At 44.3% G+C, this 70,082-nt stretch overlaps 3 protein-coding genes, 1 non-coding gene and 1 pseudogene across 9 annotated transcripts; 2 read left to right on the top strand and 3 right to left on the bottom strand.

Annotated features, from left to right (window-relative positions):
* Window positions 1-3,205: 3,205 nt before the first annotated feature.
* Window positions 3,206-7,751, top strand: LOC133908863 (myosin-binding protein 1-like). 2 transcript variants are annotated; one of them, XM_062351051.1, is made up of 6 exons: window positions 3,206-3,610; window positions 4,411-5,458; window positions 5,548-5,583; window positions 5,780-5,929; window positions 6,019-6,186; window positions 6,255-7,751. In XM_062351051.1, exons 2-6 carry the CDS (start codon window positions 4,495-4,497, stop codon window positions 7,571-7,573), a joined length of 2,637 nt encoding a protein of 878 aa, XP_062207035.1. In that variant the 5' UTR covers window positions 3,206-3,610; window positions 4,411-4,494; the 3' UTR covers window positions 7,574-7,751. The 2 variants fall into 2 exon arrangements, with proteins under 2 accessions (XP_062207035.1, XP_062207034.1); XM_062351050.1 differs by having other exon boundaries at window positions 3,207-3,610; window positions 5,548-5,694.
* Window positions 7,752-8,340: 589 nt separating this feature from the next.
* LOC133908864 (TNF receptor-associated factor homolog 1a-like) lies at window positions 8,341-27,757 on the bottom strand. Of its 5 annotated transcripts, XM_062351053.1 has the most exons (14): window positions 27,542-27,757; window positions 26,390-26,608; window positions 22,748-22,859; window positions 21,303-21,391; window positions 21,148-21,216; window positions 20,946-21,075; window positions 20,207-20,365; window positions 19,733-20,096; window positions 18,181-18,290; window positions 17,940-18,081; window positions 16,723-16,885; window positions 16,476-16,632; window positions 16,208-16,400; window positions 8,341-10,295 (listed from the first exon to the last, which is right to left on the bottom strand). In XM_062351053.1, exons 2-14 carry the CDS (start codon window positions 26,568-26,570, stop codon window positions 8,556-8,558), a joined length of 3,609 nt encoding a protein of 1,202 aa, XP_062207037.1. In that variant the 5' UTR covers window positions 26,571-26,608; window positions 27,542-27,757; the 3' UTR covers window positions 8,341-8,555. The 5 variants fall into 5 exon arrangements, with proteins under 5 accessions (XP_062207037.1, XP_062207036.1, XP_062207038.1 ...); XM_062351052.1 differs by having other exon boundaries at window positions 16,476-16,885; XM_062351054.1 differs by lacking the exons at window positions 16,208-16,400; window positions 16,476-16,632 and having other exon boundaries at window positions 16,682-16,885.
* A 3,901-nt stretch (window positions 27,758-31,658) lies between these two features.
* On the bottom strand, window positions 31,659-34,640 carry LOC133908865 (disease resistance protein RPM1-like; annotated as a pseudogene).
* A 1,873-nt stretch (window positions 34,641-36,513) lies between these two features.
* LOC133908866 (cytokinin dehydrogenase 5-like) lies at window positions 36,514-40,962 on the bottom strand. Its single transcript, XM_062351058.1, has 5 exons — window positions 40,239-40,962; window positions 40,003-40,130; window positions 38,773-39,039; window positions 38,079-38,350; window positions 36,514-37,381 (listed from the first exon to the last, which is right to left on the bottom strand). Exons 1-5 carry the CDS (start codon window positions 40,846-40,848, stop codon window positions 37,033-37,035), a joined length of 1,626 nt encoding a protein of 541 aa, XP_062207042.1. The 5' UTR covers window positions 40,849-40,962; the 3' UTR covers window positions 36,514-37,032.
* Window positions 40,963-51,479: 10,517 nt separating this feature from the next.
* On the top strand, window positions 51,480-51,618 carry LOC133910357 (small nucleolar RNA Z247). The gene has a single exon (XR_009908526.1). It is a non-coding gene; the product is annotated as a small nucleolar RNA Z247 (small nucleolar RNA).
* Window positions 51,619-70,082: the final 18,464 nt, after the last annotated feature.

The following is a 70,082-nucleotide window of genomic DNA, read 5'->3' on the forward strand; positions in this document are numbered from 1 at the left end:
TTTTTCTTTGTGGGTTGAGAAATATGTTTCTTGATGGGTTGTGGTGTGGCATTGATTTTAGATTTCTCAGTTTCTATGATAGTAGATGTGGTGAACACAGTTTTACTCTTCTCACTATAAACCACCCTCTGAAAACTCAACCTAAGAGCCAAACCCGTCTTGTCAGCACACATCTTGGTCTTGGTCAAGATCAAATTTATTTTCTCTTTGCCCTCTGAATTCACTTGAATTTTGACTTTCCCCTCCAAAAGTTGTTTTGTTGCAAAAAAACCCCCAAAAGGTTTCGTTTTGTTGCAAAAACACCCCTAAATATTCAAAAAAAAAATTATTAAAAATCTAAAAAAACTAGAGATAATTCTAAGAACTTTTGTGAAATTTTTTTCAAAAGTAATATCCTTTGCATCATATTTCAGGGAGAGGAAGTTTGAAAAAAAAAGAAAAACATGCAGCTCATTTATTAATTCGAGTTAAATGCATAGTTAATTATTTACTTATCCAAAAATCATGAAACTAATTTTTTAGTCTTCTTACATGATCCTTTATCTTCTAAAAATACCTGAAATCTTGAAATAGTTATTGTAATATGCAAGATTGAGTAAATATGTTGCAGATAGATTAATTCGTAACTAATCCATAACACCCCAAAATTAGTGAAACCACTTTTATTAGTTTACTTAAATAATTATTTGTGTAGGAAAAATAATGGTAGACATGACAAAGTTAAAATAACATGAGTTAATAAATGAGCTGCACATTTTTCTTTTTTTCTAAACTTTCTCTCCATAAAATATGATGCAAAGGATATTATTTTTGAAAAATAATTTCACATAATGTCTTAGAATTGTGTCTAGTTTTTTTAGAATTGTTTGTGATTATTTTTTTGAATTTTTAGGGTTTTTTTCAACAAAGTCAAACTTGGGGGGAGGGTTGCAACAAAATAACTTCTGGGGGGAAAGTCAAAATCAAGTAAGTTTTGGAGGGGTTTGCATTTTTCCGCTTATTTATACACAAAATTAGTGATGGTTCATGGACTAAACCTAAGAATAGTTGGGAAAAATAATTTATTTCTCTGTGTGGAGCGGCCATATCATCTGAAAAGTTTACGTTTGAAAGGCTGATGTTTTATAAAATAAGTGCAATTACATTTTTTAATGGTCAGTTACTTAATAATATTTTTATTAATCATTTTACTTACTATTAATTTACTAATGACGCATTTGTTTGCTACATCTTGCTAGAGCCCAGTTAAAACAAATCCATTTAACTTCATATAAAAATTATTTTCAAAATTGTTATCTATTTAAAATTAAAAAACAAAAAATGACCTATCGACATATTGGTAACTGACTGGCCTGTCAGCAAAGTAGGGCAGCTATGCTGATAGGAATCCCGTTGGTAGGCGAAAAGCTGATGGGATACTAATTTGATAATTTTTCAAAAAATACACACTATTTTTGTAATTTTTCATTAAATTATTACATTTTTTTAAATTCAGAATTTTGATGGGATTGGACCGCAAGCCACAAGAGGGAAGGGATAGAGATGAATGTGGGTGTGGCGATTGACCCATTTTGGACCTTCCTCTTTGGGAATGTAAGAGCCATACTCTTCCTAGCAAAGTCAACTAAAATTTCTATGTTTCAGAAAATTTCTTGGATTTTACAGCAAAATTCAGAGGTCTACACTTCTGTAGGGCAAATTAACACAAAGCTACATTTTTTTTCCTGATAAACAAAACTACACTTTCTTTGACCAAGCTTTCATCCAACTACGCTTCTGTTCGATGAAGAGCAGAAGTATGCCATGAGTGCCCCCTCCATGTTTCATTTTTCTTCAAAAAGTTTAGAACTCGGAACAAATCACTGCTATCCTTTATGTATGAAATAGGTATCCATGTTCATGTATATCCATATAAATATCTTTTGCATAAACATAAAAGCTTAAATTGTTGCTATCCATATCAATAGGTATCCTATATGAGCTGCAGAGTGCCATGCATGAGTTCTCCAAGTTGGATATGGAGGTTGTACTTTTTCCCCCTATCTTCTCCTATTTTATTAATAATATAATTAATAGCTCTCTTGCTAGTTTGTTAAAAAAACATTGCAAGTTCAGTTTCCAACAAGGTTTATCGTGAATCGTTCCGAGGAAACTTCCAAATATACCTCACCATCTAGGAAGTTCTGCGGAGAAAATTCCACCACTAATGTGTGATGTATGTTCAATTTGATCATTACAACCATGCATAATGGTAGTCGCAAAATTTATTTAACATTTATTCAACTAAAGATTCATCCTCACTCAATAAAATTAAGAAAAAAACATTAATCCAAAACTATCCATTAAGGTAACCACTGTGAATTTTAATCACCGTGGAGGAGCTGGTCAAGCCGTAACACCTTTTTCTTTTCAGCTGAACATTGATATCGACTGCCCGGGCTTGGAGGACACAGATCCTCTGCAGTTGCCACTGTCAACTGCAGAGAGCTACAGTGGAGTGTATTAAAAGCACTCCACAGCTCTTGATTTAGAGGTGGATGGGTTGGATCGATCGCTACAGTAACGCTACAGTACCTGATGTTACAGTACAAATTCGTGTTACAGTAGAATCGAACACTGCAGCTACAGTATACGCAGTAAACAGTGATTAGTTAATGCAGAGAACTGTAGCAACAGACTCATATTACTGTGTAAACAGTAATCCTCTGCATTAATCATCATTAATGCAGAGGATCCGTGTCCGGGCTTGGAACCTTCTTAGACTAGCAAAAAGCGTGGCATCAAAGCTCGGACCCGATGCAGCACGTGCGCCTAATCACGGTTTCAGCTCACGCTTATTGCCGGGCTGATCCGTTGTCAATCCCTCCGTCAAGACGTCACTTAGATCTGTTTGATGGAGATCTTTCTGTTTAAATTCTATGTATAGAATGATTTTTTTAAAGAAATAATTCTATGGTTAAAAATGATTTTATAAAATAAAATATACAGAGGAATTGATTCTATACGAAAAGTGACTCAGAAGAAGCTATTTTTTTAAGCTCTTTAACTTCTAATTCATTTAAAAAATTACTTCCACAAATACTACTTAATAAATTAAAAACTAAAAACTATTTAAGAGAGCTCCTCTACTTAAAAAAAAAACTGCTATCTTTACTTCTGCGATCCCAGCACACACTCACCTACTCCACTACACGTCTGCAGTGCACCGAGAGGAGAGCTCAACCACCGCTTGTAACCGGGCGGCTTTCGGCTTTCGGCCACCTCGCGGTCGCTGTCCGGGCCGGCCCGCCGAGCCGACTTTCGGTAGGTCGCGCCGCCCGGCCCCCAGCGTGGCGTCGCCGATCCCGCCACCGTCCACAGAGCCGCCGCCACCACCTCGCCCCGCTTTAGTTTTTGGCTCCTTCCGCCGATGGGAATCAGTATATAGAGTTGGGAGGGGAGGGGAGGGGAGGGGAGGGGAGGGGTCGTTTCCTTGCCACCTTTCCGTCTCGTCATCGCCTGCTAATTAGCTAAGAGATAGCTCAGACGCCTTTTTGGCCGCTGCTCCTGCTCCCGACAAGACCGCCCGCCACCCTTCACAGATCGGGATCTCGCGACGGCGGTTCTCCAGGTGCGTGTCCTGCTGGATGTTGAGTCGATGCCGGGTTTTCATTTATTTATTTATTTATTTCGTTTTTTGGTTAGCTTTTGACCTTGGATGATTAGCTTGTTAGCTTCTCGGGAGAGCTTCTTGTATGGTGCTTGCTTACCTCTGTTCTTATGGATTGGATGATGCTAGTGGCTAGCTACTTTGATTCTATGCTTATCCTATAATCCTTTCTAGTAAGTGGCTAATTTTGTTGGAAACTTGGAATCCCGTTATGCCGACTAGAATCATTCCAATTTTATGTTTTCGTTGGGATTGAGCTGCGTTGAGACTGATCTTATCTGGTTCCGGAACTCATTCTTTCAGAGACAAAAAGAAAAACTTTAAAGAAGTTTCAGCCTATTAATTCTTCGGGCGATTCTTTTTTTATGAATTATGTGTGACGTCTTGAATCCAGTTCTTGAATCTGTCCTGCAACACTGTTTTCGTGCTTCATGGAGCTCTCCTTTACCAAAATTCTCTTGGTCACTCATGGGTATCTGTCGATTGCCATTACGGTTGGCGTGGGACGCTTTTAGTTTATGTCTTTGGGATCCCTGCCTTTTCTCCAGCTATGATTAGCTTCAATAATTCACCAAATTATTCTCAAGGCCTTAATCGTACTGAACTTCGATGTCAATGGCTCCCATAAGCTCTTTTTAATTTTGCCAGGCAGTAGATAGCACATAGCAGTAACCTTAATTCTTCGTTTACAGTAGCTCCCATAAGATAGTACTGATGTTAAACTCACAATTTGCTCATTAACTTGGTTTGATGCCTTATAGCCATCCTACTTCAACGCCGACCACCTTTGACCAATCCAGACAGCTTGGAGCAACCGTTGTGAAGATTTGAGCATACTATTGAAGATGGGTACAAGGATGCCAATCTTGCGCCGAGTATCAAGCGCACTGTCCACAGCGTTGCTCGAGTGGATCTTGATGCTGCTGCTGTTCATTGATGCGGTTTACAGCTTCTTGGTCACTAGATTTGCGCGTCTCTGCAGATTACCGGCACCGTGCCCTTTCTGCTCAAGGCTTGATCACGTCCTGGGTAACGAGAAACCATGCTTCTATAGGGAGTTGATCTGCAAGATTCACAAGTCTGAGATTTCATCCTTGGCCTTCTGCCGCCTCCACCAGAAGCTTGCGGGTGCCCAAAGCATGTGTGAGGAGTGCTGTGAGAAGGCAAATGATGATGATAAAACAGATGAGCCGGTGATGGATGCCGGTGTACATGATAGTAATCAAGGAATTGATGATGTGCTGAATTCTCCTCGTAAAAGAATTTGTTCATGCTGTGGACAGCATTTTAAACAACGGAGCGTAACCTTGTCCTCTAGAAAGATTGCAGAACCAGAGCCTACTGAAGCTTTTGGCTCACCAAAGATTTACACAGATTATTCTATAGCAGATCAGCTGGACGAGTCTTTGGAACCTAAAGATATTTACCACCAGAGTGACCCTATGTCGCATGAGAGACACAGTCTGCTACAGATGACATCTGACTCCGAGGTTGAGGTACCTTGTGATGATGATGGCAAAAGTTCACACCATCATGAAACCAATGTTATAGAGAAAGATTTGCATGAAGATGCGGCTTTTGAGAGACCCGTTCTTCCTTCCCCTGTGTTGGTCAAGGAATCTGGAATAAATGTCCAAACGGAACTTACTGTTACTGACTTGTGTGATACATCTTTGGCGAATCCTGTTGCTGATGATAATCCTGACAATAGAATTGATGCGGACCAAATGGAAGCAAAAGATAGCTCATCCAGAAGACCGGCATCCCAGCATGATCCCCTAGTTGTCATAGAAGAGTCAAGTCTAAAAGGTAATTTAGTTTCTGATACTGGGACGATTACCTCTACTTCCATTTCTTTTCAATTGATAGATCCTATAATAGGTTGAATAATTGTGCAGATGCCGATATTTCACATAGTCCAGTTGCATTAAGTGGTGAGTTACCTCACGTTCTTGGTGAAATTGGACCATGTGAGAGCACGAGTGAAGGCAACGTTGATCCATATACATCTCAATTCACAATACTAGAACAGCACTATGCTGTTGGTGAGCTATCTTGATTCTTGATCGTGAGAAAACGTTAGTGGTGTTTGCTTCTCTATATAACCCTAACACACACAAAAAATGCTAGATAACCTGGAACAAGTTCATGGGCCAGAAGTTACTGCTACATCAAGTGGTGAGATTGACGAGAAAAGTGCATTAGTGGACGATCCAGGTACAACTGAACCAGAACCTCAGGACACTCACCATGTTGCTTCAGAAGATGCAGACCTGAAAGGTTTCTTGGTTTTGACTTTGTTTCTCAATATAACAATTATATTCCTTTTCTAACTTAGTCTTATTAAATGATTACATTTTCTTGGTCAGATAATTCCAGGGATATCCATGTTTCACAAGCTAATGCTGATTCTGCTGAAACCATTGGTGAGGCTGAAGATTATACTAAGAAAATTGAACCCACTGGTGATTTGGAAACTCACGAACTGACATTCCAAGATCCTTCCAATACTGCTTCGAAAGATTTTATAGAAAAAGGTTTGTTAAGAATGTTTTCCATCCAACATTAGTAAAGTTAGTACTTACATATAAACAATTTTTCTTAGATTATGTGGACGAAGCTCATATTTCAGCAGTTGCTGCTATATCAAGTGGTGAAGTACCTCAAGATACTAGTGCCGTCGAGAAATACCCAAAAACAAGTGAAACCACTGGTGAAATGAGACCATCGCTAAGCACTCAAATTAGCATGAACGAAGCCTACAGACTTGCCATTGGCAGCAAGAGTAGCTTGCCATCCCCTACCTTGACAGATGTGATCCTTGGAAAGGACTCTACTTCTAGTGTAAACGAAGAATTACGATTACTACTATCACAACTCTCAGCTTCCAGGGGGCTCGAGGCTCCATGGGTCGATCCAGGGCCTAGCCCCCGTGCATATGGCCGTGGTGATGAGTTAGTGGTGCAGAACATAACCAAAAGAATTTCGATTGAGAGAAATGCATCTGGTTTGGAGTCACTAGATATGAGCATTGTTAGTGAGATGGAAGGTGAAAGCACCATTGACCGGCTGAGACGACAGATTGATCTTGACCGCAAATCAATACACCTGCTCTGCAGGGAACTGGAAGAAGAGAGGAATGCTTCAGCAATTGCTACAAGTCAAGCGCTGGCTATGATCACCAAGTTGCAGGATGAGAAGGCTGCAATGCAGATGGAAGCTTCGCATTACCAACGGATGATGGAAGAACAAGCAGAATATGACAGTGAAGCACTTGCAAAGGCTAACGAGTTGCTTGCTGAAAGAGAGCAACAAATAGAAGAATTGGAAGGCGAGCTTGAAAACTATAGAAGACAATTTGGAGGTGGACCAACAGAGACACAAGCCAATCAAGCCCCCATTAAAGAAGAAAACACCGACACAGCTTTGCTTGGAGAAGGTGACATTGAATATCCTATGATAACCACACCAAGGGGCATAAATTCGTTGGTGAGTTTTGAAGAGGAGAGAGCATATATAGCAAATTGTTTGAGAAAGTTGGAGCAGAAGCTTCAATCCTACTCCAACAACAGTACTTCTGTTGATTTATCCATTTCAGATGTTTTAGAGGATGACCTCTGCAGCAAAGCATGTGTTGTAGAAGACGACTCGTTACGTCGTCAGGAAAGCTCAAGGGAGACAGAAGAACATATTTCCTTAGGTAAGGAATCCGGCTTATCGACAATAAGTGAGGAGGTTGATCTAACCACAGTTCAGGAAGAAATTGCAAGCTTGAACGGAAGATTGAAGACACTAGAAGGAGACCGCAATTTTCTTGAACATAGCATCAATTCCCTCAGAAATGGCAATGAAGGTTTGATGTTTATACGGGAAATTGCTTGCAATCTGAGAGAACTGCGAGCAGTTGCTATTGACAAGAAATAGCCTGCCACATGTGTGTTGTAGTCATATACTCGAAACTTATTTATACAATAGAGTCCAACTCAGCATGTGCATTGTGTATTTTTTGTATAATCCAAGTGAAAAGAAATTCTTGTAAGTAGGATGCCCGTTATTGTTGTAATTACTTTGAAGGAACTTCACAAAAAAATAAACTTTTTTTTGAGAGGGTACAAACATGAACGCATACGACCTACCCATACATCACACACGTCCTACGCGTGTGCGCGTCATATACACACCCTAGAGACAGATTGAAGAGTTGAATGTGCGAGCATGCATCTCTAAACGCACAGACGTGTGTATCCTTACTGGAGACAAACTCGGGTGAGACGCACGGGTGTCGATCTCAAGGATTGAACCGCACGGGCAGCTCCACAACAGGACGCACAACCAGCGCGGCGCGTTCTCACAAAAAAAGAAACTTGTACGTATATAAGGCGGACCATTTTCATCAAAGCTGTGTATGTTACAAACAGGGCCTTATCCGAGCTGAGTCGCCAAAAACTTTGAAAGCGGCATAAAAAAGCACGTGGACAAAACCTGGTAGTGGTTGATACTTTCGATAACACCTGCTACCTGGGCTCCAAGTTTGCATTCCACGCAGACTGAAAACTTCCTTGCTCCATTGCCTTGTCATGTAGTTATCCAACACAGGTTCTGCCCGTTCTCAAACACCTAATCATGTCCAACACAACACTGCAACAAACACTACAAAGTTTCGCAAAGGCAGGCGATGGTGATGCCATATATCTTTTTCGTTAGCTAACTGCATTAATGTACTCTCCAAACAACAGAAGTAACATACAAGCACTATAAGGGATAGACTGAATGCAGGTAAACACTTTACATGATGTATCTCTTTGCCATTTTGAACTTTAAAAATTCAAATTAAAGGCCATGGCGAGCCTTAGACTTGGCACCATGGTCTGTTACAACAAGCATTATTACCGATCGTATACAGGCATCACCATTGCCCGTTAGCACGGCGATACAGATATTCCGGGTATTCCCCATTCACCCTCCCACTTGCTAAATTGGCATAGTCTCTCATCTGCTGTGAAAATACATTTGAATTGGTTCCAAGGTTCACTGCTGGATTTGGACGGCTATATAGCCAAGGCTTTGATGCAGTAGAGTCGAACCTTCCACTGGAATAAACATCCGATGTGGAAAGTTGCTCATCTCTCAACCTATGCAGAGCATTCTGTGTGTCGTAGGCCCCCCGGTAACCCTCATCATAGTAATGGTCGGTCAAGTTAAACCAGCCAGATCTACTTACAGAAGCCATTTCAGAGTCTGCCACATTGCCTCTTGAAGAAAAGGGCAAGCCAAATGTATGATGTTCATGGAGGGGAGAGACTGCCACACTCTCACTGCTTTGTTCATCATCAAGCAAGTCATTGATGATATCAAGGTGGGGGAATTCTTCACCCACTGGCCCCTGCTGCTGCTGTGAAACAAACCTTGCAGGTATCTCCCTCTGTAACTGCCTATATTGCAGTCCAACAAATCTGCCTTGTTCTTCTGTTCCGCAGCTGCTCGCTTGCTGATAAGAATTATCTTTCCAGGGGTGCACATGCACATTGCAATTGGTCATTTGCTGATTAGGAGTATCATCTCTCCACATGTGTCTGTTAACATCACCATTACCTTTCCATGGGTGCCAGTTATCGAGAGCTTCTGACTTGCTAAGCCCAAACATGAAGCCTTGCTTACCTGGTAATTGGCCATTCCTTTCAACAGGAGGCACCATGACGGATGTTGTCAATGCATATGCTGGCAGTGGCTGTGAAACTGCAATATTTTGGCCTATAGAAGTTAATTGCTCAAGATTTACTGAGGTTGTATCCAGACTACTCGTACCAAGGATAGCATTTCGGTAGGCCTGTGTTACATAACTTGGGGCCGAAGGGGAAGGCACGTCGCTCGGTCGTCCAGACACAGTCCTTGAGCGTGAAAGCAATGGAGAAAATTGAACTGTGTGTGTAGGTGGTACAGTTGATATTCGTGCCTGGAACAGAGGAGCACTTGAAGGCCTGGATGTTGGCGTAGGAGTAAGGGGTACAGAAGTGACTGCAACCATCTCAGGAACGGTATCTTCTCGAGCTTTTGAGATGGATGTGGAAGGAATCTGTCGCGATACTGAGTTATGTGGGGCAACTTTATCAACCTCAGGTGCAGGTGATTTTGGGGGAGCTGGGATGGCTTTAGCAACTTTATCAATCTGTGATGTAGAAGATTTTGGGGGAGCTGGAGTAGCTTTAGCAACTGTATCAGCCTGTGGCAAAGGTGATTTGGGGGGAGTTGGAATAGCCTTATCAATTAGCGCCGATCTCGAGGGCAACGAAGTAGCTCTATCAATATGCTGACTTGAACTTGATACATGTTCTTTGCACAAAACTGGATCGAGTTTACTCGGAGTGGGAGTGAAAATAGGAACAGATTTGGTGCTTACCGTGGAGGTTCCTATTGCTGGAACAGCTCCATTAGTGGCATCACTTGTGGCTACAGGTACAGCCTTTGGAGGTGGTGCATCAATATTTGCATCAGAAATAGTTACCAATGTTTGCTCTGGGCCCTTCGGAACCTGAGGGGTCTTTTCCAGGGAATCGGATGAGGATGCCGAGGATGAACCAGCTGCTGCCTCAGCAGCTGCCTTCTTTTCCAAGTGGGCCTTGAGTAGTTCCCTACCCTCAATTTCCTTCTGAAACAAGCATAAATGGAAACAAACTAATCATTTTTTTAGCGGCAGATAAACAAAGCAACAGGATAGCTGATTGATATAAGTGCTACAGAACAATTATAACCTTACACGAAATGACTAACAAAATTAAATAAAATTCCAACTCAAGAAATGAATCTCCAAAGAATTTTTGCCTTTTAAGGACACTTACCAAGTAATATGCTGCAAATATGGTCATCAAAGATAAGTTTTCTTCTTTTGTTTCTGCTCCTTTTAATTTTGGCCCTCTCCAGGGCTTTTGTTCTTTTCTCAGGTTCGTTTCCTTTCTTTCTGTATCTCTTTTTTTGATTTGTTGTGGCAATAAAATCTTGCTGGGGGGTTCCCCACAATTTCGCATCAAAAAAAGAGATAAGATTTCATATAAACACTTAAGAGTGTTATCTTGATGTATCGAGCTACAGAATTCACAGATCTGGAGGCAGTACATGCTTTCTGTACATACAATAAAAAAGGGAGAAATGGGTGCTCGGCCAATTGGAACATGATAAACAAGTGGGTGATGTTCTCTAGCCAAAGCATATCCATAGCATTATAGCAACAGATCTGGTGTATTGCACATCTGCATCTTAGAACGATTTTGTAGATTTCCCAAAAAAATAATTGAGTTTTTAGAAATTAGTGGATATCTTACCCAGAAACCATGAGTTGATGTTTTTCAGGGGAAAATATCTCAAAAAGATTATTTAAAATTCGAATAGAAACCATGAGCTATAGTAAGTATATTATTAAGGCAAATCTAACTCATGAGTATCAAATTGAGATAAAGCTAAAATTAACATAGAGAGTGAGCTAAAGCAAGGCAGATCTGCCCTAAACTATAGAATGAAAAGTTAAGAATAATTAAACCATGACCAGTATTGCATAGTAGCATGTGAGAATTTCCTTTTGTAGATTTCCCTAAAAACTTGATTTCTTCCAGAAAGTACTAAAATTTCACTCAAACCATTACAGTACAGTCCCTCGGACTATAAGCTACAGTTAGGTAAATCAGACCCTGACACCCTGAAGTGATGCTTGACTGCCATACTATCATGATGATCTTAAGTCAAAATTTGTGAGCTACAAAGAAATCTGGCTCACCAAAATTGAGGTAAAGCTATAATCAACTTACGACCATGAGCCATAGCAAGGTAAACTAAAAGTTTAAGAACAATCTCACACCAAACCATGGTATTCAAGAATTTCCTGCTGATATCCAAGAACACTTTCAGAGAGTTCGCTGAAAACTGAAACTGAATTTTTTAGGAAGTACCTAAACACTGCTCAAAGCGTACTACATATAGAAATACAAAGTGGCAAAGAAGATTGCAAAGCAAGCTGTGAGTGAAGCAAGGGTTTGGGCTTACGAGGGCCTTTATTAGCAGTTAAGTACGACGGAAGGCGAAAAGGACGTCAATAAGATGACTAAAATTTGTGCGGAGAAGACAAGGGACTTCCACCAAGTTAAATGCAACAAGAATGAGACAAATCGACTTCTTCTGAAAGATGATGAGATCAAGAACATATGGGAGAAAATACTTCGACAAGCCGTTCAACGGTCTAAATGAAAGCACTCCAATTGAGTTAGATGACTCTTCTGATGGCACCAACATGAGATTTTGTGCAGATGATTCAGGAGTTTGAAGCCAAGGGAGTTTTAAAAAGCATGAAGAGAGGAAAGGCTTTCGCCCTTGATGATGTCCCTATTGAGGTGTGGAGATGCCTTCAAGACGCAGTGATAGTATGGCAAACCAAGCTGTTCAACCACATTTTTTCGGTCAAACAAGATGCCCGAAGAGTTAAGTATATTAGTACCACTCTTCAAGAATAAAGGAGATACTCGAAGCTGTACTAATTACCGAGGAATTATGCTGATAAGCCATACAATGATACAATGAAGCTATGGGAGAGTGGTTGAGCATCGTTTAAGGACTGCATGGTAGGTCGGCCATGGAAGCAAATTTCTCAATACTTAGCTTATGTAGATACATACGGAACAGAAGGATTTACGCATGGTATTCATTGACATGGAGAACCAATGACGTTATGACTAGTGTCCGAACATGTGATTTTGAGATCTATGACTTCCCAATTAAAATTGGACTAAATCAAGGGTCGGAATTGAGCCCATATATTTTTGCCTTACTGATGGGCAAGGTCACGAGGGACATAAAAGGATATATTCCTTGGTGTATGCTCTTTGTTGACAATGTGCTGCTACCAGACGGAGTAAGATGAGTGTTGACAAGAAATTGGAGTCGTGGAGAGAGGCTTTAGAGTCAAAAGGTTTTAGACTTAGCAAGACTAAAAACTGACAATATGAGTTGCCACTTTAGTTATGGTAGGCCTAAGGATGGAGATACATCTGGAAGAAGGACAAGTAGTGCCAAGATGGAAACCTTTCATTATTTAGGATCAATGCTATAGTGATGGTGATATTGATGAAGATGTTAGCCATGGAATCGAATCTATCCGATCTTTATCTTTTTGCGAGAGGATGAAACTGGGCCAAGCAATGATGCATTCTCTGTGACAAAAAGGTACAACAAAAGCTAAAATGTAAGTTCTACAAGATGGTGATCATGCATAAGATGATGTATGGCACTAAATCTTGGCCTCTTACAAGACGACACGCCTAGCAACTAAGTATGTTGCGCAGATTTGTGGCCATACAGAAAAGGATCGAATTTGAAATGACTATGTGTGATAGGGTAGAGGTTGCACCAAGGAAAAGCTTGTCCAAAACCACTCAAGGAGGTTTGGAAATACCCAACGAAGACCTCAAGAGGCAACAGCGTAGACTACAATACAAGGAATGAAAATACAATGGCGCCCACAAGGACGCACGCCCTCCATATCTCCACCGCTGCAGTGCCGTCATCGCTGCAGCGGCCTCTTCTTCCCCTCCCCTGTTGGCTGCCCACCTCTCAGCTTCTCCCGCCAGCCCCCTCCCAAGCAGGCGGCACCTCCTCCCTCACCCACCCTTCTTCACCCCTATCGATGAGGCTGGCAGCGGATCTGAGTGGGAGCGGCCAGCTTCTTCCCCTCCCCTGCCAGCTGCCCACCTCTCCACTTCTCCACCCACCCCCTCCCAAACCGGTGGCCTCTCCTCCCTCATACACCCCCTCCGACCTTGTAGACGAAGTCGACGGCAGATCTGAGCAGGAGCAAGCGCTTGCAACGGCACTTTAGTGTTCGTTTCGTACGCATCTCACCAATTGGTCTATCAGTCGAGATATGTAGTGTGCGCATCCCAGTAGGCACCAAATCCACATTGTACAAGGAAAGGCAGGGGTCAGTCAAATTTGACATGAGAGGAGGCAGTAAAAACCAAAATGAAAGGTCTAAGCATACAAAATACTTCGTACGAAACAACTACGCCGTCCATCCTTTGGCCCTTTATTTCTCCTAAATCCTAATCGGGTACTTTAGTCCCAAATCAAGTCCACCCAGGGTAGTTCCATCATGGCCAACTTCAATCCTCAGGCGATATTTTGCTTTCTCTTTCAGTGATAATATTTGCTTCTCTTTACTTGGGTGGTCGATTCGACGAATGGCCGACTGGCTGGCAAGCTCGTTCTGATAGCCATTTAATCAGATTAGCACACATCTAATCAGCTACATCAATACCATTATCTACACTCTGCACGGCTCCAAAATGCATGTCAAAGCCTTTGTTTTTGACAATAACGTTCATCTGCAAAGGAGATCACCTGCAGATCAACGGAGATGAACTTGTGTTGTGTTGAGCCCATCTTGGCCCAGAAATTGGAAACAGATATTCTCCCGCTCTAAACATCGCCGACAAGCAAGGTCGCAAGGGTGGCCATGGCAACGACTGTGTGTCCCTGTTGTATTCCAAGCAGAAGAACACACACTCATCAAAGCCGAATTCTCAACACAAGAAACTCTAGATTGCCAAGAAAGTAGAATGGGGGAATCCCTAATCTGAACAGAATTCCGATTGAGAGAGGAGAGGGGACAATTTGGTTACGAACATGCTCCCAAAACAATCACGGATGAACTTGTAGTATGGTCCACTTGGATAGTTTTTGTTGGCTGCTTGCAGAAGGGAACAACACGGGGAAGGTTGTCTAACCAAGTTTGGCTCGTGTTGATGCAGGGGCTCACCATTAGGTCAAGGAGATCATGCAAATACTAGCCAAAGAATTGTCCTTGGATAGTAGAGCGCAAAATTAACGATTCACGTGCTAGAACCATGACCCATAAATCGAGCTTCTTTCGATATCATTATTACGACTAGTAATATATAACTATTTTTCTTTTGTCACTATATGTCTCTTCCTTTCTCTTTGGTTCATGTGGTTCCTGTTGGGTTTCATATCTAGACTAACCCAACTTGTTTAGGACCATAGTCACATAATTCCCAGGTCGATGGGGTCGAGGAACGGGATCGAGGAACATAGTACGCTACTTGCGAAAGATTTTGACAAGGTGGGGACCAGATTGTTTTCGTGTTCCCAGGACGAGGAACGCAGCATGGTTCCACGTTCCCAGTGACTATGTTTGGGACTAAAGGCTTTGTTCTTGTACTAAAATACCACTGAAAGCGTGAGCTACTAAAGGGTAGATCCGACCCTGACACAACTAGTGATTTTTCAGAAAAAGCAATCTCAAAAATATGATCTAAGTCAAAAACCATGAATCATAGTATGGCAAATTTCACTCAAACTTTGAGCTATAATAGGGCAGCTTGAAACTGAATAACGAAGTAAATTTTTAAGAAATTTTTCAACAAACTATGCCCTACCTCAAGAACCATGAGCTATAATATAGCAAACTAGGCATTGAGTATCGAAGTTGAGATAAAGCTAAACTAGCCCATAAAATGAAAGCCATAGCAGATCTCTCGCCGGACCTAAGACATAGTCATCTGCATTTTAGAAATGTTTTGTTGATCTCCCTAAAACCATTTATTGCACATTTACATCTTAAAACAATTTTCAAGATTTCCCTTAAACATGTTTTTTGGGAGGTACCAAAATTATGGCAATTGCCAAAGAAAATTTGGGCCCAAAACAATGAAGTGCTGTTTCAAGAAAAGTTATATCAATACTATGATCTAAGTCGAAACCATGGCATGCAGTAAGATAAATCTTGCACAAAAGCACCCGTGAAATCGAACACTGATATTTTTTAGGGGAAACAATTGCAACTAATCGTGAGTTATACGCTTATAGCGTTGCACATCTGCATATAAAAAAATACAAATATTTTTTAAAAAAAGAAAGTACTTAGATTTCACACAAACCATGAGATATAGCAAAGGCATTTGACCTTGAAACCATGAAGTGGTGTTTTAGGGAATACTTCCCTCAAAACTATTATAGAAATCGAAACAATGAGTTATAGTATGGAAATCTGGCATTTTAGCGTCAAAAGCGAGGTAAAACTAAGAAGCAACAAATTGACAGAAAGCTAAGGATAACTTAAAAGATGAGCCAAAGCAAGGCAGATTGGCCCTTTAAAACTATGAAATGATGTTTCTAAAAAAATCTCACCAAACCACGACGTCTAGTATTTCAAATTCGCATCTGAAAATTTTAGGATACCAAAATTTCACTCAAACCAAACATGTGGGGAACTCCTCCACAATTGTTCTGTCAAAAAAAAAGTCTGACAGGGAAACTATGAAGTGAGCAAAACATGATGCTAATAACTTCAAACTCCACCATCCAAATCATTAACCTCTATGAACTGACAGCAGAAATAAGCAAATTCACACTACTCCAGAATCTGGTTAACAACACTACCAAGTCTATGGTGAGAACTTTTTTTCATTCAAACCCGAAGGTAATAATGGAATGCAAGGCTAGGACAAATCCAACCAATATTAAAGAAGCTGATCAGAAAATAAAGCCCGATAGCTTCACCTCATGTAGCCGTTGCCCAAGCTTGCGAAGCCTATCTTTTAAGGTTAGTAGAGCAGTCTCCTGCTCATGCTTTGGAGCTGGGCCACAGCCAAATGTATTGCGGACTGAAACACTAGAACTGCTTGAGGGAAGATCATCTTCAACTCGGGCAATGCTCATACTGATAATGCCCCTGTTGCGCCAAGTTTTCCCTCTGTACATAAATTCAGTTATGATAAATCCAAGCTGCCAAGAGAGCTAATGCATACTAGGTGAAATGCTAACTGACCTATTAGGTGATATCTGAATTGTACCGTCTAGCAGGTTATTTATTTTGCCCCGTATACTGCTCACAGTAGCAGACACAGATGATATCAATGACTCGATCTCCACAGAAGAATTATTCCCTGTCTGCACATTTTTTGTCTCGGTGCCAACATCATTCACTGCATTCACAGATCGTATAATCTTGTCAAGCATGTCAGTTTGGCATACCTCCATCGATCCATCTAAATTGTCTGACACATCTGAAGCACCTTCTTCGGAGTTATCGCCTTTCGCTGCTAATTTTCCTGCCTGATTAGAGTTCTCCCTATCATGATTTGTGGTTCCATCTCGACCCCTTTCTGGAGAATTTGAATCAGATTTCTCCTCTCTTTCCTTGTCCTTAACCTTATGATTGTTCTTCTTTTGTTTGGCCTGAAAATGTTAGTGTAAGCAATACATTTTTTTTAAATGACCTAATGCAAAAGAAATGAAGGCAACCGGACATTAATAAGAGAGATGCCACTAAGGTAGAAACTCAAAACGAACCACTGTGTTCAACCTGTGATATGGTATAACAAAACAGCTTATCCTGTCAGCAAAGCTTTTAGGCCTCCAGCGCACTTAATAGCAGCAGCACATGATAACTTACAGAACAGTAAGAGCCCAGAATTCAGAGCTAATGTATTTTTATGTAAATGAATAGAGATCCCTTACAGATTACTTGATAGTTGATGACTAATACTCTTCCTAACAACTGATTCACCGTAAGAACAGATCTCTTGTGTGGCTTCGTTAGTTCAACTAAAAGCAGAAGCAACATGAACTTTGCTTAAAGGACCAAAAGAAATAACATTGTAGCAGCAAATGACCATGGAAATGCTCCAAAACCCAGGACTTATATACTAGTCAAACAAGACTCTGCAAGTATAGGCTAAACAGAGCAGTTTAAACTTGAACAAATGGCCCTGAGTTGACACCGGAATTCAGATGTGCTTAAAACAGGTCGCTTCTAGTCAAAAGAATCGAATAAAATGCCAGCAGGATTCTAGTCACTTTCAGCCCAAATGAAATCCAGCTCAGTTTTTTCTTTCCTCAACCTCCCAGTGAGAAATTGATTGGTTTCCATCAGTTCCCATCAGGAAGACATTATGGTAACTTGTCAGTAACAGAGCAGAGATGGTGAACCCAACTGAAGCTTGAAACTCTAGGAAATGACTAGGAAACTTTCCGTCCATCAAGCCGACCAAACAAGAGTACACCAATCAAATATGAAGAAGAATCATTAAAAGAATCTTAACAGAATAATAATAATTCCATAATCCATATATTCAAGTAGTTGGATGTTCTTCCAGTTAACAAACTTGTTCAAGCAAACTACAGCCATAGTAAAGATTTCATGATGTCACCCTGGCTACCACCATATGAAATTCGATGCAGGAAGTACAAATAAGACAAAGGGTGCACTTAACAACATTAAAAATGCAACCTGTTTTTTCTTTGCGCGCTTATCCTTTTCAATGGCATTGCCACGTTTCCCCTTCATCTCATTTTCAAGGAGCTCCTCTTCACGAATAAGCTCCTCTTGCCTCTTCAAAGCAACAGCTTCTTGATAGGCAACCTCAATCCCGCTAACATGAAAGTATAGTGTAAGAAAGCAAAGCATGAAAAAGTAGCTTGTAAACATTCAAGCGGGGATAACAAGATGATCAAATAAATAAACCTTATACCTAAATATATGAGATAGTACAAATGTTTCAAGTATCTTCTGACCAAGCTCAGTTAGGCGTCTTTCTTCACGCTCGATAGAAAAATTGTTGACTTCTCCAGAACCACCATCCTAGAAGGATGAGAATAGTAAAAAAAACTGAGCAGCAAGATCACAATTATACTGCACAAAAATACTACTAATGCTAGTGACCTCAGACATAAAGACCACAAACAGAACAGTTGACTATTCCATAAGATTTATACTGCCTCTTGTGAAAAGAAAAGTGACATTTCTGACTTTCAACCCCCGAAACAGAACTTCCAAGGCTGATCAAGGAGTGCACATTAAACTGTTTGGAGTTTAGGGTTCAAATTGAACAGAGTGAAGAGTTCAAGGTGTAATATGCACTTTTCCCTTAGATTAAATCCCACCCCTGGGAATTAATATAGGGCGTGTTTGGTTGTAGGCCTTAAAAGCCTGACCAAATATTGGTCATAGCCAAAGTTAGGGTCATGCTAAATTGGGCCAAATTTGAGATAGGCGCCAAAATTAGAGGGGAAAATGGTGTTTCGATTGCTGCCATGCCAAAGTCTGACAAAACTCATGGTATGACATGTGGGTCCCGCTTGTCAATAAAAAAATTTCCACCAAACTATAGTCATCTGAGATCTTGTTTTGTAGATCTAATTATAAGGAATACTATGGTGCAAAAATATCATAAATTGGATATACGGTTTAGAAGATAAAATGGTTTGAAATTTGTTATTTTTAAAATTTTGGAACACATGCTACCTATCCCGCGCTGCCACGTCACACATGGTTGAGGTTTGGCTGGCTGGGCAGCTCGGGCGAGCAAATTTGCCACCCGGGACTGGCCCTGGCTCTGTGAAGGAAAATTTTGGCATGGCAAAAAATTTCATGGACTAGCCAAAATTTGGCCTCCAACCAAATGGTAGCCAAATTAGCTGGACAAGGCCAAAAATTAGCTTGGCCAGCAGTGGCCTGCATCGAAACATGCCCATACTAACGAATCGGTATGTTTGAATGAACAAACGAGCTTGTAAGAATATAGAACTGCTAGCAGAAGCAAAATAATGGGTCCATTCGAGTGCAACTAATCTAAGTGAGTAATTATAGTTAGGGTTTATAGCCTGAGCTTGAAAAATCAAAATCAATACAAGAAAGAAAAGATACTCTAAATGCTTTCTGCTGATGACTGTCCCTGTCGGCTATTAACTATTATGAGATATCACAATAAGCTATTGTGGCCACACTTGCAACGGCTGAATGATGTGCTAGCTAGCAAGTAAAACATTTCAGGAACTATGCACATAAACAACGCCTGAATGGAGGCCGGAAGGAACCAGGAAGATAAGGAAAAGAGTCAAATACTGAATGCAAAAAAGTAGATAAATTTTGATGTAAATTAAGTTAATTCCTATTAGTGCGATCAAACAAAAGAAACATAAATGTCGTAGTAAGAGACCATCATGACAGAATTCATCTGGGGGAGAAAATCCGATCTTGACTATAATATTAAGGGACCGGATAAATCGTACAACAATGCCTACCTTAGAACGGCTCTGGGAACATTTGTCATCCTTTAGTGACAGAGGTTGACAAGACAATGGCTCTAAAGCTGCCCTCTCAAGCAAAGCTATGAAATCGCCAGCCAAAACAAACATGTCAATATCAACATGGACCATAGGTGCTGATAGCTCCTCCAAGTCCATTAATTTTACTGTCCCTTTCTTGCCCTTGTTATGGTGCTCAAGTGCCTTCAAACCCATATACAAAGCATCCATAACTAAGGTTGAGGTGACTTCTTTCTCGACAAAGAAATGCTTCACCACTATTTTCAATATGACGTCGCTCTTCTCTCTGGACATGCGAAATCTTGTGGTTGGGTCATTTGCAAGCCAGAAAGCACGGAAACTGCAACACAAAGAAAGATCAATATGCATTAGAGATTAAATACCAAAAGGAAAATGACAAATATTAAATCACTCCTTGTGGCACGACATTCAAAAGGCCAATTATCTAACCTGGACCATCTCATTTTGTCCTCAATGAGCTTGATAAGTTTACTTCTGTGTTCTTCAACAAAATGCCGGTAAATTTGCTCTGTGTTTGTCATGTAGACACGGAGCAATTCTCGTTGATAAGGGCGATCGAGGCAACGAAATGGTCGGTCCACTTTCTCTCTCCAGTATCGAAAAACAGAAGGGAATGACAGTTACAGACTGTTTTGTGATCAATCAATGAGAACTCAGTATAATAAGCAAATAGACAATGAGTGCAGTAGAATTCTCAAGTATAGCAGAGCACATAATAGGTGTACAAAAGAACAATAAAGATAGAAGTAAGGTTTAAACAATAAATAGGTAAAGGGAGGGCCTCAAATATAAGAAGGAACTCTGGATGGAATGCAACAGAATGCATGCTTATTGCAATAGAAAAACATCCCAAAGAAGGTTTCTACCTACATCAGCAATGAGCAATTACAGCTTGTACCATAACAAAGTTAAGATTTTAAACTGGACAAAATCACACGAGAAGTCTATATTCGAATCATCTAAGAGAGCACAAATACCCCCAACATGATCACCTCAACTCAAGTGCGTCATATGAACAATCCATCAACGATCATTGATACTTCAAAACATGGAAATAGAAATCGTAAAGAATATGTGTGGAATGTTTTACTGGATAAGGTGCAGTTTATCTTTAAACATAGAGATCCTGGGTATAGGTTCTAATCCTGAAAACTGACAAACTACCTACCTGATAACTTGAACTTGAGCTATGATTTCAAGAACATCGTCAACAAGAAAACCATCTTGTATCTTTGACAACTCCATAAATTTTTTCCATCCCCAATCATGTTCCTTCTTCCAGAATCTGTGCAAGGTGTCTGCAAGGTTACTTAGTCAACCTCTGAAGCTCGCTGTTTAGCTCGAAAGGAAGAAAACATCAGTTAGCTCACCTGAATATTTAGCTTTCTTTGGATCAAGGTTACCCACAGCTATAGTAAATTGTGCAAAATGGCTCCATCCTTCAAGTGTCAAGGCCGTGATTAAGGGGAGAAAAAAAGATAAGTGGAGGACAAAAGATAGTTTAGGCAACATAGTAACACCAAACCTGGGAGGAGTTTGTCATGATTAGCAACACAAAGAAACAATGATAAATGATTGGAGACATCACATCCTTGAGGGTAAACTAGAATATACCTGCAAAAATTAACATTCGCAGATGAGCAAGGGATCAACTTAAGCAATAGAGCATCTAAGAAGTATGCATCACAAACTGAGCCCTCAACAATTTAGAATTCTGTGCTCAGAAAAGCACACTAAATTATAGGAAAACGATAGCAATAATAGCATGCGGAAGATAAGCTAGTTTACAACTTTACATAGACTAACTGGCTCAGGGGTCTTGGAAATATGACTAGAACTAGAATGAAGAAGAAAAGGATTATGGAGTAAAAGGAGTCCTAATAGCATTCTCCGTGCTCAAAATTGAGTTTGGAAGGGGTCAAATAAAATTAAAATCATTGGTAGGATATCCACATTGCAATACAATGAATTAGAGAAAATCCATCAACAATCCAGCAGAGGTCAACATATCAGCAAGACAAATATTGAACAAGTCACACATAAGAGAATTTGTGTTATTCAGCAAAGGGACAAGACAACAGCACAAAAAATCCATGGAACCCAATAAAGACCAATAATAGTCACAACACACAACCAATAGCAATAACATATGTACTTAACAATAAAGCTTAGGCTGCTGGGTTTGTAGCAGCACTATTCCAGAATAAAAGCGGTATGAAATAGTTGTACAGCCACCTTAAGAGACAACAGCCTACTAATGCTGTGATATATTTCAATTAATGACTTCAACAACGCCTGGTTCCATCACCAAATTTTAATAAATAAAATGTCCAGATCTCATTTAGACTCCTGTTACAATACCAGAATGACTGCTAAATTATGATTACGATGCAATTTTCACATCATCATCAAAGGTTGCAAGAAGAACATAGGTGTTAGCGTAGTGATCAAAGTATAAAATATGTACAACTCATTCCTTGCAGAGATTCAAGATTCCTTTTCTGCGCTCAGTGAAAAAACAACATATGTACAATTGAAATGGAGAATGTAGCATCATGCTGAAATCAAATCATGACCGACTCAGCTAATCAACAATAAAATTTACATATATTAGAGAAAGCACAATTAAATGCTTAGCACTAACAGTGAGCGAACTAGAGTTAACACCACTATGAAAACATTTGACAGCCTACAGGCTCTCCTACTTGCAGCACTGTCCCACAAAACAGAGACAAAAAATATGAGCTGGAAAGCACTGAATTGTAATGCCAGAAACCATTCATACATGATAGGCTACGTGTAACAAAGTCCAATTAAGAAGCCAATAACATGTTAGTCTGTGATAGAATATAAAAAGAACACTATACCGCAGAGGCATTTCAAACTAGGTTCATCACCAGACCAAAAGAAAAGCAGAAAAGAGGAATGCCGCAATAACATTTTCTAGTCAACTATCATTGTGAATCCTACCACTTGTAACCACCAGCTTCAAATGATTCACTTTTCATTTCTCTCTTCTTCTCCTTTGAAAAGTTTTCAATTCTCCAAGTATATCGCCCAAATAAATCTGAAGGTCTGGGTCCTGAGATAATAATTTTCAGATATGAGTTAAATGAAATACAGCCACAACTGCCACTCTACCAGTAAATAAAAACAATTCTATTTCTTCCAAAGGGAAAAAAATCCATGTGATAAATCGGGAAAACTGACTGCCATGTGGGGCCAGTCGTACCAAAGAAGAAGGAAGAAGGCGTCGGCAGAAAAGGAAGTAGATCAGGCTTAGAGATATGTTAGTTAGGATTCCTATTTTGTTAAACGTCGGTTGTGATTAGATTTCAATTGTTAGGTGCCGGACCTGGCTATATATGCCAAGTACACGGCTGTCTTGGAATTCAAGCAATAGATAAATTTATCTCCTCCCTCTTCTTCTAGTCCTGCCTCCTTGGTGCGGCGTCGATCACGGCTCCAGCACGCCGTCGAGGTCCAGGACCACGTCCTTCGACTAACTTCAAGTATCACCTACGCCGTAGTCCCCCCTCCAACCTGGACGATCGTGACAACTTGGTATCAGATTGCTCAGGTTCTAATCCTATGGCGCCGATGGAAGCACTACTAGAGTGATGTTGAATGGTGTCCCCGGGGAGGTGATTTTTCATCGACGGGGGTTGCGGCAGGGTGATCCATTATCAGTCGGTTGCCAGTGATTTGGAAATTATCAAGGTCATCTTGTAGCTCTTTGGAACAACCTCTGATCTCAAAACAACCATTCAAAAGAGTAGTGTTTCGCCAATTCAATGCAGTGCTGATCAGATGTCGGTGGTCCAAGAGCATTCTCAATCAAGAAACTAACAAAAGCGCAGCTCCAACCGCTAATTGATAAGATTGCAGACAAGCTACCCAGATGGAAAGCGGCGCCGAAGACCCAAGCTGGTCGTTCGATTTTAGTTCAGGTGGTCGTGACCTCGATCCCTATACACCATGCCATCATTTTGGATCTTCCCTCCTGGGCGATCAAGGCAATTGACAAACTTTGTCGTGCTTTCTTATGGAAGGGAAAGGAAGAGGTAAATGGAGGGCACTGTTTGATCGCCTGGCGGAAGGTATGCCGCCCATGCAATCTTGGAGGCCTTGGCATTCATGATCTTACTTCTTTGAGTTGGGCTTTACATATGAGATGGTTAAAAAAACGCAGCCGGACAAACCGTGGGATGTCTTCAAGTTGTCGGTGCACCCCAATGTTTAGGCCTTGTTTGCTATCTAGGTGATAACCATTGTTGGGGATGGGAGTAACACTATGTTCTGGACTGATAGATGGGTGGATGGGAAGGCGATTTGTGACTTGTCCCCCAACCTGTCAGCTCTTGTGCCCAAGCGGATCAAGAATTGGCGCACGGTGCAGGAGGCTTTGATTGACCTATGCTGGGTCCTTGACATTCAGGGTGCTCCTTCGGTGGCTACCCTCTCTGAGTATCTTGACGTTTGGGATTTGATCTCTAACATCACTCTACTGCCGAGTGTCCACGATGAGCATCAATGGTGGCATTCGGAATCCATCCAGTACTCAACTAAGTCAGCATATGTTGCTTATTTTTAGGGTGCTACTCGTTTTGCACCTTGGAAACACATATGGAAGTCATGGACTCTAGCGCACCGCGATTTTTTCTTATGGCTTGTGGTGCACAATAGATGTTGGACATAAGACCGTTTGGCACGGAGGGGACTACCACATCCAGCGAGCTGCCCTCTTTGTGATCAGCTAGGTGAAACAATTCAACATCTCCTAACGGAATGTGTCTTTGCTAGACAGGTGTGGTTCTCTGTATTTAGGCGGTTTGGCGTGCTTGATGTTACTCCGCAGGCCAACGACAACATAGGGCATGTTTGGCACGAGTCCAGATCCAAGATTTCTTGGAGCTGGTCATATACAGCTCCAAAAAATCCAAGATCTAGTACTGTGGGTGGATTCAGGGTATTTAGTTGAGTCATCTGTTTTTATTTTGGGCAAAAAATAAATGTTTAAACCACTTTATTTTATTATACAAACTCCATATCCAGCATTGATCTCGGAGCTGGAGCTATGCCAAACGGGGCCATATTCTGCAATTGGTGGATGCAAGCAAGCGCTAGGATTATGAAGCCAATGCGAAAAGGATTCAATTCCTTGGTGATTTTGGGCGCTTGGCTGATTTGGAAGTATTGCAACGACTGTGTGCTTAATGGTGCGGCTCCGAGTGTGCACGCCGCCCTCCAGAAGGTGGGTGAGGAGGCCCAAATGTGGGCTGACGCTGGAGCTAAGGGGTTGGCACTGTTGCACATCGATTTGTAGTTTTATGTCAGTTTCTTATGGGTCGCTTCATTCTTGTGTCAAAGGCGCGCTGATTCATGTAATACCGGAAGTGTTTTGTGGGTGCGTGTGTGGCTTGCATGACTTTTTTTTTCCTCTCTTAATGCAATGATGCGCAGCTCTCCTTCGCGTTCGAGAGAAAAAAGTGCCCAGATTTATCCGTCAACCAACCACAAATACTAGTGCAAAAAGCTAAAACTAACCGCAGACATGATTAGCATGTAACTGAGACAACATACAAAAAAGAATTACATTCTGCATTAATAGGTAATCAGATTGTATATGTGCATCGGAACAAAGCTTTCAAGGAGTTGAATGCAATATGGTAGTGATTTATTCACAGGGATGGGAATATATTGCATGTAATGATGACCTAATGATGTACATATACCAGGTACTGCATAACTTATTTTGGGTGCAAGGACCCATGTGGTTACAATTCGAAACAAATGTATATGAGCAACAGCACAAGACATACTGCTGTTGACACGAAAAAAACAAACCAAATCCCAGAGCACACTGAACGGACAGCATGCAGGTTTGGCCTGCACTAGTCAACTACACAGTATTTTCTCAGTAACTTGCAAAACTCTCAAATAGAAAGTTAACAAAGTAACCATCAAATATGTACAAAGGTAATATATTCAACATGTACTTGCAGCATCATTTCTAAGGCACTAAGTCACACTAAACTAAGATATCAGTGCTTTAACCAAAAGAAGCATCATCTTTAGCAGCTACAGCGATGCCAGACTAAACATGGGAAATGGGCCAAGCTAACCTAGATAGGTCAGGATCAGTAACCTAGTTATTTTAACTCCAAGACACTCTTTAAGATAGGGACGATACTAGAACCCAAAAGTGCAATATTCAGCTGGAAGATTGTATTGTACTGATATTTTGACATTAGAAATTGACGAGGAAAAAATTATAAACATAGAGGCAAACAATCTAGTGATGTTTGTTGATGTTTCCTTCAAACAAATTCTCTGGAAAAAAATTCTAGCCCTTTCAGTTGGGAAGTTTGTAATCTCTGCCCATACTAACACACCGGATCATGATTAGAGATTCCAGCACTATTCTACCAGCTCCATGTCTAAGCATAATATCGTTTTACCAAGTAACTAGTCATGACTCTAGTTCAGAAAAGGTTATTTGTTTTTTATTTCCTTGAAGAGGCAATCCGATTTTTCTTCTGGCTCTTATTCGTTGTCTGGAAGGCTAGCAACAATTAACATCACAAAAAACAAATGAAGTGTGTCACATACCAGGATCATCATCTTCACCGTCGGTGTCCCAAAAGGGAGGGGACGTTGAAGGGCTCCCATTATCAACCTGCTCGCAAGAGCGCCCCTCGGAAAGAGAACCACCACACATGCTGCGATCCTCGTCCCCCAAGCCAGTCATGCCCGCAACAGAATCACCGATTGTCACAGCACCAGCCATCATCAAAAACTTGATGTTTGAACAATTGACTAAAGTCGCAGCTGCACATAGAAATAGCAAGCACGAAGTTACACCAAACACACACCCACAATTTGGAATCGACAAATTCAAATGTATGCTCCAGAACCGCTAATTAAGCCACAGCATCCTGTAACTTATTGTAAAAACTAACACCCAACTAAGACAGAAGTCCCTACATGCCGGGCGCAAGCTCAATAAATTTCACTGAAAAAATGGGCAGAAATGCAAGTTAAAGCTATCAGCAGCCAGGCCTGGGGCATGGAGGTTCAGCTGAACCCCCAATTTTTGGAAAATGAACCGCTTGCGCAAGTTAGATTAGGTACTGCAAAGTTATATTGTGTCAACCAATGCCAATCTTACTCAAATATGGATGGACGGATTGGATTAGTAGGGCACCAGGCAGCACACCGATCCGCAACAAACTGAATTGAGTGGTACATACTGAAATTTTATAGAGAGAATATTCTTCGATTGGGAACAGAACTGACTCTCGGAAGAACTGGAGAAGGGAACCTGCGACCGACCAAACGGTCAGCAGCGCTCAAGTAGCACTCGGCTCTTGCAGCCGTTCAGGTCCCGGGTCCGAGCTCCGTCGGAGACGAATTTCGGTGGCTTACGTATTCGAGCTAAATTCGCTCGCTCAGTGGCAGTGCTCCAGGGTGACAAATATAAATGGCTCCAGGGTGGAGTCAGGAGTCAGCCAATTTATGGCCTCCAATGAAGGCTGGGGAGTGGCAAATAATTAAGCCCCTTTTTTAAGAAGGGAATCCAACCAAGCAAACTAGGATTACTTCCCAACAAACGGAGAAACCAATCCACGTCCGGACGCATCACCGCTCCACTAGACCGAGAGCGGACCGGCGCTGCGGCGGCGGGCAGAGGATCCATCAGAGAAAGGAGGGGAGGGACCGCTGATAGTCTAGGTTTGACCTTGCAAAGCCCTAGGGCGTTACCTGTGTCCGCGGCGGCCGCCTGCCGCGACGGCGAGCGTCGGCGAGAGGGAGCTTCGGGGGCGGGGGCGGCGGCTCCCAAGACGACGAGAGAGAGAGGAGGAGGAGGAGGAAGTGAAGTATTTGGATTAGGGTGCGATGTGTTTCTTCCTCGCGCGGTCTGCTCGAGGCGAGATGCGCGCACCCGTGCGGCTGACGGGGACTGCTGCAGTTCAGCCTGCAGGAAGTACGCAAAGTGCCGTGAATAGTACAGTCCCTGAAACATACTTTGACAGATGTTTTTCTATTCAAGTCTACTGCTAAAATCAATTAAAATTAGTAATATTTTTTCAAAAGACGATACGAGAGTTGCCAAGATTTTATTAGAAGAATGATATAATAAGAAAAAAGTTTTATAATGATCTTTTTCATCTAAGTTTAAGTAGGATTACAATTCAACCTAAAAATATTCTACTACATCGTTTTGTGTTCGGATGAACTTTCCTTCCGAAATGAGGTCAAAAACCAACAGGCCTTCTTCCGAAAAAGAAAGCTCTTTTCCTCCTATCCATATCTTCTCTCATAAGAAAAATAACTTACTCCACTCCGAGTTCCTTTACCTAGAAGATCCTCTATTTCTTTCTTCCCATAAATTCCACCTAAACTAGAACATAGCTCCATCAAAATCTCTTCTAATATCTTTCTAGAGTCTCATTCTGGTTTTTAACCACCATCTTTTGATTGTGGTGAAGTCATGCAATTTAAAGAGAGTTGAGAGATCGAACCGGCATACCAGTACCTCTCAAACTATTCAAAGACAGTTTTATCCTTTTCTCTCCTGCAAATTATTTTGTTATGAATAATTATCATCCAGTGATGATGTTGCCACCTCGTGTAGCCAATGGAACTCGAATCTCCCAAAACACAAAGACATTGTATATATTCATATATCAACTAAACTAAGAAAAAAGACTGCTACTACCCCTGATCCTTAATATAAGTCCATTTAGAATTATTCTAAGTCTAAACCTTTTGAATTTTAACAAAATGGAAATTGGGAATTTAGCGATGACAAGGAGTGGAGCACTCACTGATCAAGATCTCCTTGGGAGCAGAGCAGGTGGTGAGATATTGGAAAAGAGTAAAGAAGAAAAACGTGTACAACTCACTGAAACAAATGAAAAAATAAGAGGCCAAATATGAAGAAAAAAAAAGGTTGGATTTGTGGTGAATAGGGACGAAACGACATCTAACAGTGATCACATATTGTGGATGTAAGTGATAAGCCAGCATGCTAATTATTTGTTTCGATCAATGTGAAGGTGATATGGGATTTTAATCGCATATCTATACATGATATCGTGTACGTATTGTACTACGATATGATATTATATTTAGTATGTGTTTACACTCATATGAATAATCGAAAGTCATCAAACAAAGAGTCCTTTGATGTGGTAGAGAGAAAATGAATTGAAGGATTATTCTGGTATAAGGTATTGTTGGACGTTAAGCAATATGTAAATATCTAGATCCACTCTAATTCAAAATAACTAGTTAGAACAAGTGGATTCATGGATGCTCCACGCTCATCCCTGATCCCTGGTCTAGATCACCCAAATTCCATTGGCCTCTATATATGATATCATACTACAATATATCATATTTAGTATGTTTTACACTCATCTAAATAATCGAAAAGCATCAAACAAAGAGTCATTTGATGTGGTGGAGGGAAAATGAATCCGAAGAATTATTCAGGTCTTATAAGGTTTGACACCAATAATTAGTGGATATCCGTAGATACATTTTAATATCTATCAACCGCTATGACGGCATGTGGGTCTGGTCTGTCCCTTGCTCCCCTCTCCATGCTCGCCTTATCGATCGTCTCTAACCACCCAATCCTGCACCACCTATCTGCCCAACTCCTCCCCTCCCCGCATTTGCATCCCCTCCCCGACACCATCGCTCCTCCCTCACACATTGTCGCCATCACTTCCTCCGTCGCCAACGCTCTCTGCATACCTCTCCCATAAATGCACTAGCGTTCGTCACAATGCATACTAAAATCCCTCACTGCGCACCCGTTCCTCTGCGCCAATGTCGTCTTCGACCTCCTCGCCGTGCACTCCCACGACCTGCCTACATCGGTTACACGCACTACCTCGCCATTCACATCTGACACATTAATCCCTCTCTCCTTCTTCCCAATTCCCAAATCGATTTCTCCACTCCTCCACCAGATTTCACCTTATTTCAAAATTCATATGCGTCTCCTCCTTGCTTCCTTGACACTTTTTTTCCTTTTTATTTGCTAAGAGTTACTTTCCCGATCAAGTTCATTTACTCTTATTATTATTGTAGATGGTCGATTTAGTTATGCAGCTACTCAACCTATCTACCACTTACCAGCGTAGGTAAGACCTTAACTATTTAACCCTTCTATTCCCTCCTTAGTCGCTGCTGAACTCTCATAGCCTGTAACATTTTAAATTGAGGTTTGGTGTTAGTCAACGATCTGAGATGTAGTGCTTATTGTGCTCTTGAATAAAATTTCCCATGGATATCACTGCTAGTTGCCCGATGTCCTCTTTTTGGTTCTTGTTCAGAACTTCCCCAATCATATGTTGTGCTAATTTGTATATCCTGCACTAGCAAGGAATAATTTATCTATGATTGCTGATTGTTTTTTTCTCCTGAATAAGCTCCCTAACAAATTATTGTAGTTCACAAAAGCTAAGTCTCCCTGTAGAATTACAAAGTATTTTAGCTTGGTATACTTTTAAGTAGTATCTGCTTGTAGATCTATCATTTGTTATAAGCATTATACAGTTATATCAGTGCATTATTTTTTCTGCTGTTAAAAATAATTTTTTGTTCCACTTCTCTATACGAGTTATAAAATTTTAGTTGTCTCATTGTTACAATCCTTTTAAGAATTTTTTTTCTGATGTAATTATAAATTTGTAATACCAGATGCTCAAATTGACTTAACTGCTCATCACTATGCCATTAGCAAAGTAGGCTTAACATAATAAAAAACTAATAGCACATGGTACAAATGTCAACAAGAAAGAGAAGACATGTACTTTATGCACTTTCGACAATCTAAAGAAGATATGTGTGCATATGGCCTGTTTGGTGGTAGAACTCGAATCTGAAAGAGGTAAAAGCTTACATGACAGGGTCTTGTTTATTTTTGGACACAAGATTGATCATGGTAATAATATAAAATATGATGTTTTCAACTATTACTGTTTTCTATTAAGCATTTGTTTTACTAGAATTTTTTTGTCTTGTAGAATCTGTTTACATTTTCATAAAAGCATTTAGTGTAGTTAATGCCTTCTATTTTTCTGTTAAGTATGAGGTAATTCATTTTTTACATTCGTACCATAACTCAACAATGGATGATGATGTAAATTCTGTAAACTTGGATGAATATATTTTTTATAAATTGAATATTTTTATTGTATTTAAAACCGTTATAACATATGAATACTTACTAATCTAATTTAAAATAACTAGTTAGTTAATTAATTTGAATTCAGTGATGCGAGAATGCTCCAGGCACATCCCTGGGTCTGGGTCTAGTCACCCAAATCCGTCGGCCTCTTGTTTCGTTCGTTCCGCCGACCGCCGTTCGCTCCCCGGCTCTTGCCCTCCCCGGTCCCCCTCCTTTCCTCACATTCTCCGCCGCCGCGGACGACATCTGCGACGCTGGCCTGCCGGCGCACGCCGCCAGCGAGCGCACCGCACGATTGGGTTCGGCGTGGTCGGCAACTGGCCGGTTTGATCCAATGGAGTCCTTGGGCGCACGCACGGAGGCCATACGCGCGAGCCACTCGTCGCCGCCTCCAGAAGGCAGTTTCGTAATCTGGAGGACCCTCCCTTGCATTCACGGTGAGCCGCTACTGCTATTTCTTGCACAAATTTCTAGTATTTGCACTAATGGGCCTAAGAATATTCGCAGAACTGCACAAGTCTGTGGATAACTTGCGTATCAAAATTACCTTGGACTATGCACGTGATTTTTCAGTTTTGCTTACCTAGCACTCTAGCAGAACTGTGGAAGGTTAGAATTGTGGAAATCTGTGCACCATAGCTCACGCTTAAAGTTAAAATGAGTTCCAGGATACAAACCTCGTAATAGCACCTGTTCAGAACAAGCGTTTCCAGTGGCTGCGAAAAACATACTGGTAGAACAGTTGACAAATTGCACACCAGTCAGAGAACAAGGAAAGAAAACAGGTTTTCTCGTCTTACAATATCCCCAATATCATTACCTTCCAAGTCCTTTAAGCTACGGCTACCAGGGGGAAACATACTTGCTAGGAAATTTCACTGTTACCCAAACTGTTGAATGATCTGGATAGATGGGATGTGTTTGACCCTTGCAAAATCGTCACCGAGCTCTCCCAATCTACCAATAAAGGAGTTTGGCATGCCCACCAATCTCAGTCTCTGCAATGTAGCAAGAGACTGCAACCCAGCAGGCACTGTTGCAAGCTTTTCACATAACATGATCCACACTTCCTGGACACGTGGCATGGTTCCTTCATCAACATCCCATTCCTCCAGTTCCTCTAGTTCAGTTATGATAAATATTTTCAGCTTTGAAAAGCCTGGACAACAGCATCTCATTACTTTTCCTTGGTATGCTTTGTTCAGCTGGAGGAACAACAAATGTGGCAATGGAGCAAGAACTGAAAGTGGGTCGTTATCCAGTTGTGAGAAGCTCAGGCGCAGCTTTGTAAGGTTATGTAGCTGACCAAACCAATCCGGCAATGTCTGCAAAGATCCAGCTAGGTGCAACTTCTGTAGACATGATGAAGGCTTCAGTGTTGCAAGGTCAAGAGGTCTGGTGTCATCACCTGAGAAGATGGATAGGTATGATAATTCCTTCAGATTGTTAACAGAAGAACATAACTTTTCTGCATCGTCGTTGTTTAAGTCCTGTATAGAAAGCTTCTTAAGCTGAGTAAGGCTTGCAATCTCATGAACAACAGCTGTGCTTGCTTGCAAACCAGTTAATACCTGGAGCTTGTCAAGCTGGGCAAGTCCCATAGGGACATGGATGCTTTGGTCATCTTGTCTCATCTCTAGATTCCGTAAATTCCTCAAACACATGATTTGAAATGCGATTCTTTTTATCTGAGTCTTCCTGATATCAAGAGTTTGCAAATGATAGAGTTTCTGCAGTGTTCTCGGGAGCTTCTTCAAATCAGTTCCCCTTAGCCCAAGATACCTCAAGTGAAGTAGTCCTCCTATCTCTTTTGGAAGTTTTAGCACATGTCCATCTTCCAAATCCAAAATTCTTACTAGTTCAAAGCTCTTTGCAACAGTGTTGATTTTGAATACAGCAGCTGCATTACTGCTGAACATGAAAACAGATCGCAATCTTTTATTGTGTTCTTTTCTGAATGATATCTGAGATGTCTGCAATGAGATACGCCGAGCACTAGTGCTTGCGCTTTTATCACGACAAATGATGGAAAATCTCTCATTTTCAGAGAGCGAGATGGCAAGATCGTGAAGAAGATCATGCACTCTGCACACCTTTACTCTCCCGCTGCTGCTTGCCATCGCCACTTCTATCATGCTTCTGTTGATGAGCTCCATGAGGTACTTCTCTGCAGTTGTTTCAAGTGTCTCATCATCTTTCTCTTGCACAAACCCTTCGGCAATCCATAGCCGTACCAGCTTCTTTCGTGAGATCTCCGAGTCATTTGGGATGATAGAGAGCAGCAAAAAACATGGCTTCAAAGGGTGTGGGAGGTCCTTGTAGCTTAAAAGGAGTGCTTGCTGGATTCCCATGTCACCGTTGCTTAGGTCCTTCTGAATGCTTGCCAGGACACCCCTCCATTCGGTGTCTGTTGTTTCTTTTCTGGACATCATGCTCCCTGCGGCAACAATAGCAAGGGGCAAACCGACACACTTCTTCACAATGCCCTTTGCGGTTTCCTTCAGATCGTCAGGGCATATACTATCTTTCAAGAACGCCCTTTTGCAAACAAATTAAAGGAATCTTCAAATGTCAATGGCTGAAGCCGATGGACATCACTCTTCGCATCGACAACCGACTCAGCCACGACGGCATTACGCGTCGTCACAAGAACCCGACTCCCGCTGCCATTCCTGGGCAGTACCAGCTTGATCACATCCCAGAGCCCTTTGTCCCAGACATCATCAAGCACAAGAAAAAACCGTATACCACCAAGGCCACTCAAGAGCAGTTCTTGGAGCTGCATCTCATTCAGAGAGCTCGCCTCAGCAGAGGGGATCCTCATCAGCCCCTTGGCCATCTCGCGGAGGACACCTCGCAGCTCCATGGTGTTTGAAACGTAGACCCATGAACTGCGGTCGAAGTGCTTCTTCACATATGGGTGGTTGTACAGTTTCTTGGCAAGCGTGGTCTTCCCAACACCACCCATGCCAACCAAGGACGTGACGCTCAGATCTGAGGCCCCGCCCAAGACGTGCTGAAGCAAGGCTTCCAGATCTCTATCCAGACCTACAGTATCTTTGTCATGAACCAGAGGAGACGAGGCTAAGAGGCCATAGATCCACTTGTCACTGGAATCTGCAGGCCTTTGTGTTCTGTACTCTAACCGACGGCGGGAGATATCGCTCAGCTGGGTCCGGATCCGCCTGATCCGAGCCCCAATTTTGCACCGTGCTCTCAGGTTACCGAGGATGTTGCAACTGCGCACCTGACTGGCGTCGAAGACATCGACGACGTCCTCCGAATCAAGCATGATATCCCTCATCTGGACGACCCATGCTTCTGCGGTCACGCCGCCGTCGCCGCTGCACGCCTCCATCCCGTTCAGGAAGAGCTGCATGCTGTGAAGTTCTTCGCGGAGCCAGCGGACATCGCGGCCTGTGGCCAGGAGATGTCGACCATGGTCAGCTACTCCGGTCGTAAGCAGGGAAGCTATGCCATGGATCAATGAAGCAAGGATGGGTTCCGCCATGGGAATTCCTTTCGTTCTGTGAGTTGTTGAGCAAGGAAGGACAGCCCAGTCGACTCCTTGCTCTCTCTTAGAAAGTCAATATCAGCTGGCACCTGGCAGCATTGTATTATTTTCTTTTGAGCACATATTCTCCCAATTGTTTAGGCAAACTGATATCGCTAGACCCATGAGCAATTACTCCGTCGATACTAGCCATGTATTGATTATATTCTCTGGTCATTGGTGAATGTTTCTTCAGGAAAATATACAGATGCGTCTCGGTCTGCTACATGTCAAGGTTACAAGTCTTGCGAAAGATTTATGAGCAGCTTTGATCTGGGGCAATGTTTGATTGTGAGAGGGAAATAGATAGGATCCACATATATTCCATTGTAAAGAAAATAAAGCAAATATGTGATGAAGAGCACACGAAGTGGCACTTCAGTGAAGACCTGGTTATAATTTTTTTCTTTCGGTAGGTTAACTACAGACCTTTATAGGACCTTTATGGTTTGGGCCTGCTGGGCTGCAAGGCACAACTGCCCAAGATGCTCCAGTCACCCACCAGCCTGGGCTGAAACTAGAACTGATTTTTTGGCCTTTCAGCGTTAAGAGTCACACCGAGCCGAACCTTCAGAAACATGATAAATGAAGGCCTGTATGGCTCAGTTTCTCTGATTGGCTGCGACTTGTGAGCCTGTTACCATTGAAGTTGTCGTGCCAAGACCCAAATCACCACACATGGACATGGTGACACGGAAAGGCTTTCGACTCCGACGTAGGTAGGTATAACATTCTTTACCCATCGCATTGTTCTAGTCCTGGCTTCCTGCGTAATTCTTCACGTACATGTACAGGTTTTGCATCTGCTTGAGGGAATCAACCCAAATTACGACTCCTTACATGGTACATATGCACAAAACTTGGCTTGCGACGTCACAAACCGATCCAAGCTCTTAACATGCAACAATTCCGGCGTTCTCCCATCAACCATACCGCTGCCAACCATTCGAGTTCAGGTTCGTGCCGACGCCAACCATCCGAGTACAGTCTCCTCAATCACAGCAAGTGAGCAGCCATCTGAGTGCGGCAGCACCAGACAAACAGCACAACGGCATCATTTTTTAGTGGAGGAAGCCATACAGGGGGCAGAAGGTAGCATCCCCTATCACCCTTTCTGTACACGTACGACGGATTTGCAGTTCTATACCATCATGGACTCCGAACGTCTGGATGCATTTACTTCTAGGCATGGTTCGCAGCACCAGAGGCCTGCCGGCCAGATTATGTCTCTGTTCATGGTTTTATTGAAACACTATCTCTGTCAATGGTACAAATCGAATCAACAGCTAGTTCTTGGTGCAGCAGATTAGACGGTCGCATCGGTCCTGCTTCTCCCGGACGGAGGACTCCTGAGCATATCAAATAGCCAAAGCCAAGACAAGCCATGTATAATGGAGTGTGCATGTGTGCAGACTGATGTGGTGCACGCACATATGTCAAAGGTGTGTGACCGCAGTGTTGGCGGTCCGTGTGACAACATCGGCGGCGAGAGGACCACCGGGGAGAAGGAGCCATGAACCTGGCCGTGTCCCTGCTGCCGCCGCCGCTACGGCGTTGCCAGAGTCGTCACTCGTCGTTGTCTACCACCACCAATCGCGTGGCCTTTTTTTTATTTTCTTTCGTGGTATTTATGTGTCAGCTTCGCAATATTTCGCGTTAGCGGGGGACATGTAACGCCCTGCTCAAAAGTGGGCCATGTGATATTTTTCGTCGAGCTTTGGCTTCGCCACTTTCGTGATGGTTGATGAATGTGTATTGGGAGATCTTGTAGTGATGCCATGAACTGATGAGCCACTGATAGTCATAGTCTGATGTCGATTGGAAATTTGGAATTAAAAAAACCGTATACAGTCACACAGACATGGCACATTCATAGCCAGTGATGGAGCCACGTTATGAAGTGTGGGTGCACATATATTCCCTTTGATGAAAAAAAACTCTGCTAATAATAACTAGCATGAACAATAATTTATTATTCATATGATAAATAGTCCCTGATCATAGCTACTACATGTCGAACCATTGGTCCATGCTGCCTTCCATTTTGATTCCTTGATATGTGGAAGTGCGTGACTTTTGAGTATTCCTCTGTGGAAGTGCGTGCTTGACTCGGAGGGACGACTTCTGTTCCAAACCTGTTCCTTAGTGCATGCTAATCAACTGATTCCCTGTTTGTAACAAAGTTGTCACTTGTCACACAGGATGCCTGTTGATCAGCATCGCTCGTATCCGTGGTCCGTGGAGGCCGACAAAATTCGGAGGCAGACGCCGATATTCTTCCATCAAAATTCGCTTGCAGTTGCATGAACACGACACGTTAATTTCATTCCCCTATACAGAATCAATCCCAGTAGCTATGCCACACGAACCGCCCACATTTGTACATCAACCGGACCAACGAACCAACTAAATCTTCTATGGTTACTGCTGTAACTACCTACACGCGCCTAATCAGTAAACGGTAATGTACCTAGCAGCTGAATCAACCAGAGCTCAGGAGTCGGCCTCCGGCGCCGGAGAGTCGGCCGGCCGGAAGATGCCCTGGCCCGTGGCCAGGATGGCCCTGGGGTCGAACTCGGCCTTGAGCCGCGCGAACCGCTCCCACCGCTGAGCCCCGAAGTGCTCGGCCCACTCGTGCTGCGCCTTGTGGTTGGGCAGGTACTGCTTGGCGCCGATCCCCTCCCGCGCGCAGAAGTCGAGGATCCGCCGGTTCTGCGCCGCCAGCGCCTCGAGGCTCCGCGCCGGGTCGGCCGCCCCCGCGCCCGGCAGCGCCGACCGCAGGAACGCCACCAGGTAGAACATCTCCTCGTCCGGCGTCACCACCGAGCTCCTCGGGTCCCACCTGCACGCACGAATCACAAGGCACGGGGTCAGATCAGGCTGATCTAGTCCGCAGGTTCTACAAGTGCAATTGGTGAGTATCCTAATCGGCGCGAGAGGTTGGAGCGGAGTAGGAAAGCAGCAGTTTTTAGCAGCATCGTCTGATGATTCTGATACGGCCGGCATTTCACTTGTTAGGTTGTGTCTGTGGCTATGTGCTGAAGCTGAAAGCAACAATCAATTGATGCATCGATCTGGCCACTAGCCCCAAAGTAAAGGGGACGGGGGTTCAGCTAGCCAAGCCGTTTTTCTGACTGTGCCGTGCTCGTGGCATCGTGGAAAGGCCTCGCGACGCCGGTTTAATATAGCAGGTCGGCGCCACCAGCCGCGAGACCGATGGCAACCTGGCTAGTTACGAGCGCGATAGAATACCCCCTTAATTAATCCGCAGCAATCTGTCGCTACTAATCTAGTAGTGGTTGTTCGCGTGGCACCAATCATGGCACACTCGATCGCTCCAGCGAGCGGGCACCTGCGCCGCGCGTGCCCTGTGCGCGCGCCGCATGTGATCGAGACCGTACCGGCGCCGTCGGACGGCGCGGGACATGTGCGATCTCGTGCGCTGCATGTGGGCTGGGAAGGTTTGGAAGCGCCCGCCGCGTGCGCGCGTAGAGGCAGATCGAGCAAGTTGGCAGCCGGCTGGACACGCATCTACTTACTTGTGCTTGTTCATGGGGTAGATGAGGATGGGCCCGCCGGCGCCGGCGGTGCGGCCGCCGAGGACGCCGCGGAAGACGCCGTGGTCGAAGTCGGCGATGCGGGACGCCGGCACGAAGAGGTTCAGCCACGGGTGCGGCACCTCCCACATGCCCTTGGCGCGCAGCTTCAGCTCCGCCTTGTGCACGCGGTCCAGGAAGTCCACGTACGGCAGGTCCGTCGTGAACACCGTGCCCGGGAGGAAGTTCAGCTCGCCCAGCAGCGCATCCACCTCCTAAAGATCAAACATTTTGAAAAATCACAGTTTATTCAGTTTACGACGTACATTCCGGTGCTAGTTTGTAGTACTAATATACTATTCAATTCCTAGCTCACTAGCTTAAATGGATTAGTAGCTTCTACTATCATACAGGTAATTAAGTGGTCGATAAAACATTGCTTTTTGCCAACGTAATGAGATCTAGTAGCAAGATCCTCCTCTCTACGATCTACTACTGCATGCATCTGAGTGTCATCGATTATACTACTAGTATTACGGACTAAACCGCCAATAACTAGCTGAAAAAAATATGGCCTCAATGATTGGCTAGCCGACCTAAAATGGGGCGGTTCTTATTCTATAACCAAAATCACATCACATGAGGGTGCAACATTGCAATGGCACTAAAGAAAGAAAGGCAGCGCCGACGGACGGACCTGGTCGACGGATCCGGCGGTGGAGTCGTCGTAGTTCTTGGTGACCTCGAGGCAGTAGAGCACGCCGGAGTGGTGCTTGAGCGAGCTGAGCTTGACGGGGTTCTGCGGGGAGAAGAAGGAGGACCTCCAGTTGTTGATGAGGCCCTCGGCGGCGACGACGAAGCCCTCGACGTAGTCGAACCGGCGGCCGCCGCGGAGGGAGATGAGGCGCTCCTGGTCCGCCGTGAACTCGGTGAAGTTGAAGTAGAGCGCCCGGATCCACCGAACCTGCCACGATCATGCATGCATAATTAGTGCCCCGGCCGTACCGATTAGCATGGAGATTAGTTCGCTAATCGTGGGGGAATAAAATCTCGTGAAAGATCGCACGAGCTAAACAAAAACGCCGCGACGACGACGACGACGACGGATAGTCGGTCAGCAAGTTGATCGACGACGAGGACCCATGGCCATGGATCGACCACAACAACTCAGGACCACCTGACCAGACGCATAAATTAATCATTAACGAGGACTTCCCTTTCCGGTAGACTCTGAACAGTGTAACGAAAAGGCTGCTCCTTCCAGGCAGCCAGCTAAGGATGCAGCGGACAGCCTATTAATCCATATAAGAGCTCGTATACTATTTTATTTTCCACTTACTAATACAAAAATAAATATAAAAGTACAACTATAATTTTGATTAAACGGACCTCAAAATCCGGAAACCCACCATCCCTACAGCCATCTGAAGGCTGAAGTGAAGATGAAGCCACGCCTCCTTCGCTGGTTTATAATTAGCAACGCGGGTGGGTCTTTTCGGGCGGGGCCAACCTGATCGACATGTGGCAAGTGATGTACCTAACAAAAGAGCTAGAGGCCCGGTGCTTTCGTCCGCGCGCTCGCCACTTGCGTGGCTGATGTGTCGCGGTTCCCTATCGGGTCATTAGTTGGAAAGGAGGCCGGTGGCACACACAACACAGCGACGGCCCTCGCGCTGCCCGGCCTCCTCCTGCCGTGCTGGCGCACGAGACACGAGAGAACGGGAAAGGCGCAGTGAAGATATTAACGGCGACAACGCGCGCGACAGGGAGATTATTAACGGCAGCGACTAAACAAATGGGGCTACTCCATTAGAAGAGTATAGTAATTAACTGGCACAAATGTTTGTGTTAATTAACTAATCGATGGAGGCGACGAGTGTGCGTATGCAGGGAGAGCAGAGAGAATGTTGTTTGTTGCTGTGGTTACCCTTTGGGGAGCACGCTCGAGGGCGATGCGCGCCCGCGTAATGATCCCGAGCTGCCCCAGCCCGCCGAGCGCGCCGAAGAACAGGTCCGGGTGCTGCGTCTTCGAGCAGGTCACCACCTCTCCCTTCCCTGCCAACGCATGTGCGTCAGTTCGACGATGCAGAACGTTTGCATGTCGCGGACCAGGAGTTGGGGAAGGATAAGGGAAGGGTTAGCTAAAAAAGCTAGCTAGCTCACCGGTGACGACGTCGAGCTCGTAGACATTGCTGATCTGGGGCCCGTGGTGGAAGGCCTGCCCGCTGATGCCGGCGTTGGAGAGGGTGCCGCCCACGGACAGGTACAGGTAGTCCGTCCACGACCGCGGAGCGAGCCAACCGTGCGCCAGCGTCCAGTTGAGCACGTCGACCCACAGCTCGCCGCCCCACACGTCCACGTAGTGCCCGCCCAGCGCGGGCGAGTACACGGGCAATGCCCTCGCCCTCGCCTCGGCGCCGGGGCCGTGGCTCATGTCCACGACCACCCCACCGGGCGCCTGGGCCTGCCCGCTGATGGAATGGCCGTGGCCCCGCGCCGAGACGCGGAGGCCGCGGGCGGACCCGTACGCGGCGCGGACAAGTCCCGCAACGTCCCCGGCCCCGCGCGGGTGGAACACAGCCATCGGCTCGGCGCGGGCGAGCCCCCCAAAGTCCCGTGACGCCTCGAGGACATCGGACCGGTCGACGCTGAGCCGGCCTTCCCCGACATCGCCGAGCTGCAGCAGCTCGGCGGGCGGCTCGACCAGCAGGCCGACGGTCGAGATGAGGGAGGAGATTAGGAACAGCAGCATGAACACCAAGCAGCGTGCCATTGCCGCCAACCGAGCACGAACAATTAATCCTCTCTCCCTTGTCCTGACTTTCTTTGTCTCCTTGGAGGAGGTAGCTGGGCACTGGAGGAGGGAGAAGAACGAAGAGATGATCAGATGAGGTGGTGTGCGAGACGCGGTGGTGCGAAGGTGGGGTATTTATAGGGAGGTCTAGGGCGGTGCTGGTAGTGGTGGAACCAACTCCGGAGGCGCGTCATGACTCATGCACATTTCATCTCCGAGACTTGCCGAATTCTTTAGCGTCTGACTGACTTGCTAGAGGAGTCTTTGGCCGGCGCGTCCAGCTGGGAAGAATCCTCTGATGAGGATCTGCTTGGGGAGTACTAAGAATTCGTAGAAAATATACTTGTTCATTTTCTGCTGGAATCGGGAAAAATTCATGCTTTTTCGGCTACATGAATTTCCTATGATTTTTGCAGGAGAAAGTGTAACCCCCGAGAGATTGTCACGAGATTTCCGTGTTCGGGACGAAGTCTCGAGCACGGTGAAGAGGTGGAGCGAGAGTGATATACTCGTGCCCATCTGACTGACGTGCGAAGAGGTTAAGAATATCTGTTGCATTGTTTCGCACCGTTCCTGCATGCAAAATTGCAAAGTGATATTTAGCCGGGTTTCCTCCAGCCATGTGCCGTGAAACTTTCTACTGAAACTGCCCATTGTTTATGCTCCTCTTTAGAAGCTCTCCCCAACCCTGAGGGAGAATGATCAACACTCAACCAAAATAATATAAAAGAAAGGATCCTCCCCCTTCCTCCGTATCTTGGCCATCTTTTTAGCAGTCCACGTCCGTCCGTCCTCATCTCACCAGAGTCACGCAGATGGCGGGAATCTACAGCACCAACCGCTAACCAGGCTACTGCTCTCACCAAATTAAAAGTACGCACGCAATATCCACCACTATCCTGACGAGGCAGCAGGCATTTACCGAAGTACGTGCCGCCCAAATCGTCAGCGGGAAACGTGCAGTGAAATACAGCTCCTAGCCTCCTCCTACCAGTCTCAGCTGGTCAACATTTTTCAGTCCTCAACACCACAGCTACTGTTCCTGTTCTGCTTTTCTTCCTGCCACATTGGCCTACATAAAGGCTGCTCGCTGCTGCATACACGCTAGGCAGTAGGCACAATCCAACGACGGCAGAAGGAGCAGAGGCACATTTCGAGGAGACGCTATAGTGTCGTCTCCAGGCAGGCAGGCACAGGATCGATTATTGCACAGGATCACTCGAAGATTTGCCTCTTTTACTTTCTGGTCATCGATAGCTACGTACTCCTTCCTACACAGCGTCCGGCCATGGTTTCGAGGACATGGTTTTCTCTTCACGTGGCACTGCAAATTCATCAAAAAAATTTTATATTAATAGATTTATATGTCATCGACGTATTTAATGACATATAAGTAAATCGTAAAATTCACAATAACACAAGAGGAATTCTCTCTTGAAAGAGAGGTGACGCCGCTGGCCGTGCCATTGCACATGCATGTGATGGAAACAAAAGCACGGTGGCGAGCCGGATTATGCTATGGCTTGATGAGGGGGAGGTTAAGAGGAGGGCCCTTCCTTTCCAGAGACGAATCGATGACAACAGGACTATCATGGATCGAGCTCTCATTGCATGCGCGCATGAGTTGTGACCGTGAGGCATGTGTTGTGGCTTCTCAGGCGATACAAGGAGCAAAAAGAGAGATGATCCGACGTAATTTGCAAAAGTGTGAAGGTAATATTACCTAGTTGAATTGACTTAGTGTGAAAGTGGTCGACCAGCGTCGTGAGAACGGGCATGAATCAATCCTGTCAAGCAATTATGTCTGCACATACAACCACGCGTTGCGTCTTAACTTGGTCAATGTCAATGAGGACATGAGGTCGGTGACACTGGGTTGTGCGACGGATCCAATCGCTCGTGCATGCAGAGGTGTCGTGCTTCTGTCTGGCATAATTATCTGTAAAGATATTCAGAATTGGCGTAGTTGGATCGGCTCCTTAGTTACTGTTTATGTAAGCCCCATTGTCAACAACAGGCAAGTCTAACGTCTATCCAATTCTACAGGCAATGCGTGATTCTTCAACTAACTAAAAGATGGGCCATAACCACATGACTCTATTGGAATCTCTCATTAGTTGGGCTTAGATTTTGGTAATTAGTTAGTAGTGTTTCCTGCTCATGTATGTATATAAGCATTGTTCATCGATCAATACAGTGTGTGCTGAATTCAGAGGTTCAGAGAACCTGCAGTTCTTTACATGGTATCCAAAGCTAAGATCCACTCACAATGGCTAGCACCAATGGAAACCAAACACTCACCACATCTCCCTCTTCCTCCTCAAATCAAATCGACATATTGCCCACTCCATCATTCAATCACATGATCAATGTGAAATTGTCCTAGAACAATTATCTTCTATGGACGGTGCAACTTCTCCCCTACCTTAGAAGCCATCACCTCATTGGATATGTTGATGGCACGGTTGCTCGTCCCAATGCCACCATCATGCATACCGGCGACGATGGCGTGCCTCGGATCACCATCAACCCAGAGTACCACAATTGGTATAAGCAGCATCAGTTGGTCCTTAGTGCCATCTTGTCCTCCCTCTCTGAAGAGGTGTTGGCACATCCCAAAACTCATAATCACGTATTTAAGCATAATTATGCTTCATAGGCTTCATGCTTAATTTTAGCAATTTTGTTCTGGAGCACTAGAACACTTCGTTTTGAGTTAATAGGATGAGAGAGAAAATTCAGAAGAGAAAGAATCAAACTTGCATTGAAAATATCTTATCTCACTAGCAAATAGGGTCCACATGTGTGGCCCAACACCCCATCTCTCAATGGAGCAACAGCCCCACCCACTCCCTCCCTCTCCCTCACTCTCTCCCGTGCTCCCTCTCCTCCCAACCGGCCAAGAGCAAGGAGCTCTCCCTCCCTCTCTAGCTCTCTCTTTCTCCTCGGATTCCTCACTCTAAAAGTGAAACCGAGGTATGTATGTGGTACCAATGTGATCCTTAGCTCCTAAGCTTCCCATCCGTCCAAGTTGTTTGTGCATTCCCGAATGATTCGAGCCGATTTTGATGTCTTTTGGTGTTCTTGGTTGAAGAACGAAGAGCACCAGCATTTTCCTCTTCCATGAGCTTTTTCGCCGTTTCCTCATTCAACCGACGGTCACCAATCTCAGCAAAGCACCTTGGGTAAGTCCCCTAGGATCCCATAGCTCTAATGCACGTTTTAGTTGGTCGAAATCCGAGTTTTGGAGCTTTGTTGCAAAGTGCCTCGAGTTCTTGACGATTTGGAGCAAAAGAGGAATTTAGATGAGTTTGAGCTAGGAAATCGAGTTGCTAGGTTGGTGAGTAAGGTCTAAAACCCTTGAGCCAGTTTAGATATGCTTCTCTTTGGATCGGTGAAGATCACAAATCAAATCGACCAAGTTTTTCACGCGAAAAACCTTCTCTGGAGCAACCCGGAAGTTCCGGGTTACCTGAATTGGGTCGTACTCGAAGACCTTGGTGATTTAGAGTGTAATTGAGTCTAGAACTCTTAGGCTAGATCATATAAATATTTATGTGGGATATATTTAACATGCGAGTCGAATATGCCATCAGAACATCGCGAGACTCAAATCGGCCAGAACCCGGAGGTTTTGGGTATTTCGGTTTAGCTCTAACCAAGCACTCTTGCTCGAAGGCTAACCCAAAAAATCCGATCAACCCGGAAGTTCCGAGTTGACTCGAGTCAAGATTAGCCAAGCACCCCCACCCGGAACAAAACACAAATATTTTGGCCCAACCTGGAAGTTCTAACTTGACCCGGAACTTTCGAGTTAATTCAAAAATTGCTAACCGAGGACCCCTATCTAGAGGTCAACCTGGAAGTTCTAAATCCGAAGGTTCCGATTTCAACCTAGAACTTCTGGATTCTGTCAACTTTTCGGAGTTGTTTAGATCGTAGACTTCATTGTTCTTTCGTATGTCTTGCACTTTTAGCTTGTTATTATGATGCATCCTTGTTTGTTATGCATCTTGTAGCATACATCTGGCACCTCATTCATGTTCATCACATGCATGCATTCTTCCTTAGAGAACGAAGGATCGAAGCGTGACGCAAGTGTGATTGAAGGTGGCACCAAACTCCTGGAGTTCTATGAGTGCTGCATAGGCAGTGTCGAGCAAGCACCGGAAGAGCAAGAGCAAGGAAAACATATAAGCATACTCAACCTACTACTTTGGATCATATGAAGTCGAATTTGATAATTATGCTTTATGTATGTTTGCATGATTAGAGGGTCCAATGTTGGTTTATATAGGTAGAACCTATGTTAATTGCATTACCTATACCTTGATGTTATTGTTGATCCTTATCCTTATAACCTCGGTATGATATTGTTGACGTCTAACTTCAAAGGTTAATCAGAATGCTTAATAATACATAGTTCATCGGTAGAAGTCGAGTGGTGGCTAAACCCCTATTCACGAGCTTAGAGCTTACTTACTTGTTCACAAAGGAAATGATATTGATGTTGGGGTGTATGAGTTATGAGGTTCAGACGAGGTTTAGGCGAGCGTTAGGGATGGATCAAGAATGGAGTCTTAGATGTCATGGACCGCCTGAATCAGTTAAGCACTAATCATTGTTGAAGTTGGCTTTAGCACTTTTCGCCCTCACCACATGTCGCATATGGGAACAATAAGCCGAATACCTCATGAAGTTGTGATCCTTTGGCTTGAATGTCTCAGGTGTTGTCAGCATAATAGGCTTGTGAGGGGTATCTAGTTTGCTCTGAGAGTAATGCTAGATGACTCCCGCACCTAGAGGTGCATGTCCCATTCGGTCGAAGCTTACTTGGGAAGGGTTGACGTACATCCTTGTGTGGTCATGCAAGCCGTAGGGCCCTCAAGTCTCGTGGGTAAAAGAGTACCCCTTGTAGGGTATAAAAATAATTCGAATTACCTACTCTCGGTCATGAGTATGCTTCTATTCATTTACAGTAGTTGTAGAGTCACGAATATGGAGTGATATGGTATGGTATGTTTATGGTTGAGATGGTTCTATTCACATATATGTTTATGTTGGTTCCGTCACAATTATGTTTATGATATTGCTCTCTAGATAGAAAGGTGTAGTTGGTTAGGTGTAGGTGCTTACACACTTGAGTCAAAGTTGTGTTTTGCATAAATTTACTTAACCGTGTGGCTGTTTCCTTGTTAACATTCAAATGCATTATCTTTGGAGTTGGGTTATTTATATGTATCTATTATGGATTAAGTCTTGCAAGTAACTTCGTACTCATGTTGCTCTTTCAGGTGCTACTGGTGAGGAGGAGCTAGTGTTTGGCTACTTCATGTCCGCTGACGTTGGTGGCGGGCATCAGTCGGCAACTACTCGGGTGACGATATTTTGGGGAGAAGCCTAAGGGCATATGGCTTCATCTATCTTTTATTGTTCATAGCTTTTGTCTTCCGCTACGTAGTTTCTCTTTTTTCTAGGAGTTGATCTATTTATTGTCCTCCTAGTTCTATTTTTTTAAAATTGTCAGGAATTGTAAATACTTAAGAACATTATAATATAATGTTAATTACTTGCTCTTATTAAGCTTTGTTATGATGGTATATGTTGGAAGAGTGTGTGTTCTAATCTTGGACATAAAACACATGCCGGGACTACTGAGATGTTATTTTGATTAATCATTATAGTCATGATTAGTGAAATGACTGACTTAATGATTAATTAGAATACTATTTAGACGGTTCCCCACAGTGTGATATCAGAGCTTGGTTTAATGAATTAGTCTAAAAATGCATTGGAAGTGGGTTAATGAAATGTGTCAACTTCGCTAAGGTAACCCACTAAAGTTTCTTTTCGTGCCTCCTCTTGCTAATATGTATGAACTTATATTATACCCATAAGTGTAACGTATCGTTGGTTGCTGCACTTAAATTGTTTGTTTTGTATCGTGTTGTTCTTTTTATGATATCATTTATGAATCATGTTGCATCAACACATCCCGATAGTGATAAATATCGGGGGCTCAACCAGTGTGAGGCAGGGGCCTTGTGTGTCCTGTAAGGTGATGGTAAAAGAAGTGAATACGTTGGCAACGACGTGTGAATTGTCGCTTGTGCAGCAAGTTGCACAAGCACCGTTTCGTGAGAAAGAAAAAGTAGCGCGAAGGGTGATGATTGTGATCTTGATGATTGTGGGGAGTGATGTACTCGAAAAACAAACGTGTAGATAGAGATTGAGCATGTCTTTATTTCCCCATTGTTCATATTGTATAATTTTCCCTAATATATGATATTATGGATCCAAGCAAGTGATATCTAACTTACACTATTTTTGCTATGTTGGAATTTGACCTTAACCTCTCTTTCATGTTACTGTCACAATAGGATGAGGACCTGCGACAGTTTGGGTGATCTTCCTGAGGGTTCCAATGAGAATAACCTTTTACCGCCTCCACCGTCGAGCATGACAGATGCGCTCATGTAGATTGAGCAGAACTGTCAAGCTCAGATGGCGCTCCTCAAAGCTCTCATGCATAACACGAGCCTTCATGGGGAAGGTAGGGTCGGACGCCACGACGACTTCACGGATTTCCTTTGAACTCAGTCGCCCACCTTCACGCGTGCTGAGGACCCACTCGACACAGACCACTAGCTCCGTGATTAAGCAGAAGCTTGGGCTTCTCCGATGCGAGGATCATGAGAAGGCTCTCTTTGTCACCCATCAACTTCAGGATGCCACTGGCGTGTGGTGGACTAACTACCTTGCTATGCACGCCGTCAACCATCGGGTGTCTTGGGCGGAGTTCCGCCAAGTCTTCTGTGACTATCACATCTCTAAGGGGTTAATGGAAATCAAAATGTGTGAGTTTCTGGACCTCAAGCAATGAGGCAAATCAGTCATTGAATACGTGCAGGTGTTCAACCACCTTGCATAATATGCGCTGGATGAGGTCAACACCGATGAGAAGAAGCAATATTGGTTTGTGAATGGCCTCTTCTCCAAGATGCAAGACCGGCTATCAGCTCATAAGTTCGCCGAGTTTAACAAGTTGGTGAACACCTCCCTCACGGTCGAATTCAAGCTGAAGAATCACCAGGAGGAAAAAAAGCGCAAGAGGGTTCCGTCACCTTCCGTAGGCAGGAGCTCTCAATGTCCACGTATGGAGAGTCAGCCTCCATCTCACATGATGACTTTGGCTGCTCCATGGCCAATGTGGATGGTGCGATATCCATCTTTCTCCTCTTCAAAAGGACAACCTCCAAGACCCGCGGGATTGCAAGAAAGTGTGACAGGTGGCCCTGGCGACCCATGCTATAACTGTGGGTGTGACAGGCATTACGCGCGAGAATGTCGTTTCCCAAAGCCGGGAGCTATGGCGACTGCTCCATGGCCTCCACGATCAGTTCAACCCCCTCTCCAAGTTTCCAAGACGGCGCAAGTTCCTAAGTACGATCGTGTTAACTACACCACCACTGAAGAAGCTCACGAGGTTGCAAACGTATTGATGGGTACGTTATTTGTGAATTCACATACTGCCTCTGTTCTGTTTGACTCCGGAGCTTCTCATTCGTTCATCATGAAAGGTTATACTCAGCATCACAAGTTAAGGGTTAGCACTACCCCTACACCATATCTTATATAAGCATCGAGAGTCAACATCCTTACCGATCAAGTTATGTCTAAGGCGTCGGTTCTCATCAATAGGATATCCTTTTTCGCAAACTTATTGGTAATCGAATCCAAGGGGATAGATGTCATTTTGGGAATGAGTTGGCTTGCCAAGAATAAAGCCGTTATTGATTGTGCTCGGAGGACCATCACTCCTGATGACATGTCCGACACTCAAATTCACCTGAAATTTAAGGAAGTTGATTCTTATCTTTATGCCCTGAAGATTGTCACAGCCATGGATCTCTTGAATATTCCTATCGTGTGCGAGTTTCCTGATGTCTTCCCGGAAGAATTAACAAGAATGCCACTCAACTAAGAAGTAGAATTCTCTATTGATCTTTTACCCGGTATGGTCTCGATTTCAAAAAGGTCTTATCGGATGGCGTCGAATGAATTTACAAAGTTGAAGAAATAAATTCAGAAGTTGCTCTTAAAGGGTTTCATTCATCCGAGCTCCTCACCCTAGGGATGCCCGGAACTCTTTGTGAAGAAGAAGACCAAACATTACGGATGTGTGTTGATTACAGTCTATTTAATGAGGTAACTATCAAGAACAAGTATCAACTCCCTCAGATTGATATTTTGTTCAATCAATTGACCGGTGCTCGAGTTTTCTCCAAGATTGACTTGAGATTGGACTATCACCAAATAAAGATCTGATTGGAGGATATTCTAAAGATGACTTTCTCTACCCATTACGGGTTTATGAGTTTACTGTTATGTCCTTCGTCCTAACCAATGACTCGCCATTCTTCATTTATCTGATGAACATGGTCTTCATGGAGGAACTCAATAAGTTTGTCGTAGTTTTCATCGACGACATTCTTATATACTCCAAGACTAAAGAAGAACATGTAGAATATCTCTGAGTTGTTCTTAGCTGTCTTTGAGACCACAAACTCTATGTCAAATTCAGTAAATGTGAGTTCTAACTCAATGAAGTCACTTTTTCGGGTCATGTCTTATCGAAGAATGGAGCTGTTGTTGACCCGAGCAAGGTGCAAGAGGTTCTCAATTGGACTCAACCCAAGAATATCACTGATATTTAGAGTTTTCTTGGACTCACGAGTTATTACCGCTGGTTTATCGATAACTTCTCCAAGATCTCTAAGCCCATGATTGAGCTATTGAAGCAAGAGAGTGTATTTGAGTGTTCGAACAAATGTGAGTTAGCTTTCCAAACCTTGAAGAAACTGCTTACGACCGCTCCCGTTCTTGCTCAGCCTGAAGTGGAGAAGGGTTTCGACGTCTATTGCGATACTCCCGGATAGGCCTCAAATGTGTCCTCATGCAAGAAGTCAAGTGGTTGCGTATGCTTCATGCCAATTAAAGCGGTATGAAGAAAATTATTCAACTCATGACTTAGAGATTGTGACAGTTGTGCATGCTCTGAAGATACGACGTCACTATCTGCTCGGTAACATTTGCCGTATCTATACGAATCACAAGAGTTTTAAATATATTTTCACTCAAGCCAATCTGAATATGAGACAGAGAAGATGGCTCAAGCTGATCAAGAACTATGAGCTCGAAGTTCATTATCATCCTGGCAAACCGAATGTTGTCGCCGATGCATTGAATCGGTTAAGCATCGGCCGTTGTTGCAGTTGGCTTTAGCACTTTCACGCTCACCACATGTCGCACATGGGAACGATAAGCCGAATACCTCATGTAGCTATGATCCTTTGCTTTGAACGTCTTAGGTGTTGTCAGCATAATATGCTTGTACGGGGTATCTAGTTTGCTCTAGGAGTAATTCTAGATGACCCCCGCACATAGAGGCGTATGTCATAATCGGTCGGAGCTTACTTGGGAAGGGTTGACATGAGTACCCCTTGTGTGCACCTATATGGTCATGCAAGCCGTATGGTCCCCAAATCTTGTGGGTAAAGGAGTACCCCTGCAGGATGTAAAAATAATTTGAATTATCGCGCTGTCAGTCATGAGCATGCTTCTGTTCATTTGCAGCAGTCGTAGAGTCATGAATGTGGGATGATATAGTATGGTATGTTGGGTTTTGGTTGAGATGGTTCTATTCATATATATATTTATGTTGGTTCCGTCACAATTATGTTTATGACATTGCTCTCTAGATAGAAAGGTGTAGTTGGTTAGGTGTAGGTGCTTACACACTTGAGTCAAAGTTGCATTTTATATAAATTTACATAACTGTGTGGCTGTTTCCTTGCTAATATCCAAATACATGATCCTTAGAGTCGGGTTATTTATATGTACCCATTATAGATTAAGTCTTGCGAGTACCTTCGTACTCATGCTGCTCTTTCAAGTGCTACCGGCGAGGAGGAGCTAATGTTTGGCTACTTCACGCCCACCAATATTGGTGGCGAGTATGAGTAAGAAACTACTTGGGTGACGTTATTTTGGGGTGAAGTCTAAGTGCATATGGCTCCATCTATCCTTTTGTTGTTCATAGCTTTTATCTTTCACTGCGTTGTTTCTCTTTTGTCTAGGAGTATATCTATTTATTGTCCTCTTAGTTCTCCTTTGTTGTAAATTATCAGAAATTGTAAATACTTAAGAACTTGTAATATAATTTTAATTACTTGCTCTTTGTTAAGCTTTGTTGTGATGGTATATGTTTGAAATGTGTGTGTTCCGATCTTAGATACAAAACATATGTCAGGACTATCGGGATGGTATTCTGATTAATCATTATAGTCGTGATTAGTGAAATGACTGATTTAATGATTAATTAGAATACTATTTGGATGGTTCCCCATAGGTGCTTCGCAGCGTCGTTGGCTGCTCAACCTCGGGCGACGACTGGACCACCATCAAGAAGATGGCATGCCTCTAGTTCAGGGGCCCCTGTGATGCAAATCCGCATGACAATGGCCACAATTTAGAAGAAGGACATGAGCATCATCGAGTACTTCAGTAAGGTTAAGAATCTTGCTGACACTCTTGCAGTTATTGGTAAGCCATTGGATGATGAAGAATTGATTGCGTATATGTTACGGGGTCTTGGATCTGAGTTTAATCCACTGGTGACGAGCATCACCAGTCACACTGATACAGTCAACATCATCAATGTCTACGCCCAGATGCTGAGCTATGAGCTCAGGCTTGAATAACATAACATAACCATGTAGGTCTCCACTACTAATGCTTTTAACAGGAGTCATGGAAGGGGCAATGGAAGAAGCAACCGTGGCCAACGACGCAGTGGCGGTTGATCTCAGGGAGGTTGTAGTGGTCACACTGGTTCCAACTCCCAATCTGGTAATTCTGGTGCTCATGATGTGATCTGTCAGGTTTGCGACAAGGCTGGACACGATGCACTCGGTTGTTGGCACTGGTTCAATCACAGTTATCAGAACGACAAAAACAACAAGATTGTTGCTGCTGTCACCAATAACAATTATGCAATTGACAATAACTGGTATGTTGACAATTGAGCAACGAACCACCTCATGCATGATTTGGAGCAACTAACGACAAAGGAGTGCTACCATGGAGGTGCTCAAGTGCAGGTGGCCAATGGAACATATTCGTCAATCTCTCGCATAGGGAATACAATTATTATTGGCTCTACTCATCCTTTGTTACTAAATCATGTCTTACATACACCTCATATCAATCGTCATCTTTTATCTTTCCTTAAACTTGCTTCCGAAAATAGCGCTTTTGTTGAGTTTTACCCAAATTCTTTCTTTGTTAAGGACATGGCCACGAAAAGAACAATTCGGTTGTTGGCACTGGTTGAATTCTTCCCAATAATGTTCCTTGATAGGCGGTTTGTCAAGCAAGGCAACCTAGAAGCTCTGGCATCAACGGCTTGGTCATCTAGCCACTCCTGTTGTCCATCAGATTCTTCAAGATAATAAGTTAGCTGTAGGTCCATTAGAAGCGTCTAGCCACATTTGTGATGCATGTCAACAAGGCAAAGCACATCAACTACCTTTTTCCTCCTCCACCCATGAAACTCCTGCTCCTTTACAGATCATTCACACTGATGTATGGGGACCTACCATTTCTTTAGTTCATAATGCCAAGTATTATGTTTCTTTTGTTGATGATTATAGAAAATATGTGTGGATTTATTTTCTCAAAAGCAAATTTGAGAAGTTGAACATGTGTTTCTTCTGTTTCAGAGAATTATTGAAACCTCTTTGAACACAAAAATTCAGTGTGTCCAATCAGACTGGGGTGGGGGGAGGGGGAATATCATAGACTTAATGTATATTTTTGTCACTCAGGCATCACACATCACATCTTATTTTCACACACACACCAACAAAATGGGGTTATTGAAAGAAAACACAGACATATTGTAGATACCGACCTTACTCTTTTAGCTCAATCTCATATGCCTTTAAACTTTTGGGATGAGGCTTTTCAGATTGCATGTCACTTGATCAATAGGATACCCAGTTCCACTATTGATCACAATAATCCTATGCACATATTGTTCAATACCCAACAGGATTAGTCCTTTCTACGAGTTTTTGGCGGTGCATGTTGGCCAAATTTGAGAGCCTACAACAGAAAGAAGCTAAGCTTCAGAACAAAGCAATGTGTTTTCTTAGGGTACAACTTCTCTCATAAGTGGTACAAGTGTTTTGATACCTCTACAAGTCAGGTATATATCTCTCGAGATGTAGTTTTTGATGAAAAAGTTTCCCTTTGCTAACATTGATTCATCCAGTGTGCAGTCCCCTACTTCCTTTCATCATCCAACTCTTGCAAGGCTTTGTCAGCTCCTATGGCTTCTAATGAAAAGATGACAAGACGACAAGTGACATTGCTAAATGAGTCTGAATATTTCCAGTACCGAAGTGTTGTTGGGAGACTTCAAAACTTGACTATTGCTTGACCTGACATCTCCTTTGCTGTCAACCCTGTATGTCAATATATGTAGACCCCCACTAATGCTCATTGGGCAGCTGTGAAGTGGTTACTGAGATATATCAAAGGGACACTTGATCTTGGACTAAAACTTCAACCTTCAACAATTGTGAGCTTGAATATCTTTAGTGGTGCTAATTGGGCTGGTTGTCTAGATGATCGACGATCGATAAATGGATTTACAGTATTTCTAGGACCTAATCTTGTGTCATGGTGTTCACGCAAGAAACATACTATTTCAAGATCCAGCACTGAGACAAAGTACAAAGCCATTGCAAATGTGATAGCTGAGATAATCTGGTTGCAATCCTTACTAAAGGAGCTGGAAGTTGCCATGTATAAATCACCAATTCTCTAGTGCGACAATCTTGGGGCAACTTATCTCACAGCTAATCCGGTTTTTCACACTCAAACCAAGCATATAGAAGTGGATTTTCACTTTGTGAGAGAACATGTATCTCGGAGGGCAATAGAGGTCCGGTTCATTTCTTCCAAGAATCAACTTGCTGATATATTCACCAGAGCTCTGCCGGTGATTCCTTTTCATACCAACTGTTGCAATCTCAATATGAGACGACCATGTTGTGATTGAGAGACACTGTCAAGACATTCATAATTAGCGCAGTTGGTTTGGCTCCGTCAGTTATTGTTCATGTAAGCGCCATTGTCGACAATGGGCAAGTCAAACATCTGCCCAATTCTACACGCAATGCATGATTCTTCAGCTGACTAAATGATATGGTATAACCACATGATTCAGTTAGAATCTCTGATTAGTTAGGCTTAGATTTGGGTGATTAGTTAGCAATGTTGCCTATGTATCTATATAAATATTATACATCGATTATTACAGTCTTAATTCAGAGGTTCAGAGAACCTGCGGTTCTTTACATTATCACGGGACAAGGAAACGGTCCCTCCCTCCCGGCCTCATGTTCCTGTACAACAATTCCGTCGGCGCAGCCAATGGATTTGCTTGAGCAGGGTACTGGACTCGATGATTAAATGCTTGTTTGGTACACACACGGCTCATGGTCCTTGAATGTCTTTGTCTGTGCAGTGCCAAAGCCAAAATCTTAAAACCGTGGGTCATCAATTATTACAAGTCAACCATATGTGCCATTCCGTTAACTTTCGATGCATATGTACTCATGCCTAACGAGTACTGTAAATAGAGTACCAATCTGTGGAAAGAGGTTTTGCTAAAAAAAAAACCCAGCCTCCCTTTGCTATGCATGGATAGCTAGGGTTTCAAAATACGTCGGTAACCGTTTGATATTCACAGTTACCAATCAATTTGCTGTGGTTCGTATTCAGAAATCGATCGGTTTTCGGTTAAATTCAAAATTCAAAAAAATAAAAATTTAACGAAATTCGACCGATTTCTACCGAATTTTATCGAATTACTGTCGAAAACCGCGAATATCGAAGAAATCGCGGGGCTCGGTAATCAATCTTTGAACGGAGTTCTGAAACTTGTGGATAGCTGGTGAGTGTCTCACCCGTTATCGTACTGCTGCATGCATAAGACGAGAGCATGACACCGATGGCCGAGTACGTGACATGTCTCGTCTTGTCCGGTCCGCGGAAGAGTGCGAGCGCGCAGCTCTGGCTGCCGTAAACGCCGATCTCTTGCGGGAACCCTCCGCCAACGACGTCACGTATCGCGTAACACTACCCGAACCGCGCCTGCATTCCAACGGTCAAATCTTAGGCGTGACACGAGCGTTTTGGCGCCTCGGGCATATGCATCGTCCATCGTACGCGCTGCATGCCCATCTATCCCCGGTTCCGGACGAACGTAGGATGTCACAACGTATCGCTGTGACGTCAAGGCTTTGCTTGGTTTCTTGCTAGTTTCCCTTACAAATTCGGCCATGCATGCCGGGCTTTGGCGCTTTGCCACGCGCATGCTACACATCGGTCCTGTGCGCTCCGACGATCCAGACCATGCAAGAAAATTGATCTGCATAGCATGGAAAACAAAATATGAGCTAGCTCGATCGAGCTCGAAGAACTTCACGTAAAAATAGTTCCTCACAGAAAAAAGGTAGGAAAAAAAAGTTGTGGGCAACATCAAACGAGAGAAATCTGAGCCCTATCTCGTGTCAAGAGGTCCCGGCTAAACATGCATGCGTCCCCCCCTGACGCCCTAGTAGACACGTTGTGGGCAACATGTCGGCTCTAGGCCTTAAAAAATAGGTTCAGTTCATTACCAGGGACCGAATCGACACATACGTGCCAACTACTGTTCACTGAAAAAGTGCGTACGTGGAGAAGAAAACGGAATCACACACTTCACACCGAATCGTTCGCATAGTGACGGTTACTGCTACGAGCAGAAAGCACAATCGACGACAAGACTAACACTGCTGATCCGATTATTCGTGGCACGGTCACTTCAATCGTTTGCAGGGGGATATCGGAGGGATACGCTCATGAATACGCGATTTGGTTGGCCAGCGCTCGCGAGACCTAACACATGTATACACGCAGTGCAGTTCGTGCAGGACCAGTCACATACAAAAATACAAAAGTATATATAAATCGATATTGCATGCATGACTATGTAATCTAGTAACTTTAGCGATATCCGTAAACAAATCTAGAGATGGTTTGCTAGCTCAACAAGCCAGGTTGTAAGTAACTTGTTCGGAGAAGAACTAGTCTAAACAACTACTGCTTTCGCTGCTTAATTCTCTTTAGGCAGGTACACGGTCGCCTTTAATTTGCTCCGAGTGTCTGTTTCTTCTAGATTGCACAGGAGCGTGCGGCGTATTGGTAACACAAGTGTCTTCTTCTTCTTCTTTTCTTGATCACGAGGAACGCATACGCATGCCATACTCACACCACGAGGGAATGCACCACTACTTCAGTTGTTCCGATGACATACTGACTATTTTTCTTATTTCATTTATTCATTGTTCTTTTACCCCCATGGGAAGTGGTAGAAATAGTTGCTACTCTACCTAAAGAGAGTAGAAGAGAGCCTCCACTGAGAGTCAATAAGAAGCCAGCTTCCACTTGAACAATAGGTGTAGTATACAAATCCAATATACATATATACCTGAAAAGTCAATGTGTGTGTGCATTCCAGTGTACAAATGATTGGAGAACGTACCAGCTCAAAATTATATTGGCAACAAATCCAGGAGAGTATCATACATACCTGGAACTGAGATCTCATGTCATCATACAAAACCGCCCGGCCGGCCAACTCATGTGATGCCAGCGCCAGGTCTGCAAAGCGAGATCGAACCGCGCAACTAACCACACGATCGATGCAGTATAGGTCGGGCCGCCCACTATTAATGCAACAACACGTGCAAAAAACAATTCGAAACTAAAGGCTTTGTTTTCTAACATTCCACTCGCATGCACGACTGATTCATGCTTTAGTTCGTCTCGTAAATTATCAATTCAGCTTTCACAGGAGCGCTAGCTGTCCCCCTCGACGACCTTATATTGTGGGATCTAATTATTTGGACCTGGACCAAATGATCTGCTGATGACGGCTTGCTTTTGAGCTCAGTTGTACTGATAATTGCATGACTAAGCATTTTTTTTGTGGGGTCGGGGGCGGCCATGTATATGTATATTTGGTCTGATCTAGTAGTTGTCTCTGTACTCCGATCCTTTGCTATACTTTTCCAAAGAAATGTGGCTAATGGACAAATTTGACTGCTTTTCGAGATTTAGATATGTTTTTCTTTCGATTACTAAGATCTGGAAATATGATCTCTTGGCAAAAACAAAACGTTGTTTCTTATTCTTGAAAAATATATTCATGAGGCCCAACAAAGATTGAATTATCCTTTAGTTACATCTGTTTTTCTCGTAGTTTTATATGTATTGTTTTAGCCCTTTTCTCTTGTGTAATTTTTTGCGGCAAATTTTTTCAACAAATTTTTGGGATTAGATAAGGCATACACACTACACTTACACACCAGCCAATACAATACTATCACATGGGTTTGCCACTCGAAGCACTGTGTAAATGCAAGAACTAGGAGTGGAGTCATGCTCCTGCAACTCCACCAACCCAACAATGTGTCTTTCCCTTTTTCCTTGTAACTATGTATACTACCATTTAAAAAATATATATGCAAACTACTTCTTATATAAAATATCAATGTTGAACAGTTGGAAAATCTTTAAATACTGATATTTCCCTTTTTGATATCCTATTTTAGCATTGACTATTGGAATAATTGTGTGGCCAACTTGATTTTTGTAGTCCTTATCATGGCACTATTAGTTCATTACGATTCGGTAGGCAATTAATCAGCAAGATAATATTTATATTCGGTCACGTGTTGTTGGTGAAAAAAAATATCTTCCACAAACAAAGTACGGCGAGAGTCAAGTCACACGAATGACTCATGCTTGAAGAAGAGACGGAGAATAAAGAGACACCAAAGTTATCTGGTCAATCTTTTTTCTCCTTTTGGCTTGATGGCCAAGGCTCCATATTTATACAAATATATGGAGTGTGTATATACAAACATGCCCCTAAGAGGTAGGCAATGTTGTTGGTGCCTTGAACTCCAAGCGGGCTGCAAATGCCATTTGCTGATCTATCGAGGAGATGAGGACGGTTTTGGCCCCTACGCCATCGGATCCATAGGCTCCGTCAGCATATATTGTCCTTATGTCTTCGGGAGGGGCCTCCAGGGGTCCTTTGGCTGGGCGAGTCCACTCGGTGATGAAGTCTGCTAGGATTTATGACTTAATGGCCATGTGGGCCATGAACCTCACCGAGAAGAGGGTCAATTCTATAGCCCATTTTCCTATGAGTCCTGTTACCTCACAATTCCAGAACATGTCGCCCAGGAGGTATGAAGTTGGTACGTTGATGTCATGGGCGAGAAAGTAGTGCTAGAGCTTGCGGGAAGCCATCAGGAGGGCATATGCTACTTTTTCGAGCCACGTGTAGCGTGTTTTAGCATTGGCTAGGGCCTCTGAAATGTAGTAAATTGCTCTCTAAATAGAGCGGCCTTTCATCTCTACTCTCGTACGAGTATGCCACTCATAGCGAAGGTAGAGACAGATACGTACAAGAGGAGACCCTCGCCCGCAAGGGGTATGGCGAGCGTCTGGAGGTTTGAAAGGTGAGCTTTGAGGGCCTCGAAGGCCTCCTAGCACTCTGTCGTCCATGTGAATGGCCCAGAGCCCCTCAATGTTTTAAAGAACGGAATGTTGTGCTTGGCAGATTTGGAGAGGAAATGACTAAGGGCCGCCAGGCGACCAACTAGGCACTGGACGTTCTTCGGATTGGTGGGGGGTGCCATTTCAGTAATGGCAAGGATTTTTTTGGGGTTAGCCTCGATGCCGCGCTTGGAAACAAGATACCCCAGTAACCTTCCAGCTTTGGTGCCAAGATGCAATTCTCTGGGTTGAGCTGTACGCTGGTGGCTTGGAGGCTATTGAATGTTTCTTGAAGGCCTGCAATATGGTCTGCTTCAAGCTTACTCTTCATGACTATATCATCAACGTAGGCCTCCATGTTGTGGTCCAATTGTTGCTCTAGGATTTTTTGTACTAGGCGGGAGAAGGTGACTTCAGCATTCTGGAGACCAAAAGGCATCCAAACGTTACAATACACCCCAAAGGGGTGATGAAGTTGGTCTTACCCTCATCTTCAGTGACCATTCACACTTGGTGGTACTTGGAGTATGCATCTAGGAAGCTTAGTAACTTATAGTCAGCGGTGGAGTCCACCAGCTGGTCTATGCGAGGGAGCGGGTATGGGTCTTGAGGGCAGGCTTTGTTGAGCATTGTGAAGTCAATGCACATGCGCTATTTTCCATTAGGATTCTTGACCAGGATAGGATTTGAAAGCCACTATGAGTGGATGACCTCTCGGATGACACCGTCCTTTAGCAGCTTCTTAACCTCCTCCTTTGCGGCCTCCGCTCGCTAAGTTGACAGCTTATGGAGTCCCTACCGTACCATCCTGACCTGCAGGTCGACCCGGAGGGTATGCTCAATGATGCAGTGATCTACCCTGGGGAGGTCCTGCGGGGACCACGCGAATACATCATAGTTGTCCCTTAGAAGGGCTAACAGCTAGGATTCTTGCTCTGGAGCAACGTCTGCCTCGATTTGGAACATTCAATCAGGGTTCCTCATACTCAATGGGACGTGCTTGACATCCCCCTCGACCAGGGCTTCAGAGGGGCCTGTGCTCGGTGCACGCCTGAGGGGGTCTTCTGGGGGGCCTTCGGCCACGTTGTGCATGTGGTGGCTGTCGAGTGGGGCCGGATGCTAGTATTCGATGCGCCTAGCTAGGTGTTGATCACCATGGATGGTCATACCCATGGGGCCCCGACATCTTCACGTAGAGGTAGTTGTGATGGGGGACCACTCTAAATTGGTTAAGGGTACCCCAGCCTTGTATGACATTGTAGGCGTAAGGCGTGTCTACGACGTCGAAGGTGATCATCTCGGTTCGCATGGTGGGGCCTTCAACGAAGGTGACTGGTAGTTCTATTCGACGTAGGGCATCGAGAGGACCACGTTGAATCCTTGGAGATGCCTTCGGCTAGGGAGAGTTGGCTCTGCGGAATGCGGAGTTGGTCGAAGGCATGTGTGAAGAGGATATCCACAGAGCTTCCCCCATCAACCAGCACCCTTTGGAATTTGACCTCGGCAATGTTAGTGGTGATGACCAACGTGTCGGTATGGGGGAAGTTTACCCCTATAGCATCATTATTGGTGAAAGTCACCAGGGCCTCGGCCCAACCGGGGATTTAGCGGTGGATGCTGGTGGCCCCGACGTGGTTTTCTCCCCGCGCATAGTCTCACCGTTGCCGCTTTGAGGAGCCATCGGAAGGTCCTCCTCATGTTATGGCGAGGACTACTTGTCTAGCATGAGCCCATTCGTCGGTGTGCTGCGCAGTGGGCAGCTCCGATGGCGGAGGTAGAGCCAGCGGGGATGGTATGGAAAGGTGAGGCGGTCAATCTGGCAGCATGCTGCCACCTTATGACCCCTGTGCTGCTCGTCGCCAGCCCTGTCCCCCATCACACGTGCTACCTGTCTCTCAAGGTATTCTTCTCTAAAGGTGATGAGGGTCCGACACTCTTTTGTGTTATGGGAATGCCCTGCCCCTTGTAGAGTGCACTAGTATACCTTGTTTGTATGTCGTTCTGGTGTATGCTACCACTATAGGAAGGCTCCGGAGCGTCCCCAACCACACCCCCTGGAATGGGATGGGTTCAGAGCCCCTTGGGTTTGAGCAACATTGTGAATGCCACATCGTTGCCTTTGTCCGGCCCCTCACACCCCGGAGCCTTCGGCCTCCTCAGAGCCTTTTTTAGCCATGAAGGTGGTGGGGCATGCGACGAGCTTGCTTGCGAGCCCAGCTTTTCGTGCTCAATGCTGGGGGTTGTGGCAAGAAGCGTGACCTCCTGATGAATCCGCTCTTTCTTCGCCCTCGCGTATTCCTCGAATTTGCACATGTGGGTGCTCACCGAGTGCATTGGGCGCCGATATAGCCAATTGAAGAGAGGGCCGAAGGCCAGGCCTTGGATTACTGCATCGATTACTTACGATTCGGAAATACCCTTTTCTTGAGCCTTGGTTTGGGTGAACCTCCAGAAGTATTGCTGGAGGGTCTTGCCGGCCTGTTGCTTGATCACATACAAGCTCCCCAAGGTCACTAGCTCGACAAAGGTACCCTAAAAATTATTGCAGTAGGAGTCTCTGAGTTGGGCCCAGGTATAGATGAACCTGGGCTCAAGCGTCTAGAACCACCAGAGGGCTACCCCCTCCAAAGCGAGAGGAAAATACTTGGCCAAGGTGGTGTGCCCGCCTCCACTGGCCTCGATGGCGAGGGAATATGCGCAAGTGAACTCTTTTGGGTCTGAAACACCCTTGAATTTAGGCAGCTTGGGGGTCCGAAACCCGTCTGGGAAGGGTATGACATGTACGTCCACCTGAAGGGAGAGCCCGAGTAGATGAGTGGGGCCTCGCGCTGATGGGCCGGAAGCCCCGCTGCTTACTGGTCGATCGTGGACATCGTGTGGTGATGATGTGTTATGATGACAAGGCCTTCGTTGGCCCCCAGAGCTCAGGCTAGCGCAACGTTGGCTGCTATGGGTGCCACAACGGTCGTGCAGTTAGGTGGTTGGGTCACATGCAGGGCCGCATGCAGCTCCTCCAGTTGGGCCATGAGAGCAGCTATGTGTATCTGTTGGTCGGGTGCGGTGGCTTGTGCGATCATTGCCTCAGCCGCAGCCCTTTGGGATGCCTCGAGGTCCGCACCTTGTTTTCATCACGAGCCCCTGGACTGGCAGGGTCCTTGGTGTCAATTGTGGCCAGGGTCGCGTCCGAACTGTCGGTGGCCCTGGAGTTGTTGTTTTGGCCTGTGGAGGGGCTAGTGTCGGCGAAGCGTGAGTTTGGGTGCAATGTTCATGTGGACCTCTGCATGGGCGTGGTCGGGGAATTTACTGCCTGGGCTATCACCTGGTAGTCTTCTTCTTTGGTGGCATCCTATCGCTCCTATTATTTCTACACTTATTCTCTCCCCACGGATGGTGCCATGTTGGTGAAAGAAACTGTCTTCTGCAAACAAAGTGCGACGAGAGCCAAGTCACACGAATGGGTCAGGCCTGAAGGAGAGGCGGAGAATAAGAAGACACAAAATTTATATGGACAATCTTTCCCCCCCTTTGGCTTGATGTCTAAGGGTCTATATTTATGATGATATACAGAGTATGAATATACAAACGTGCCCCTAGAGGGTAGGCAGAGGTATATGTCTTATACTATATAGCCAGAGAGCGGGCTAGGCTAATAATTATCCATACTGCTGGTAAGGCGATTGTCCTAGCAACAGGTCATCTATCTGGCGCCGCATTGTACCAGCGTGTCAGGCGGCCACCACTTACGCCATGGTGTTAGACGGCTACCACTGCACTAGCATTAAATGCTGGTCACCTCGCTGCACGTGGAGGACAGTCTGCGGGCCCCCTTATGATTGATCTTTTTGAAGGCTCGGAAAGCTCCGAGTCTGCGAAGGCACAGCCTCTCGGACCACCTTGGAGCCTCGGGCCACAGAGGGGACCGGATCCTAGCGGTCTTCGGATTTGGACTTTCAGGGCCAAGGGACGTTAGGGGTCCTTAATAGCGATTACCCCAACACGTGTGTTTAAACATCATTAGGTAGATTAGCTGGTTTTATAGTTCTATAATCACAAATATTCTTGATTGAGCTCGATCAACCGCTAGATAGAAGAAAACAAGCAGCCAAGCCTAAATCAACTTTATCATCCACGCTTCCCAGAGTTCAAGCAATATGTGTGAACATGTGTGAACGTGTCTAAAAACAAGCTCGGTCTCTCGAGCAATGAAGAACGATGGTTGTTAGCGGAGTTAAGGGGGCTTTCTTCGTCACTGGGCTTAGAAAAACTCCTAGGGGAGGGAGGTCTGCCTAGCGGAGAAGTCGGGCATAGAGGCGGAGCGGCGAGGCAGCAGGGGCACCGTCAGTCGCAAGCGGTGGAGGACCGTCAGATGGGCCGTTGCCGGGGAGTGAAGCTCCAAAGCGGAGAATTAGCACGATAGGGGTGAGGAGTGCAGATCCGACAGTGGGGCCGCCGCCGAAGACAGCCGTAGATAGGCGAAAGGTTAGGGAGCAAGCTGGCGTCGAGATTTGATAGAGTTTAAAGAAGACTTTGGCGTGTTGCATTTTGACGGCTCTGCGTTGCTTGAAATAGATGTTATTTTCATGCATCTGGAAAAAATAGCATCACCCTTGTTGATCAGCTTCTATCCACCCAAAACATATGGTCAAACAACCTAGTTTGACACGACCAATTACCAGCTTCAAACTTTAGTTGACTACTAATCAACCACGCAAAGAATGTGCTTAAGCTTAACTAGGTGAGCAAGTTATCTCATGTTGTCACGACTGAGTCGTCGCCGGGTCTACACCTATGGCCGTTGCCTTTCTCCCTAGTCAAAGAGTAGCCCACGCGTGTTGCATGAACCCCCATAGGCGTCTCCTTGCATGGCGTCTCGCTGATATGTGGTTAGCGCCCCTTTGCCGGAAAGCGAGGTGTCACCTGCCGCCACGCGCCAAGGTGTCACTTGTCGTCTCCTGTAGCAAAATTTCGGTTCGGTATATTCAATATATTCAATTTATTAGGTTTATTAGTGGATCTCCGTAGAAAAAATTTATCATATTTATCAATATTTTATTTAGATTTATTTAAATTTTATTCGGTATATCTAATAAATCATATTTTTACCCGTGACTATTAGTAAATTTTATTTACTAGGTAAAAAACTGTACGCCGCGCGTGGTGACCGTGTGACTCGTGTCATGCCGTCGCGGGATGACCGTGCGCGAGCCCCGTCAGCGCGGCGGCTTGCGTTTCGGGAAGCGACAGCCGCTAGCCGGCGGGCGGCGACGGAATCCGCGGCCTGGAAGCGCAGAATTTTCCAATTGTCCGGCTGCCGGTCAGGTTAGAATTGTGACGGGAGCAGGTTGACCTGTACCACGAACTGAATACTTCACAGTTTTTTGGTATACTTGATTTGACACTGTTTCAGTTCACGACTGAACCAAATAGCTTCGCGTTCCCTTGGCAGATTTACGCTGAGCTCGTAGTTAAAAAAAAAGGTAATGACTTGGGTAGCCTGTTGGTGGAGTGCAGGTCGGGCCCGGCTCAAGCAGTGCAGCACGTGAAGCTTAGCCACATATGTGGTCGGTTGATACGGGACGCTGGGGAGCAGAGCAGACAGCAGGATCCGAAGCAAGGGCCCAACCCCGCCGGCGGGTTCCACCGCGGTGCGCGATAAGGCCATCGTGTCAAACATAGCTTTCGCGCATGCCCCTGCTTTCATGAACCAGCCCGCATGGCGAAGCGTGGTTCTATTGCTGCGTACGCTGACCCTTGCCATCTACGGCCCATGGCCTACCTATCTGGTCGCGGCGGGACCTCGGCCCCGATCGTGCCACTCGGTTGTTCCGTCGATCGCGAAGAACCAAATCCCGGAAAAAGAGCTTTTGACAAAGATTGCAGCCACGACGTGAAATTAACAGAGTTATCATCACTTTTTAGTGGAATATTTGAAAGAAAAGAAATAGAAGAACTTTTCAAAACGTAGCTCTCGATGCGCTTTAAGTTGCTAAAAAGATCAAAGAGCAGATTGAAGAATTTTGTCGAGTTATGACCACCGCCTAGCGTTTTTAGCATTGTCTTTTGAGTTCCTGCCCTCCTCCCCATCTTTGCCTTCCGTGTTGTGTTTTTATCGTGTTGTTTTCCTAAGGCATCGATTGGGGTTTTTCCTTACCTGCTACTAGCTTACACGGGGTGTTCTTTGTATCTAAAAACTATTTGTCAGTCCTTTTTTATTACTTCTCTAATAAAATCGACAAATCTCTTATAGTCTTTTCGAAGAGAAAAACAAAGATTTCAGCAGAACCTCGTCTCGTGTTGTGTTAACAGCAAAGCTGTTGCGTTTGCCTTTTGCACGAGATCGATCGCCCTGATCGTGATCAGGGCTGCGGGGACGTTCTTGCCGAGATGGACCGACAGATGGCGGACCACGCATCCATGGCCACCCATTTTAAGGCCAAACGGAGGCATGGAGATCGACGTGTCTGTACTGTGCGCGAGCCTATCCGATGGAACAGTCCAGACCTTTCTCAAAAACGATCAGTACTCGCGAGGATTAGAACCATGTGCAGATGCATGCCTGGCATGAGTTGACGGCCGATGCGATCATCTAGCGATCGAAGCAAGCGGAGTGGAGATCCAGGGATACGATATCGCTGTCGATCACAGCGAGCAAGAAAGAGCACGCTTTGCTGGGAAGGAGAGGCCTTATCTGTCTGTGCCAGCTCGTCGACTTTGCACATTTTTTTCTCAGCCAAGTACAGTTCCCGATGGAGATTCAGTTGCAGGATCTATCCATCTTTCCAGTGCCACGTAGGAAGTTAGTTGGGGGTACATGTTCCTGTTGGAGTTTGAGGGTTTTTCCCTTAAAATTCGAATTTGAATTTGAAATCATATTTGAGTTCAAAATATTCCAAAAAAGGGAAAGGGGGAGACTTGCGACCGCCTGCTCGGCTGAGCAGCCCATTGGCCCCGCCTCCGTATGCCTTATCCCCTCATCTATAACTCAGAGAGGAGGCGCACGGCTCCGCTCTGCCCTCCGCTTTAGCTGGGCATGTCTAAGTGTGAACGAGGCCGTTGAGGATAGGGGAGGCGGCTGCTAGTGGGACTCATCTTGATATATAGAGGGTTCGGTTCCTCTTTTGTGATATATTTGATTTTTCCTATCTATTTTACCTATTCCTCCACCTTGGTTTTGCTAGCGGCTTGTCTCCTGTTCGCCGAATTTTCGTCTCTCGCTCCAACTTGGCTTGGTGCGTGGTGGTGCCCAATGCCCATGATGCTGTTGGCTCTCCTCCCTGGAGGCAAGTCCCATCGTGTTGTGCGTCGTCCCATCACCTTGGAGCTCGGTCGCCGACGGCTTGGCTCCTTCGCCGCACTCGGTCTTATGGTTGGTTGCGGTGTGTCTTCATGTGGGCCATTGGCCGGTGACTAGGCTGCCTCCGATGTGTCTCTGTGTGCGCACTGTTAGGATCGAAGTCCCAGACAAGGCGGGCCTTCGGGAGCGGAGATATCGAAGGTCCCTTAGGGTGACACGTGCTGGAAGTGGAACAGTTTTTTTATCATCCCTTACGGTTACACTGTAGCTCTATTTATAGCCCGTACCCGGCGATCACGGGTCCCGTTTACATATCTTACCCCCTAACCTGCTACATTCCCAGAATATCCGGGGGCAATATGGTACAATTGAGCATAATCCCATAATTACAATAGTACCCAAGACAACCGTAGTCGGGCCCACTGTTGAGCTGGACATCCATTCGAAGGGTGTCGAAGCCTTCTTCGCCCGGTCGCATTCCAGGCAACCTTCGCCCCTCGGCGAAGGTCAGGTCGTGCCTTCGCTCGTTCCAAAAGATGCATGATGCGAACCGGGGCTTCGCTCGATAATCGAAGTCGATTAGCCTTCGCCTTCGCCAGTTCGGGGACCTGAAGGTGCGGGGACGCCCGCACCCTTCGACCAGCTTCGCTCCCTGATCTCCGCGGCTGACGGACGAACTCTTGCAACAGCACGATAGCTATCACGTATCCTCTCTAGTAGACTTCGCGGTTCCCTTCGAGTTAGGGGGTGGCGGGAGATGATCCCCAACACGCGCCTTCGTGCATGTTTTTGTGCATGTGGTGGAAGGAGAGCTCCTGCTTGGCTCCGTCGTCCACGTGTTGTGTTGCAGCGCTATTGTCGCATTCACCTCGGCTTCACGTGCTTTGTTGCTGGCGCGGTTGTTGCATCAAGTGTGCTCTTTCGCGGCGCTACTGTCACATCCTAGTGCGTGGTTTGGCGATGCCATCCGTGCGGTGTTGCTGTTTGGTTGGGCGGTGACCATGCTTGTGCGCTGGTTGTCGCTCTCTGTTCGGTGATTCGGAGCTTGGGCTTATCTCTATTGCAGCATCTGATTGCTTCTCGGGTGCTATTGTGGTGTGCCGCACTGTTGGTATATCGACATTGTATCTCTAAAAGCAACACCCTCACGACCTCGGTATAGAGGGATGTCTCTGTTTTTTGGACAACACTCTGGTGCGTCTTGCCTGTGGTGTCCACTTCGACTACAGCGGAAAGTAAGATCATTCATGTTGGCTTTACATATAAGCATGTGATTAATCATACATTGTACTTGGTGGGTTTTTATGCTCGATGATGATAGCAGATGTAGTAAGATCGGTGTGACAATACGGAGGTGTTTTAGTATATAGTTGTGCTAATTTATGTGCTTAGCATATAATCTTGTTTATTAGAATGTAATTAATTTTGGTATATTTGTTTTATTGATTTGAATTGAATAATATATATGATGTTAGTTTAATTGCTAGATAAATAAGAACTTGTGTTATAGTCTAGAACATCTATTTTTTGTACTGTCACATTGATCTATGATCTAGATAGCCTTTTGTATTGGATGATTGTTAAATTGGTAATCCACACTAAGAGCCAGTCTCGTAATAAAACACTTGTTGATATGTTTCCAATGTTTTTCCTATCTTATATTGTCGACTGTCATATACTATATCCTGTTGAATATGAGTAGCATAATGCATGCTTTTATTTATCTTAAAATGCTCATATTCATGTATGTTTTATATATATCTTAACAATCATGTTTATTTATTATGTTTGAATTTAGAATTAATTTATCGGAATTTGTCAAAATGTACTATGAAACAACAGTTCCTAAGCTATCACCATCCCTAAACATTTGGTTAAGGACAGAAAATTAGCATAAGGAAATGTTCATAAAAAAATTACAAAGATTGCTCTCAACAACAGCAACAACAACAAAAGACGGGTTCTTGTGTAGATCTGCTTAATCTTGCGCGGTCCCAACAATCTAGCTTTGCAGAAAGGGAAGAATGCAGCATGCATGGTACGTGGATTTTTAGCCATATATATACAACTTGCAAAAGCATGCTTGCACACATGCCATGCCAGCTCCATGGCAGTGCAAAGCATTCGCCATATAGTTTAGTAGTCACGAGCCACCCGATCGAGGCCGAGCCTAATCAATTCCGCCCCTCTGGCCCATATTTTGGAAGTACCAAGGAAGATTTGGCAGCAGCGATCTCGTTCCAAAAGGCGTGACTGAAGGAAGGGATAGATGTCAGTATGTCAGCGTGCGCGGCACAGCTGGGCACTCGCTCGCTCGCAGCCACCACAAACGACGCATATTCTAAGGACGCGCCCCGCGCCCTGGCGCCGCTCGTCGTTGCCGCCCGCCTCCCTTCCGCTTTCCATCTAGAAGGCCAGACTGGCCGATCTCCCCGTGTGTGCCGTCGCGCTCGGCCGCGGCGGCAACCGCGCACGGGCCGAGTTAATTCCCGATTGGCAGCGCGCAAAGGCGGCCGGAAACGATAGGTTTCTTCGTTTCCTGCGCGCGAGCGGCGGACGAAACAGAACACAACGTTGGCGTTAGCTCGACCGGCCTTTCTGCTTGCTCCAACTTGACAACTAGGGCGGGTGACGGAACCGGATCAACCGGCGAGCGAGCGAGCGAGCTAGTTGGTTTGAAACAAGTTGAAATATTTTTTTATTTATGTATGATGAGTAATTGATAAGGATGTTAATTTGGTTTATCGTATTTTAGATTATTTAAGTTAGGTTTGTTTGAAGTTTAGTTTGTCTTAGTATCCAAAAATTTAGTCTAGAATCTGAAACATTCAGCTCAATTAGAATCCGAAACTTCGGATCACAATTTATAACTTTTAGGCTTAATTCAAAACTTACGGATTGATGCCAAAACCATACAGAGAGGGATCACTCGGAGGTCCATCCAAAACTTCCCCGTTTCACAATTTTTGGGGATTCAATTTTAATGTAGAATGTGTTTTGAATCAATTTAGCGTTTCTTTTGAGCATTTTGACTATGAACTAACTACAGTTGAAGTTAGAGATTTGTGTTTGCTTGTCTCATGGTGTGCAGGTGATGAATGTAACTTGGTGGTTCACGGCGGGATGATCGGGGCCAAGCGAAGTGTTTGGTGCCGGACGATCGAGGAAGGCAGACGGAGTCAAATGTGATCCTAGCTGTACATATGGAGGTTAATCGAAACATGGAAGATGGATGGAGACGATGTGTTGTCAAAGTCAAGCGAAGGGGATGCCGGTGAAAGTGATAAGACGGCTTGAGGGATCAGGAGCAGGAGAGACTTACCAGCGATCAAGACTGCAAGACGGAGTACACGTGTCGACATATCGGGATGCTTGCTTTTAAGTTAAGCAAGTGGCAGTGAATCACACCTTAATAAGCGTGCAAGAAGTTTCACGGTTTGGCCTCATAACCACGGGAAGGATGGAAGTATACGTCGTATTATCATGAAGCTTGTGTCGAGACAAAGCTAAGTCATGAAGATACCACAATCATTTGATGGATGGAGTAGAACATAGACCAAAATATTCTCGGTGGTAGGTAGGAGTGTATTATAAAAAAGAGATATTTTAGAAACAAGCTATGAAATTTAGGGGCAAGAAAACTAGGCTATAAATAGAGAGGAGGGCTAACTTAGCCTTCGGAACAAGTCACTTGAGCCCCTTGTATCACATATACGAGAGCCTATGTATTAGGTGTAAATTTTTTATTAAAGAACTCTGTAATCCATTTAAAATAAGGCTGACTTTTTTAAAAAAAAATAAAATTAATGTTTTTGCATGTATTTTGAATTTCCCTCCTTGTAGTTTCCTTCTGTTGATTTTCTTGCGTTTTTTTGCAAGTTTTTCATTTCCGATTGTTGTTTTTGTTTTCGTGCTTGAGCTGAAAGTTTTCATCTTGTTGGAGTTGATCTTTTTATTATTAAAAGTATAAAATTTGCGTATAAAAATATATGATTGGGTATTAAATTTCCTTACCTCTAATCTATCGACTTGGAGACCGTCTTCACCGGGTGTTCATCTTTTGATCTTTAGCTGATTCTTCTTAAATTCTAAGATTTATGTGGGATGAGTCATAGATTGTTTATTGTTAAACCTAATATTCGATTTCAAACATGAGACTCATCTTTTATTGGATTTGTAAGTATGGATTTGTAAACTTTGAAATTAAAGTGTCACTTTGTGATTGAGAACTCTT

The sequence above is a fragment of the Phragmites australis genome, chromosome 2 (assembly GCF_958298935.1).
Source record: "Phragmites australis chromosome 2, lpPhrAust1.1, whole genome shotgun sequence".
In the NCBI taxonomy this organism is placed as follows: Eukaryota; Viridiplantae; Streptophyta; class Magnoliopsida; order Poales; family Poaceae; genus Phragmites; species Phragmites australis.

Coding starts and splice junctions, on each gene's coding strand:
- LOC133908864 (XM_062351052.1), bottom strand. CDS start 26,570: ATGATGGCTGGTGCTGTGACAATCGGTGATTCTGTTGCGGGCATGACT. Junction 21,392..22,747: donor GAAGCTGGTGGTTACAAGTG/GTAGGATTCACA, acceptor TAATTTTTGCAG/GTATATTCTAGTTTACCCTC. Junction 21,076..21,147: donor AAAGAAAGCTAAATATTCAG/GTGAGCTAACTG, acceptor GTAACCTTGCAG/ACACCTTGCACAGATTCTGG.
- LOC133908863 (XM_062351050.1), top strand. CDS start 4,495: ATGGGTACAAGGATGCCAATCTTGCGCCGAGTATCAAGCGCACTGTCC. Junction 5,695..5,779: donor AGAACAGCACTATGCTGTTG/GTGAGCTATCTT, acceptor AAAAAATGCTAG/ATAACCTGGAACAAGTTCAT. Junction 5,930..6,018: donor AGAAGATGCAGACCTGAAAG/GTTTCTTGGTTT, acceptor TTTCTTGGTCAG/ATAATTCCAGGGATATCCAT.
- LOC133908866 (XM_062351058.1), bottom strand. CDS start 40,848: ATGGCACGCTGCTTGGTGTTCATGCTGCTGTTCCTAATCTCCTCCCTC. Junction 40,131..40,238: donor CGAGCTCGACGTCGTCACCG/GTGAGCTAGCTA, acceptor ATGCGTTGGCAG/GGAAGGGAGAGGTGGTGACC. Junction 38,351..38,772: donor CCGCCGGATCCGTCGACCAG/GTCCGTCCGTCG, acceptor TTTGATCTTTAG/GAGGTGGATGCGCTGCTGGG.